General features: G+C 35.8%; 4 protein-coding genes and 2 long non-coding RNA genes across 10 annotated transcripts in view; 2 read left to right on the top strand and 4 right to left on the bottom strand.

The window, feature by feature from the left end:
* Nucleotides 1–8853: 8853 nt before the first annotated feature.
* Nucleotides 8854–10742, bottom strand: LOC104908461 (peroxidase 57-like). Its single transcript, XM_048646230.1, has 4 exons — nucleotides 10393–10742; nucleotides 10109–10288; nucleotides 9833–9998; nucleotides 8854–9279 (listed from the first exon to the last, which is right to left on the bottom strand). Exons 1-4 carry the CDS (start codon nucleotides 10615–10617, stop codon nucleotides 8867–8869), a joined length of 984 nt encoding a protein of 327 aa, XP_048502187.1. The 5' UTR covers nucleotides 10618–10742; the 3' UTR covers nucleotides 8854–8866.
* Nucleotides 10743–23807: 13065 nt separating this feature from the next.
* On the bottom strand, nucleotides 23808–25100 carry LOC125498181 (uncharacterized). Its single transcript, XR_007274951.2, has 2 exons — nucleotides 24961–25100; nucleotides 23808–24311 (listed from the first exon to the last, which is right to left on the bottom strand). It is a non-coding gene; the product is annotated as an uncharacterized LOC125498181 (long non-coding RNA).
* On the top strand, nucleotides 24002–26447 carry LOC104908460 (non-functional NADPH-dependent codeinone reductase 2). The gene is made up of 4 exons (XM_010697581.3): nucleotides 24002–24333; nucleotides 24930–25173; nucleotides 25452–25625; nucleotides 25990–26447. The coding sequence occupies exons 1-4, from the start codon at nucleotides 24002–24004 to the stop codon at nucleotides 26212–26214; spliced, it is 975 nt and encodes a 324-aa protein (XP_010695883.2). The 3' UTR covers nucleotides 26215–26447.
* Nucleotides 26448–26661: 214 nt separating this feature from the next.
* LOC104908459 (disease resistance protein RUN1) lies at nucleotides 26662–38324 on the bottom strand. The gene is made up of 6 exons (XM_048645804.2): nucleotides 38128–38324; nucleotides 35342–35898; nucleotides 30510–31617; nucleotides 29838–30260; nucleotides 27739–29301; nucleotides 26662–27312 (listed from the first exon to the last, which is right to left on the bottom strand). Exons 1-6 carry the CDS (start codon nucleotides 38134–38136, stop codon nucleotides 26797–26799), a joined length of 4176 nt encoding a protein of 1391 aa, XP_048501761.1. The 5' UTR covers nucleotides 38137–38324; the 3' UTR covers nucleotides 26662–26796.
* On the top strand, nucleotides 36900–38548 carry LOC125498180 (uncharacterized). Of its 2 annotated transcripts, none has more exons than XR_007274950.2 (2): nucleotides 36900–37250; nucleotides 38318–38548. It is a non-coding gene; the product is annotated as an uncharacterized LOC125498180 (long non-coding RNA). The 2 variants fall into 2 exon arrangements; XR_007274949.2 differs by having other exon boundaries at nucleotides 36900–37246.
* Nucleotides 38549–71314: 32766 nt separating this feature from the next.
* Nucleotides 71315–72089, bottom strand: part of LOC104908457 (4-hydroxy-tetrahydrodipicolinate reductase 2, chloroplastic) — a 22644-nt gene continuing 21869 nt past the window's right edge. For all 4 annotated transcript variants that reach the window (XM_057395373.1, XM_057395372.1, XM_048646437.2 and 1 more), the window contains one exon: nucleotides 71315–71614. In XM_057395373.1, the coding sequence (XP_057251356.1) occupies nucleotides 71546–71614 (69 nt within the window). In that variant the 3' untranslated portion in view covers nucleotides 71315–71545. The remainder of the gene's footprint in view (nucleotides 71615–72089) is intronic.

A 72089-nucleotide genomic window follows, 5' to 3' on the forward strand; every position in this document is an offset into this window, starting at 1 on the left:
TGAAGCACGGATCCACGACCCCCATTGCTTTTCCTCTATTCTCCTTCTTCTGGGACTATAGAGCAGTCCCTTTCTATATGACCCATAATGCCGCATGCATAGCAGAACGTAGGTAAACGTTCATATTTTATCTCTATAAGACCAACTTTCCCCTTTGAGTTACGAATCCTTTGTATTCTCCGCAAAGGTTTAGTTACATTCATCAATACCTTCACTCTAGCCGAGGTGTCCCAGTCAATTCCAGTCGAATCAACCTCCATAACCTCCCCCAGACTCTCTCCTATCAATCTGATGCGATTAATGGATCTATTGTCCATGGGTAAATTATACAAACGCACCCAGAACGGGCTCCACGTTAGGTTAATCTCAGATGGTTGTATCCCCTTATCAATGGTGTTCATGATGATTAGATTTTGGTCAAACGTCCATGGTCTCCCATCAAGCACCTTTTTCCGGTCCCGCATATTGGCGAATTGAACTACAAACAAACCATTTTCAATTGCTCGAAAAAGTGCGTGTTTCGAAATCATCCAAACCTGATTCATTGTTTTCTTCAAAGCCTCAAAATTATACGGGCGATCCGATAGGACTCGCCCCACTACTGCCAATTCCATAACCGTATTCGATTCCTCACACTGACATCCGACATGGCTATAATTCCCCTTCCTCTTCAGTAATACGCATCTGCGCACATATATTAATAATTTCATCTGCCATTATGATAGACGAAACCCTAAATCTAGGGCAAAACACTCGAAAACCAAGACTCGTATACTCAAAACCCTAGGTCGCCCTAGAGAGAGAACTCCTTTTTAGCGAGACATTGTTGGGCAAAAAAACAAAAAAAAAAAGGAGAGAGAAAAGTCAAGTTGAGAGTGAGATAATGCACGAGTCTTTGTCGAATCCATCGGATACTGTTTTTGAGTCTCATATTTCCCTAAAAAACGTGATCTTATTCCTTATTTCCCTTTATTATATTCTCCATCATTCCTTCTTCAGCCCCTTTTGAATGACTCTCATGATAATGTAAATGATGTACCGTTAGTTTCATTTCCTTCTTTTGAGTTATGTAAATCGACTAACGATTTTTTATTTTCTTCTTCTTGTAAATATAATTTTTCTTTTGGTTTTTCCTTTTGTAGTTTTAGAAATTTTCAACGACTAATTTTTTTCATCTTTCCTCTTTACTCTTATATCATATGCTCTGAGATGTTTGCAGGAACATATGATAAACTTCTTAGAGCATTGAACTACTATGAGTGACCTACTAATCTTAATATATATTTTTTTAGTTAATTGAATTCTCTTGACTTCAATTTTTTTTAGGTTAGTTATTTTATTTTTTTATTTCATTTTTATGAATTCACTTGAATTCTCATTTTCTTAGTTTAGTCAGTTGGTTTTCGTAATTTATTCTTTGTCTTTGGATTCATTTGAATTCGTTTTTTTGGTTTGTTTTATTCCACTAACAAGCTAACAATGTGTTGAATTATGTTTGTCATAGTTTGCAAGCATGTGTAGGTGGAAGTTGCACCTTTGGTTCAATTAAGCACTCACAAGCTTCTCGCGAGTCGTTGCTTAAACCGACGCATGATGGGCTGCTGCATACACAACCCATCGCTTGATACCCAGCACTCAATGGCCTTCACTCGATGTACGACACAACTCCCTTCCCAGCCCGCTGGAAGGTCAGCGTTACCTGGCTTACTCACTCCAGCGCAATAACATCCTGCTTGGCCCGCTGGCGGGCCTGCGATCACTGGTTTGTCGTGGATATATTTCTGTAAAAAAAAAGAGAATAAGAATAGCCGCACGAAAATCGAGGCACACAGGAGAACCCCCTGCACAACTACCAAGAACCGACATAGACCGCACCACCATTGGACCACCGAGCCTCTCTCGTGTCTCCCACCCGCCACCAGCGCACCCCTACCACTGTCAAGTCGCCTCCATTGGCGCACATCACACCACCAACAGTCGCCCTGTTTTTCGTCCTCCTCTATCTTCACACTTCACATCCCCACGCTTGTCTCCTTCTAAACTCCGAGACCCACAACACCACCACGCCTAGCGCGCCACCACAATCGACCACCATAAGCAGCCGCAAAAACTACTTCTCTGTCGTACCACACCTTTCGAATCTTTCTTTCTCCTTTTTCTTTTATTTCTTATTTCTCTTTTCCTATTATTTTTGTATTTTTCTGATTTTCTTTTCTCTTTTCTATTTCTTGTTCTTTTTTTGTGTTTAATTTCTTTTGTTAGTACCTTTTTCCAATGGATTCCTAATTTTTTTTCATTAATAATTCTTATAGGATTCTCTCAAATAGGCATCACATTGATTCAAGTTGGCCTTCGTGAAGCATTATGATATGATTTTTGAGCATATTTGACCATTCTCTCCAATTAATTGGATAGTAATCATCTTTCTCACTTATAATTGTTGTTAATGTTCATCTCAAAGTTTTGTTTGGATTTTTGTTTTGATGACATCTTGTTGAGAATCTTGTACATTGATTGAATTATTAGTTCTTCGGATTGTCGGGAATTTGTGTGTGGTTTTTGTGGTGTTACGGTTTTTGGTGGGCGACTTTGGTGCTTTGGATGAGTGTTGGGGTTTCCTTCTCTAATCTTGTTTTTTGCAGTGATGACACTGCAAATTCTAGCTTGGGGGAGGGATGTTTTATCCTTTATTTGCTTTCTAGTTTAGATTTTATTGCTTTCGTAGGATGTTGCATGGTTTGTACTTCTTATTAGGAGCGGGAGTTTACGTGTAACCAAAAAAATTGTATTGTTTTCTTAGTTGCATCTGCATATATATCATCTCATTTAGACTTCATATCATTTTAGTTGCATCTATGCTACTATTGCTCGCACTTTTTGAGAACCATGTTGATATCTTACTACAATTCATAAGTGTTACTCATCTTGTTCATGATACTTTATAGCACGATTGTTTCGCAATTGATTGTTTGTGGTAAGATTGATTGAACTCTCTCTGACTCGATTTAGCTTTATCGTGCAGACACATTAACCTAAGTGAGCTTCTGTGCCAAATAAACTGCAGGCCCGGCCCTGGGCATTGTTTGGAGGGGCAAGGGACAAGGGCCCAATTTTTTAAGGGGCCCAATGTTTTGATTATAAAAAGAGTAGTAGGTAAAAAAACAAAAAAAGAAATACTAGCAAATTGCATACTTCTTATTAGCTCCTATACTTTTGCACGCTGATTATGGGAATTGAAAGGAAAAGTCAACTTATTAATGATTAATTCAAGGCAATTAATTAGAAGGATATTTTAAGAAACTAATTGATGTAAAACCCATCGTCTTCTTCACCCTTGACAACTCCTATCTCTCTCTCCAAAATTTAATCATCTTCCTGAATTACCTCTACCCAACTCACTCATGGAAAATTTCCATGTTCCCCAAAAATTTAAGTTGTTTTTAACAATTAATCCTCTTTTAATTGTGATAACAATATTTTTTTCTACACTTTAAATAGGGATGAAGTGCATTTGAATAATGCATTGCTCACAAGTTCTCGTAGTATCAATCAACTGACTTTCATTCAGATTCTGAAATTAAGCTTTGAGAAATTTTGGTTGTTTTCATTTGGTTGAGGAGAAAAAGAGGAAGAACAAGATTGCAATCTCTCTCTTTTTTTCTTCTTCTTCTTCTCAATTGAGAGGTATGTTTAATGTCAATTTTTCTCTGGAATTTTTGCAGTTTTTTTTGTAATTTTATTCGAGCTATTTCAAGTTAACATGTAATTATTGAATTGATGCTAATTTGATGTTAATATTAATTTCTTTTGTTGTGTTTGAATTATCGTCTGTCATTTTTGTTTGAATTTTTGTGTTTAACTGTAATCTTTAAATTCAGAAGATTAGTTACATTTGTGAAAATCGCACTTTTAGCCTTTTTTTTCTTTTTTTGGGAAAGGGAATTGCAGTTTTAGTTGGTTGTTTCATATTGTAAATAGTGTGTAGTAATGGATGGGTTATTAAGTGACAAAGACACTTATTTTCTCTGCCACAAAGAATTATAACCAGAATTTTGCTAGGATTGAACATTAAATTTTCATGAAGTGAGTGTATAAATAGATACTCTCTCCGTCATAAATTAGTTCGAACAATCATCATGACACATAGTTAAGAGATAAGTTGTTTTGTGGTTATTAATTGTTATTTTATCAATGAGTTAGATGTTATAAGAGGTTTATTAACTCGCTACGAATACAAGTTTTAATTCAGCCAAAATTTTCTACTTGCCGACTGCCGTGGCCGGATTCTTGTATGCGCATCTGACGGATCCTTGACTGTGCTTTTGCCGGAGTTCTTAATTCTTAATTCAACCGAAATTATCTACTTGTCGAAGACTCGGAGTCCATCTCGTATGCAGTCTTGCTGTTGCTGAATTCCTTGTTTATATTTTGTTATATTATAAGTTGCATTTTTCGAAGGGGCCCCAATCTACTATTTTGCCTAGGGCCCCAAAAAGATCAGGGTTGGGCCTGATAAACTGACGTATCTGTGTCAGTTATGTTCTTTCATGTGTGATTAGCTCCTCGTTGTTGCATTGATCTTGACTTTGACTTGGTACTCCTTGATATTTGATAGTGCATACATTTTGATATGATTGAGGCGTTTCGTTTGATGATCTTAGCTCCAGATTATTCTTATTTTCATATTATTCTTCCTCTAGCCCCGCTGAAACTTTTATGACTTTGTTTGATTGATACCTACACTACAAGCCATTGGCCTCATTTGATTCTTATCTCAATCCTAGCTTGGGGGAGCGAGTATTAGATTTGGTTTGGTTTGTATTGAATTGAAGTGCTCTATTTGTGGTTAGAAGAATAAAAAATATGTTTAGTGAGCTTGAATATTGAAATAAAAGTTTGTAAAAAAGAAACACAAAAAAGGTGAAAAATGAAATGAAAAATACGTGAAAAAGAGTTGTGAATAAAGTGATATAAAAAGGGTTATGATTGAATTTCTTGAGTGAAAAAGGTTGTTGATTATATTTGGAGATTGTTGGTTGTTGCACGGAGTTGTTGTGACCTTTCTTGATCATGTTTTCAGTTATATGATGCTCCCCCATCTTGGTTTTTCCACCACCACTCCCAAACTATTTTCCATACCTTTGACCGACCTCAACCCCATTACAACCCTTAAAAGTCCTCTTGATCATCATGTATTGAATTGTTGAGTATTAAGTGAGTCAAAATGTCAAATTCAAAGAGTATTTGTTTCATCTGAGTCGACTTATTTAGGTTGAGAGTCATTATTTAACCCTTAAACACATGAGAGATTTGAGTGCACATAACTATAGTAAGGTATGTCGTGTTTGGTTAAATACAGTTTGGAAGAGGTGATATGTGGTATGTTTGGAGAGTCGATTGCGATACATGACATGCTATGAAGCTTTTTTCGAGCTTGTTTTGATGCTTGATTTGTGTAGTGATTATATATCTCTTGTGTTTTCAATGGAGTGTTTAGTCCTGTTGTAGTCTTATATTGTAGGTTGTCTAACTTTTCCGATGTCTATGTCTAATTGCTTGAGGGCAAGAAATGGTTTAGCTTGGGGGAGTTTGATAAGTCATATTTATATATAGTTTTTAGGTGCATTTGGGTTGCATTTTAGAGCATTTATCTTCATATTTAGGTTCATTATTGCATCGTATTCTTAAGTTATGTTATTCTACTCCTATTCGGTAAGCTCTCTTGTTTTTTTATGAATTTCAGGCATTGAGAACGTATTTGAAGTATGATTAGCTAAAATTGTGGACTAGGAGCACTTGGAAAAAGTTTACAATGAATAAGGATCGTATGGATATGTCATAGTACAAGTTTGAGCAAAAAACGAAGCGAAAAATCATTAGAAGAAATGTGAAAAAGGAGTCACGTCTGCTCTTCTGATCATAACTTTTGATGTGCTTATTTAAATCGAGTAATTCAAGTAGATTTGGAAACTAGACTTGAAGATCTTTCCAACGATAGGTGGTATGTCCTGAGGAGACTTCTGTTCAAGGAGTTATGCTTTTCGGAAGATTGCGATGTTTCTGCTGAAATTTGCCATGCGTACACGCGGATCACTAATCCGCCCATTTAATGATATATTCAAGACTTTCCTTATCTTTTAAATGACTTTCCTAATCATATTAGGTTAATGAATATTATTTAGATTAGTTTTTTATTCTTTGTCTCGCCTCCTCCTTTCAGACGTTATTCTTATAGTTTTAGGTTTAGTTTAGTTTTCTCTTCCTTTTCCTCTCTATTTTTTTTAGAAAAATCCTAACTTTTATTCTTCTTCATTCATTCATGAGTTTCATTAGTTTCTTTCATTGATTCCTTTGATTATGCTCTTCTTTGTAGATTTAGATTTCATTATTTATTTCATGATAGAGTATCAAATTAAATTTAGATCTAATCAACTAAAAAAATTTGCAATCAAGAACTTATCAAAAATTAATACTACAAATAATAAAAAAAAAATGGCATTCTCATTATTACAAAGACAATTCATATACAAAATTAATCACAAATACAAACTCCGAAACAAATTCAATTTTTTCATTACTTGCATATGCAATTTAATCACTTATAGCTACTTTAAAAATGTTCTTAGATACTATTTGTAAGTATTTAAATACTTCTTATTCACCGAGTGAAGGTGAATATAAATACGCACTTCATAATTTTATTTTTCATTTCTTCTAACAGTGAGTAATAGTTATGCTTAAAATGTCACCGCACGTATAGCGTGCAGAAAAAGCTAGTAGTTAATAAATGAGGTCGTTTGGTGAAAATATTAATGACTCAACAGTGGTGCGAAAAGTTTTAAGGAGTCTTACAAAATATTACAATCATGTTGTTGCTGCAATTGAGGAGTTAAAAAATATGTCCTCTTATAGTTTTGATGAGTTAATGGGTTTCCTTTTAGCCCATGAAGATAGAATTTTAAGGTCAGATGAAAATGTCAAGGAGAAAGCCTTTCAATTTAAGGGGAAAATGTCAAACGATTGGCATTATGAAGATGGTCGTGGTCTGGGTCGAGGTCGGGGTATGGGCAGTCGAGGTCGAGGTCGTGAAGAAAGTGGTGGTCGTGGTCGATTTGAAGGACAACGTCAATCTATGAGTAGAATTCAATGCTATTATTGCAAGAGGTATGGTCACAAAGAAGACCAGTGTTGGGATAAACAAAGAGTTGAGCAAGGTGGTGAACAAACCAATTTTGTTCAAAAGGTCGAAGAAGAACTCTTCTAAAGTTGAGTCAAGTGTGTGGTTACGAGTTCATGTTGAGATTAAAGTGTCGAGTTAAAATCGTGACTTCATTGTAGTTCTATCTTGAATGTAACAAGTGATTTACATTGTAGTGATGCATGCTCTTTGAAGCAAGGGGGTGTATTGGTTGTAATAGTGCTTCAAAGTATGGATGTGCGTGGGTCTTTAATTAGTTCAAGTCCGTTGTTAGTGGTTTAGTAACTCTAAATTGTTAAGCAAGTTAGTAGCATATATTATTAGGATGTAATAGTTAGTGGGTCAATGGTCATAGGTGTTAGTAGCTAGGGACGTGATTTTGTTTTTTTTTTTTTTTGTTAACGGAAAGAAAAATTAGGAAGGGACGTGATTTTGTTTTGCATAAGTTTAAGTGGGTTAGTTATTATTGTTTTTTTTCTATAAATTTTCAATTTGTACTTTATTATTTAGTTAGGGAAAGCAATAAATCAGTGTGTTTTTCTTCAGCCATTCTTATTTTCTCAAATATATTATTTAATTCAACACTATATTTGAAAGTTTTTTAGGACACCTGAACAAGGAAACGATATCTATATCATACATCATTTAACTGTTACAATTTATGTCAAAAAAAAAAACTGTTACAATATCAAGAAACTACGGAAATATTCATGTGTATGCAAGAGGGGGAGATTTCAATTGTTTGAAGTTCTAATTTTGAAAGATGAGTCACTATCAATAGAAGAGTTGATTTTTGTTTTTAAATTCAGTGGAAATGTGAAATACATTCAAAATAAAGAGAAAAAACAAGACAAAAGAAGCAACAAACCAAAACTACCAGGAAAACAGAAAATTAATTAGGGAGGAAGTAAGCGGGGAAAGAGACAAAAATAAAATAGTTAGGAGAAGTCAACAAGGGTTACTCATATAATCTCTTCGCTCATGCAACACTCAGTAACTCAGACAGGTCATCTGTGATTATCACATACTAGATACCACCTCCATTTTATAAAGATATTCCTTCTTAATTACTCATATTTATATAAAATAATATAATAATGTATAATTCCAATGCAATACATTTAAGTGCTTTGCATTAAAATTAAATGTTTTCCCCTTTTCTTTTGAAAAACATTAAATATTTTGCATTGAAATTATACCTTATTCTATTATTTTATATAAATATGAGTAATTAAGTAGAACAATATATTTCTTATATAATGTCCTTTGGTGTCCGTTAGCAAGACCCTTAAGATAAATAAACAGATAAAAAAAAAGGTCAAAATAGGAGAGAGAAAGGAAGTAAAATTGAATTAATAATGTAATGTTGGACCATATGACAGGGACATGAGAGGATTAGAAGGGAAAAAAAATTTCAAATAAGAAATAAAGTAGAAGAAGGAAGATATTTTGAAAACACTTCAACAGAAAGAGAGAAGATTTTTAGGAAATAGAGGTAGTAAAAGGTAATTTATTAACACGGCTCAATACAAAAATTTCAGAAAATTCAAGATCAATTCATCTTTTATACTCGCGAGTCGCGACAACATGAATTATACCCAGTACCCACTATAACAATAAATCAAATAAAATTGAAGTGCATGGTATGAAATATGAACTAAAACAAGTTTAATTTACAGAGCCACAAGTTCTTCTGATCTCCCCTTGGTGGCCAGTGAGGACTCCGATTCGAGCCATTTTAACCATGGCTGGACCAAATTGGTTCAGAAAATGGTAAGGATGGTTGGCTAGCCTCTTCACGTGGCCTCTAGTCAAGGGACTCAATGCCATGTTTTGGTCAATCTCTAAAGTACCATTGTGTGCTAGAATTTGCTTATAATAAGCATTATCAATCTTGAAATGACTCTTCGGAGTTTGATCAAGGAATGTTTCCTCGTCTTTTATATCGTTAAGAGGACATGTTTTTTGCAAGAGTCCAAGTAGTGATGGACTTATAGTTGTATCTGGTCTGTGGGTGTTGTGAAAATTATACAAACGTTCTTTGAATGAGTGACAGTGTGCAGTTCCTGCCGTATGTCCACCTGTTAAATGAAAATAGTTCAAGTCATTTTAGTAAAAAAGTGAAATAAGTTATTACTACCTCCGTTTCTTAAAGATCTTCCTTGTTACTGTTTTTACAGATACCAAGGAAGATTCATTGTGTGGAGGTGTGGGGTGGGTAAAGTAGGTGAGAAAAAGGGGTCAATATATATAAACAAATAAGAAGGGGTTAAAGTAGAAGAGAGAAAGGGAGTAAAATTGAATTAATAATGTAATGGTGGACTATATGATAGAGACATAAGAGGGTAAAAAGGAGAAAAAAAATTTCAAATAAGAAATAAAGTAAAAGAGGGAAGATTTTTTGAACATGCACTTAAACGAAAAGAGGGAAGATCTTTAGGAAACGGAGGCAGTACTTCCTTTCACCTTTGTCCTTTTTCTCATCACTATAAGTTACAAAGCTCGCTAAATTTGTTAGCTAACAATATAAGTTACAAAGTTTGCCACAATCAATAGGAAAAAGGGGGCATACAATTTACATACAAATATAGTTGATTTTATGAGGTTTACGTATTTAGATTTATGGGCATTTACCTAAAAGGACGACAAAGTCATGTTTATCAAGTCCTTTCTGAGCGAACAATTGAATGGCTTTATCCACTGGAATTGTTGCAGGGGGAAGGGTTGCTTCTGCTTCAATGTCTCGAGAGACAAACCCATCTCTTCGTCCTGTTTCTACGTCGTACCATTTTCCTCTCGCCTTCACATTGTTACATAACAGGCACACATAAAAATGGATAAGTAGAATTAAAGCTAGAAAAGAAACTAAGAATCAAACATATGTGAATGTAATACCGATTATAAACTTACTAAGTGAACAGAAGCTCTAGCAGCTATAACAAGGACATCAGTACAAGATACGACTCCTGGGCAAACTTTCTCTACGACTTCCTTAATTTCACCCACATCTCCAATTCCACCAAGACGACGATTTACTCGTGCTTTTTGCTCTGTATGTTTTCCCTCAAGGAAAATTGATGCATCACAACCCTTTTGACAATCGAATAAATTAGCATAGCATCAAACCATATCTACATATGCATAAATTTTGAGTAAACTAACAAAAATAGAACTTAATTGAGTTACGTGCATACCCGAACAAAGCAGTCATGGAATGATAGACGAATAAGATCGGACACAATATCAGCATCCTCCACAATCTTCTGCTTAACTATTCCGTAAATGACTTTCTCGATATTGCGTCCCCCACACTTGCCATTGTAAAACCCAACTCTAAGCGCATGTCCATAACAATGACTAACAAGAGTCATTAGGATGAGCCCAAGGGAGAGCATCGAAGAAAGTGAAGCCAATCTCATTTTTTTTATCCTAATTGTGTAAGTATGTTTCGCTAGGTTGGTAAAAATCTCCTGAGCTTTTGTTCTTATTTATATGAAGCCAAAGCTAATAAAGATTAATTTTAAGGAATAATTTAGCCACGTAGGGCTGCTGAACGTGAAGAATCTTGTAGCAGCTGGACTTATTATTTGCATAGTACATTTATTTTTTTTCTATGAAAAGGGTATTATTATAGCAAAGTTGCAATTTAGAATGCATGTTTTGGACGTACATTCCCCTAACTTATGGTTTAAGTTTGAGTATATGTCGTAAAAAGAATAATTTGAAATTTTGGCTTACATAAAGGAGTATGATTGATACATTCCCAAAAATTGACATGTTCTATACACAAATTTGAGTAAATAAAATTCACATTTCCAAGCTAGAGGTTTTCTCACTCTAGAATTCTCTCTGCAATGACGAGAAATTAAAAAGTCCAGAAGACATCAAATACTAGTGCCAAAAAACCTTCTGGTCCAAGTTTGGATTCGAACGCGAAGAAGACAAGGTCGATGGATGAGATTCTTGGAGTTTCAGCTATGAAGTTCCATTCGAACAAGTATAGTAGGATGAGGAATTCGAGCTATTCAACACTGTTGAAGCTATGATGTATAGCGCACACCACATATGTGAGTGTCCCACATTGATTAAATAAGAGAGATGCGTTCACTTTATAATGCAAAGGGGTTACTATCCTTATTGCCATATGGTTTTAAGGTGGAACCTCCTTTGTGTTGTGAAGTGGACTCTATCTTCTTGTGATGGGTGCGGCCCAGGCCCATATTTAACAAACACAGTTGAAGCACTCACAGATTCTTCTCGGAATGGTTGTAGTGGTGTAGTAGAGAGCAGTGTTCGCGAAATTGATCCAGTTCCAACTCTACAGATGTTTAATACTGAGATAATGTCTGAATCATCTAATCTTATGATTGGAAACCCTGTAACATGTAAGGTTTGTAAGAAGATGGGACGGACATCTCTCAAATATGTGTAAGAAGCATGTTTAGAGGCAGGAATGAAGAGCAGAATTGGTAGTTCAACCTTCTATGCAACCACCTGTTGTACAGAAAGTTGTAATGCCATACCACTTATAGGAATTTCAGGAAGTGACCAAGAGAACTAGACGAACAAACAGCAGCTCCAATTATTGTCAATAACTCATTTGATGATTTGGAAGTGATAGATGAATAAGTTATGGCGGGCATAGTTCCATGTGTCTAAGGTGTGGGGGCAGGAGATAGGAGATGGGAATCTCCTGAATGGATAGCTTGCTTGTTTGGAATGTCCAAGGGGTCAATTGCTTAGCAAAGCATCTTGAGGTAAAAAAGACCATCAATAGAAGATCCCTTGGATTGATAAGTCTCAGACTAAAGTAAAGGCAAAAAATATGAGTAATTTGTATCAAAAGCTCTTTTCAGGTTGGTGCTTTATGCTGTGCATGTAATATGTTATGTTTTGATGATGAAAATTAATATAATATGTTATAGTATGAAAGTATGTAACAGTTGAAACAGATGCATGAAGAAATGAATTCATAAATGAAGTGACCAAATGTTGTACAGAAAGTTGTAATGCCATACCACTTATAGGATTTCAGGAAGTGACCAAGAGAACTAGACGAGTTGAACAAACATCAGCTCCAATTATTGTCAATAACTCATTTGATGATTTGGAAGTGATAGATGAATAAGTTATGGCGGGCATAGTTCCATGTGTCCAAGGTGTGGGGGCAGGAGATAGGAGATGGGAATCTCCTGAATGGATAGCTTGCTTGTTTGGAATGTCCAAGGGGTCAATTGCTTAGCAAAGCATCTTGAGGTAAAAAAGACCATCAATAGAAGATCCCTTGGATTGATAAGTCGCAGACTAAAGTAAAGGCAAAAAATATGAGTAATTTGTATCAAAAGCTCTTTTCAGGTTGGTGCTTTATGCTGTGCATGTAATATGTTATGTTTTGATGATGAAAATTAATATAATATGTTATAGTATGAAAGTATGTAATAGTTGAAACAGATGCATGAAGAAATGAATTCATAAATGAAGACTTTGAGAAAAACAAGAATCAAGAATGAACTCCAAGTTTATATGTTCCTTAGAATAGTTACTTTATATACAAATGTAATATGCTTGAACTAAGTGACATGCTATGTGCTATATATAGAAATATAAAATTAGTGTAATTATTATCTTCTTAGAGTTAAAGAAATATATAATTGTATTAATATTATATGTCTATATAAAAAGGATATTAGTTTTTGAAATAAGATAAAAGATTTTCATAAAAAATGTTTTAGAAAAGAATTTTATAAAAAACGTGTTTTTAGAAAAGAATTTTATAGAAACGTGTTTTATGAAAAGAATTTTATAAAAACGTGTTTTAGAAAAGAATTTCAGAAAAACGTGTTTTAAGAAAACAAGTAAAATAGTTTTCTAAAAAGATTTGGAAAATAATTTTGATAAAAACATAATTTGAGTTGAAAAGAAAATCTAATATGGAAAACTTATCTTTTTGAGATTAAAGATAAAGATGGAAAAAGATAAAGTTTGTTTTTCTAAAAAGAGAGTTTTATCCCTTAATTTAAGGATTAAAAGATAAAGATATTTTTGATGGATTTTTGTCCAAACCAAGTCCTATAAAATGGTTTTATAATTCACTTTTAGATCTCACGTTTTCAGAGAGAAAAATCGGAGATATTAAGAGCTGAAAACAATTTCCTTACGCACAGAGTATAGCACTGTTTGAGTCAGATTCAAGTAACTATTCAACGATTGTAATTGTCCTCGAAATTGCTTGACTAAGAAGCACACAATTGAGGATCGTTTTCTTTCTGTAATTTCACCATTATAGAGAGTATCAACACTTAGAGTTAAGTGTTGGGGTCACTACTAGAGTTAGTCGTGAGGGAAGTCTTATTGTATCAAGAGGTTGATATTTTAGGATTTAAAGAAATAAAAGAGTTTTTGTTTCTTGTGGACGTAGATCTCAGAGGTGAGATTGAACCACATTATATTCTATGTTTGTGCATCAAATTCCACATAATTTAAGTTTTAGTTTTCGCAAAAACTCAAATCAGAGATTTACGATTAGTTCGCACAGTGCTGACACTGTGCAATAACAAAGGTTTTGCGAAAATCGATCAAATTTCGTCACTCAATTCAACCCCCCCTTCTTGAGTGTCACCTTGTGTTCCAACAAGTGGTATCAGAGCAGGCTTTTCTCATAAGACTAATATCTAGAGAATAGAAATCATGAACACGCAAGATGACTATCGTGACAGGCACTCCAAGTGTCCTACTTTCAACGGAAAGGATTACGGATGGTGGAAGACTAGGATGAGGATTTACATTCAAGGTTCTGACTTTGAATGCTGGAGAATCATAAAGAATGGACCTATTCCTATTCAAGTCAAAATACTGAAGGAAATCTGATCGACAAGGATGAAGATGATTACAACTCTGTTGACTATGGAAAAGCTGAAAAGAATTACAAAGCTATGAGTATTCTCCAATCTGGAATTGGACCTGATGAATATTCGAGAATCTCGGCATGTACTACTACTAAGGAAATTCGGGACACACTAGAGTTGGCCCATGAAGGTACGAATGAGGTAAAACAATGTAGAATAGATTTACTTGTCCAACAATATGAATTGTTTGTTATGAATAAGGACGAATCTATTAAAGAGACGTTCACTAGATTTACACTAATCACTAATGAATTACGTTCTCTAGGGAAAACATATACTTTTGAAGATTTAGTGAGAAAGGTGTTAAGAAGTTTAACAAATCGATGGCTCCCAAAAATAACCGCTATTCAAGAAGCTAAAGATTTGACTAAACTCTCACTAGAACAACTTATTGGTCTTTAATGACTCATGAACTTTCTTAGATTCTAAAACTAATGAACCAAAAAGTAAAGGTATAGCCTTGAGAACTGAATTGGAAATTGAAAATAGTGATAGTGATGATGATATTGATTTTCTTACAAGGAGATTTAAAAAATTTCTCAAAAAGAACAAAAACAACAATCCTAGCAAAGATGAAAATTTCAAAGGTAAGAGCACTACCTCTAACCTAAGAAAAGTGCTACTAATCTGGTTGTTTCAAGTGTGGTGAGTTGATCAAGGATTAAAGAAGCCTCTATGGGATGATGAAAAGCCTAAAGAAAACAGAGCATCGAAGAAAGAGTTCAAGAAAGCATGATTGCGGCAGTTGGGGAGATTCGGATTCTGACGAAGATCAGAGCGTGGCAAGTGCCACGAGGCCAAACTGGTCTGAATGCTGTACAGAAAACACTGAAGACGCACTGTGCAAGGACGACTCACATCTATGCTTAATGGCTAAAAGTTCGAACCCTCTGAAGATGTAGAAGACAGTGAGGTAAGCCTAACTTCCTTAAAACCTTCAATTCATCTTCTTTCAAAAAGTCAACTTGTCACTCTACTTGGTAACGTAATTGATGATTGTCAAAACATGAATGATAATTTTGATATCATGAAAAAGGAAATAAAAAATTTGACCAAGCTAAAGGTTGGATTAGAGTTGGAGTAAAAGGATTTATTGAAAGAAAATAAAACACTGTTGAAAAGGATTGATGAGCAAGATATTGAGATACACATACTAAAACACGAAAAAACAACCCTGGCTGATGACATAAAAATCGACAGTGCCATCCACTGTTTTTGAAACTGAAAAAACGTGTCTTGAAAAACAGATTGAAACACTAAATCACGAAGTTGCTGAACTTAAAAATTCAAGACAGAATCTAGATTGTTCCACTAATGCTGCCTAGTGATGCTAAGTTAAGAGAAGATCTTGAAAAGTTAAAAGAGACTTAGAGATTTCCAGAAAAAGAAGTAGTGATCTAAATACCTCAGTCAATTCTTAGAATCACAACTTTCATTGCTCGTAAGATGCATGAAAATGGACTAATGGAATGAATGCTCTAAATACTTAACTAGCACCACAAACAACATGAACAAAACTGGATTAGGATACACTGATCGCCGCACAGTGCCAGGCTCTGTGCAGGACCTACGAGAGAGACTTCCGAAAGAGAAAATACGTGGGCCTTCCTGAATATCTAATTTGCAATTTTTGTGGAAATAATGGTCACCTAATTGACGACTGCAACAAAAAGAAAAATCGAATTTCAAAGAATATCAAACATGTTACTCAAATATGGGTTAGGAAAGACATACTGATGCTCACGTAAGAAAAAGGGACCCAACAAATATGGGTTCCTAAAACTAACAAGTGATTCTTTGTGCAGGAAAGTGAGAGAAGCACCTATAGTACTCGACAATGGTTGCTCAAGACACATGACTAGTGATAAATCTCAATTCCTCTCACTAGTAGCCTACCATGGAGGTGTGTGATTATTTGGCAATAGCAAAAAGGGATAAATTGATATTTGAAACGTCGGCAAATCTTTAACACACTCCATAGAGAATGTGGTGGTGGTAAGTGGTTTGATAAGTAATTGTGTGATCAAGGTAATTATGTTGAATGTCATGCATGAACCTTTTACAAGATAACTCGTGGCTTTGGGATTAATTTCTGGAAATTAGTTGAGTATTATGCCTATTGTCCTCCTTTAAATATGTTAATTAGAGTGTTATTGATGCATGTCTTGGTGAAGCTTTGTGAGTAAAGGTCCACTTGATATAAAAGGACTCGTAATGGTCTAATGATGTTGTCCTAATGTCATGATCCTAAGTTGCCGAACTAATAAGCTATATGATCCTAAGTTGCCGAATTTTTGAGCTATGAAATGCAAATTCTTTCTCCTATAGCAAGCTTGATCTTTAGCCCAATATTCTGATTTTTATTCATGAAATTGACATTTGTGCCTCATTATTTTTTCTTTCATATGTCCCACCTTATCTTCATTTCCTCTATTATTCCTTCTTTTCTTCACATATTCATCCAAAGTTCAACAAGTGTTTTTAATCTTGATTCATGGTATATGAAGCATAGACATATTAATAAGATAGTGAAAGGAGAAGACGCATTAGTTAAGGGGAAACATGAAAAGGTTGGAAGAAACACTAATGCTTGAAATAAAGAATAAAAGTATTGTTTCATACTGTGCGGGGCACAGTGCCATGAGATGTATCTAGAAGAAAATGAGGTTCGAATTAACTTATTTCACCTTTGATATCTTATTGATTAACTCTAGTATTATTGTATGGTCTGACTCTCTTTAAAAAAAAAAAAAAAAGAAGAAGAGAAGAAAGGAAAAGAAGAGAGTAAGACACTTGTGTTAGATAAATCTTAGAGTTCAATTCATAGATGGAAAAAATATTATCAAAGTTTTGAAGATCATCATTTTGGATTCCAATATATCCGAAGATTAGTTATATTTGAAAGGAAATAGATTGTTCAGTGGCACACACAGTGCCACAGTGAAGAAAGTCTTATGATGTTTATTTGCGGAATATGAAAAAGGGTTTAGGCACTTGTTGAGCCAATTGCCATTTCAAATATATAAGCTTGCTTTACCTATCTCCATCTTACATTCTTAGCTTTTAACCATGATCCTTCATGATTATTTCTTACTTCATAAATTCGGATTGTGAGTTGGATTATATTTTTGCTTAGTGACTTCGGATTGTGAGTTGGATTATGACATAGCACCAGCATCCTTAGTATTTATTGCTTGAGCTACTTGAAGTATTTTAGTGACTATATCTCACTTTGACTCGCTAAACATGTTGATGCTATCCTTTTTGATAATGTCAAAAGGGGGAAGATGGGTATAATACTTAGACTATTGAATGAAATTATCTTGGTTACCAAGTTACTTGTGAAAAAGTACGTGAATGATATTATGTTACTTTCCAAATGATATTATGTTACTTTCCCTAATGTGATTAATGATGCATACTTTGAGGGGGAACAAGTGATTATTCAACAATATAATATTTATGGTTTGTCATCATCAAAAAGGGGGAATTTGTTGTGCATGTAATATGTTATGTTTTGATGATGAAAATTAATATAATATGTTATAGTATGAAAGTATGTAATAGTTGAAACAGATGCATGAAGAAATGAATTCATAAATGAAGACTTTGAGAAAAACAAGAATCAAGAATGAAGTCCAAGTTTATATGTTCCTTAGAATAGTTACTTTATATACAAATGTAATATGCTTGAACTAAGTGACATGCTATGTGCTAAACATAGAAATATAAAATTAGTATAATTATTATTTTCTTAGAGTTAAGGAAATAAATAATTGTATTAATATATATGTCTATATAAAAAGGAAATTAGTTTTTGAAATAAGATAAAAGATTTTCATAAAAAAATGTTTTAGAAAAGAATTTTATAAAAAACGTGTTTTTAGAAAAGAATTTTATACAAACGTGTTTTATGAAAAGAATTTTATAAAAACGTGATTTAGAAAAGAATTTCAGAAAAACGTGTTTTAAGAAAACAAGTAAAATAGTTTTCTAAAAAGATTTGGAAAATACTTTTTGATAAAAACATAATTTGAGTTAAAAAGAAAATCTAATATGGAAAACTTATCTTTTTGAGATTAAAGATAAAGATGGAAAAAGATAAAGTTTGTTTTTCGAAAAAGAGAGTTTTATCCCTTAATTTAAGAATTAAAAAATAAAGATATTTTTGAAGGATTTTCGTTCAAACCAAGTCCTATAAAAGGGTTTTATAATCCACTTTTAGATCTCACGTTTTCAGAGAGAAAAATCGGAGATATTAAGAGCTGAAAACAATTTCCTTACGCACAAAGTATAGCACTGTTTGAGTCAGATTCAAGTAACTATTCAACGATTGTAATTGTCCTCGAAATTGCTTGACTAAAAAGCACACAATTGAGGATCGTTTTCTTTCTGTAATTTCACCATTATAGAGAGTGTCAACACTTAGAGTTAAGTGTTGGGGGTCACTACTAGAGTTAGTAGTGAGGGAAATCTTATTGTATCAAGAGGTGGATATTTTAGGATTTAAAGAAATAAAAGAGTTTTTGTTTCTTGTGGACGTAGATCTCAGAGGTGAGATTGAACCATGTTATATTCTGTGTTTGTGCATCAAATTCCACATAATTTAAGTTTTAGTTTTCGCAAAAACTCAAATCAGAGATTTACGATTAGTTCGCACAGTGGCTAGCACTGTGCAATAACAAAGGTTTTGCAGGAATCGATCAAATTTCGTCACTCAATTCAACCCCCCTTCTTGAGTATCACCTTGTGTTCCAACACTTTAGTTCTAATTCATCCTACCATCCTGGTAGCAGGATTACTATTGCTTGGAATCCTTTAAGTTTCCAAGTTAACATCAAGTGGATTAGCTCCCATCTAATTCATTGTTATGTTAACCCTCAGAGAATTTGGGATGGCTTCTATTTCATTATATTTTATGCTTTCAGTAATGCAGGGGAAAGAGAAGTTTTATGGGAGGATATTAGGAGGCTTGCCGTGAATAATCTTCCCTAAATTGTTGATAAGTGTGTTTCTAACGCACTTTATGGACTACTTTAGCTCATTTTGATCCTCAATCTCCCCTCTTTCTTCTCCCTTTCCCCTTCTATTTCATTCACTTGATCATTCTTGATCATAGTGACACTTTGCTAGATTTTCAGTCATTTTTTATCGAATTTCTAGTACATTTGCTTTTACCCACTTTTGCCATGTTCTTAATATAGGTGGAACTACGTAAGATGGCTACGAGTTGAAGAGTTGACAAAGAAAGAAATGAAAATAGAGCACACATTGAGAAATATTGCGCTTGCACCATGCCCCATGTCCACTTGTACAAAGGAGCACATTGCACAATAGAATCTTGTTTAGGGGACTTAAAATGGACATAACTTTAGAACCACAAATCGGATGAAGGTAATTCTAGTTGGAGGTGAAGCTTGCTCTATGAAAGGCTAAATTCCTCTTTAGAGTAGGGCGCCTTACCCTTATCAAGTCAACCATGAATACAATTACTTCATATTATGTGCAGGCTTGTCAAAATCTGCAATAACTTCCTTTAGGGAGAAAGCCAGGGTAAGAATAAGATCCACCTTGAAGCCCAACATCACACTTTTCTGCCAAAATCTCAAGGGGGCAAGGGATCCGTAGTCATGTCGACCTCAATATGGCTCTCATGGCTAAACTAGGGTAGAAATTGTTATATTGGGAGTCCATCCTGGCTAAGGAGTGTATGACTTCTAAGTATGTTGGGGAGAGCTTTTAATACTTCCTTTAAAATGTGTCTTTCTTGTGGAAGGATATAGGAAAAGGGGCTAGCCTTCTCAGGATAAGATTGGCTTGGAAAGTGGGCTCGGGGGAAAAGATTAATTTCCGGAAAGATAATTGGCTAGGCATAGGCCTAATTCGTGACTTTGGGTTGGCCCCCTAAGTCTTGAGGAACACTCGACCCTGTTGAAAGATCTCATTTATCACAACCATTGGAACCTATTATTATTAGGATCTCGATTCCCCTCCCTCAATTCATTAAATATAGAATCCTAGTTATCCCTATTCTTTTCCATGCCTAGGACCATTTATCCTCTACCTTTGCAGCTCAAGGAAAGTTCTATCTCGCTCTTTCTTAGAACCAAATCACTAGGAACCGCTCGTCTTAAACCAGTATCGAGTGGCTGTGGAAGCCCATCCTACCAAAATTAAAATTCTTCATGTGGCTCATATGATATCCATCCTAGAGCCCTCCTTTCTCAAAGGCAGATAATTGCAAGTCCTATCTGTCCTAACTCTCGTGAAACCACCCTGCATACTCTTAGAGGTTGTCCCCATGCATGTCAGATTTAGACCCTAATTAATCCCCCACGCCTTTTGGGATGTTGATTCTCCCATGAATGGCTGGAGAACATCAGGACAAACACCAATTGTTTTCGAGGCCTCGCTTGGGAAATGTTATTCCCTCTTGTGTATTTCGAGTTCTGGAAAAAAATAATTAAATTGTGTTTGAAGACAAACCTTATACCCTTCCTCACATAACCCTTAATAGTGTCATCACTCTAACGTCGAAATTTAATGCGTACTAAGCCCAACCTATTGCCCCCACGCCCATCACTCCGTCAAGGCCTCGTTACCCGAATAAATTTATCCATGTAAATGTTGATGCCTCATTTATTAACATCGAAATTAAGGCTAGTATTGCAGGAGTTTTTAGAACAGACCCGGGATAGTGGATCATGGGAGTGCAATCTACTTGTTATTCCCTTGATCCATATCACACAAAACTACTGGTGATTCGCCAAGGAATGCAGCAGGCAAGTCGAAGGAATTGGGACCATATAGTCCTCAAATCAGATTGCCAAAAGGTCGTCCAAATCAATAATATGGAACTCCAGTTTGATGATATGTATAGTGATATCATTTATCAATGCAAGGAGCTTCGCCTTTACTTTCAGGAGATGAAGTTTGTGTTTGTATGAAGGGATGATAACCAAGTGGAAGACAAGATGGATAAGGAATATAGTAATAGTTCAGAAAACATTGATTTAATTAAGAATTTTCCCCATCCCCCTAACTGCAACAACTTGCTACTTACGGATTGCAATTGGCGTTTTGCCATAACTTCTTTATTTATGTATTCCTTATTTCACCAAAAAAAAATAATATCATACATGCAACATACTACTTCCTTAAAGTTCCTCAAATTTGAGAATACATTACTCTTCCGGAATGAGTCTAACGTGAGTGTCAACTACTACTAATCATCAACAATATAAAATTACATCAGTTGATTTTACTATATTATCCTAACTGTAAAGTCTATATATTCTTTTAAGATTTATTATTTTGTTAATTAAAGATCACATAAAAATTCCATCCCTTCATTCTTCCAAGCTACAGATATGCAAATATTGTTTCTCTAACTCCATTCGTAAACTAGAAATTCCATCTTATTCTATTTACTTGAAAAATAAGATTTTAAGAAAAGTTGAGGCTCTTCCATCTATTCCCTGTCTTTTCTTATAAAACATAATTCAAACTTTCATTCCTTAATCTCCATTTTTCTTTCTATTTGAGTCCCACATCCATATTTGGTAAAATATCTGCTCCCGAATGGTTATCATTCTTCAAGAACAAAAGAGGACAATGAATGATAATTCCAATATATTGCATACCCTTATTTTCCTTGACTATTCTTTGAAGTTGATTATGGGTAATTGAATCTAAAAGTTGAGTGAAAAAAACACGCAATCTAAAGAAAAGCACGGATCCCAATGAATTAGTTATAGGATACTCATGATATTATTTAGAGGATACCCAAGATGAGTGAACGGGAAAGATTATTGGTTAAATATAAAATTTATTCTCGAATATGCATTGGTAGCAGAGTTGATTGATTAAATATGAAATTTATTCACAAATATAGTCAATACCGTAGGGTTGAATTCACAAAAAGCAATTCAATGACGTCAAATTGGTTATTAATTATCTATATAAATTACTTAGATATATAATAATTTCTAATTGTACAATTAGAATATCAAGTTGATCGAGAATCAATGGTTCAACTTTCATGTTTCTAGCGATTACCAGTGATCAACATTTTTTGTGAATGTTCAACTTTCCCATACCCAGATAATGACAAAGTAATCGAAACGATGATTAACAACTTACAAGTAACCTGTTTTTACCAAATTTCAGGTGAAAATCATTTACAGGTCATTACAAATTCGGGTAGGGTTCTGACAGATCTCGGTGGGCTCAGCACAAACCTGCACAAGAGAAGAGTATGACCACACACAAGCCCAATGGGGTTCCATCCTAAAACCATATGGTGATAGGTGGAGTAACCTATTAGCTTATATATTAGTCATATACTTTCAATTCTTCCAATGTGTGACACATGTGGATTAGACTCTCAACACTCCCCCTCACATGTGTGCCACCTTTAAACTTGCAATTGGATAGGTCACATACACCTCCTTGGCCCTACTTGGGCTTCCAAACATGAGGTCAACAAGCCCCTACTTGGGGCGCCCCTACTTGGGACACAATTCTGTTGGGCAATGTGCTCCAAACAGATCAAACCTTCCATCTTGCATTCAATGGGCCACATACCCTGGCCCGGGATCTTCCACTCTGATACCATGACAGATCTCGGTGGGCTCAGCACAAGCCCACACAAGAGAAGAGTATGACCACATACAAGCCCAATGGGGTTCCATCCTAAAACCATACGGTGATAGGTGGAGTAACCCATTAACTTATATATTAGTCATATACTTTCAATTCTTCCAATATGGGACACATGTGGATTACACTGTTAACAGGTTCTTAGATCATTTTTTAACAGCTCTATTCCAAGCCATGAAGGGTCCCTAAAGCTTGTTCATGCCCTAGTCCTTTTAACTTCATATTTTCTTCTTTTATATATATTCAGTATAATAATATTCTACACTAAGTGATTGCAACTTTTATAAAGACCTTTTTTCGTAAAAACTGCAACAAATGTCATTTCTAACAAATTTTTCAAAAATAATGTTACTTATTAAGATGTTTCTTCGTTCTTCTCTCTATAAATATATTCGTGATACCAAAATATTATATAAATACCATCCAAATTATTGTATGAATGGACGTATAATAATTTATTATACAATTTAGGTAACATTTTAAATCATAAATGGGTCACTTATATAAAAGTGACCCTTTTAAGGTAAAAAATTATATGTCAGACGAGGATAACTATTTTGCTGCAAATAGATTACTTTTACGTATAAAGTTACTTATTTAAGGTTAAAAGTTACCTTTATCTTTAAGGAATTTCTAGTGACTTGAAAAATGATTTATTTTGACTTGAAAGTGATATTTTGCTTAAAATGAACTGGTATGACAATAAATATATTGCATACTTAATGTACTTAATATTTATTGTTACTACTAAAATTAATAATTAAAGTTATTGACGATCAAATAAAAAAATCGAGTAATTGCAATTATTCTAGATTGAGCATTGGAACACTTACTTTATCATAAAAATGACTCCATAGTGAGTTACCATGTCTTTCTTGTGCTAGACCAAGAATCAAGATCAAACATATAAATTCATCATGAAACTGGCAACACTTTGTTCATAGTTCAAGAAAGAACAATGAAATCAATATGCGACATGTGTCCTCTGTCACTCTCACATGTTAGCAAAAAAAAATACATGCATCACATCTAACAAGTCACCCTCAGTCCTATACAAATGTGGCATTAAAAACAAAAAGTACCAACAACCCACAAACTTTTGATCAATCCAATAGAGCATTTACATCTCAGTCACTACTTAAAAGAAAGCAGATAGACAAACATCCTACATACTTAAGTCCTAACACTTGACACCAAAACAGAACGAAAAAACAGGGGAATTATTGACAGAGAAACTATGGCAAATGAGGGAACTTCACCTAAAATTCCAACCATTCAGCTAAGCCATGGTGGAGTGTCCATGCCGGTACTGGGTCTAGGCATGGCTCCTAACCCGCCGGTGCCCGATGAGGTAACAAAAAATGCCGTAATCGACGCTGTGGAAGTGGGTTACCGGCACTTTGATACAGCCACCATCTACTTTACAGAGAAGGCTCTTGGAGAGGGAATCACTCAAGTGCTTAACTGTGGAATGGTTAAATCAAGAGAGGAGCTTTTCATCACTTCTAAGCTGTGGGTTAGTGATGCACATCCTAATCTTGTTGTTCCTGCACTCAAAACTACCTTAAAGTAAGACATTCCTACTTATACTTTGAAATTTCTTTTTCCTGATTTAGTACTAGAAGTTGATCCATTTAATTATATTCTATAAACTCAAAGAAATTGTAATTGAAATAATTTTATAACTTTGAGATTCATATGCATCAAAACGAATGTTATAATACTTCATAGTTTGGAGCATTTGGTATGGTGGATACCAAAAGTAGACATCTTAATGCAATTCAACTATGATTAAGGCAGAAAATTCAATATCAGGAAGTCGATCATTCGATCTAATCCATATGTAAATATCGCTGTGATCAGGAAAATGTGAGAGGATGTAAATTTACGCTCGTATATAAGATGAACGGTTCAATCTTATGTTTTTTGGTAGTAGACTTTTAATAGCTGTGGTAATACTGCTTTCTAGTGGCGGACTGGTGCCTGGTGGACTGGTGGTACAGTTTTTTGTGGTAGTTATTTACTTTATAGTAGTAGTTTTTTTGGGGATCACCTCAGAAGGTTATCAAATCACATTCTGTCATTCTTGATTTTACAATTTGAAGTACATAGAAGTTTTAAGATTTCATATATGTTAAATTCCCTTCATGATGTTGCATGTATAGGAACATGAAGCTGGAGTACTTGGATCTATACCTTATACATTGGGCTGTAAGCGCAAAGCCAGGGCCACCAGTCTATCCCATTAAGCAGGAAGACTTCCTTCCTTTCGACCTCAAGGGTGTGTGGACTGCCATGGAAGAGTGCCAAAGACTTGGGCTCGCCAAAGCCATCGGCGTTAGCAACTTCACGCAGAAGAAGCTTCAACAGCTCTTGACCATTGCAACCATACCACCCGCAGTCAACCAGGTTAGTCCTCAATGTATGATGCACCTTACTAAAATTGAGTTTTCTTACTTGGTTTTGTCTAAAATTTAAGCTTCTCTTTAGCGGATACTGAACAAATACTTGTTTGATTTAGTATAGTGTATATAACTTGTTAATCATAGCCTTGGTTTATGACCTTCTAAGACTATTTTTGTGCTCTTAATCTTTTTTTGAGTCCTTTAAGATTGAGATTTATAAAACTTGGAGAGGTACCTTTATAAGTAGTACTTAACAAAGTTCTCTTGACAAAATTTGGAAAGGTGGAGGTTAACCCTACATGGCAACAAAAGGAGCTGATAAATTTCTGCAAGTCGAAACATATTCTAGTAACAGCATACTCGCCGTTGGGTGGCCCTCTTGGCGGGCATAATGGAGTCATGGAGTCCAACATTCTCAAGGAGATAGCAAAGGCTAAAGGAAAGACAGTTGCCCAGGTTCTTTTCTTCACACTATTGCACTTGAGTTATGTTTGGTTGGACTGAATATGTTCTCAACGGAAAACACAATTGTAATTTAGTTTTCCTTTAACCGACTCCTTACAAGAAAATTTAGAGAGAAAGGGAAAAATGAAAATAGAGGGAACAAGATAAATTGGAGAAGAGAAAGGGAAAGGCATTGAATCAAAAGGAATATGTGCATTCCTTCCTTCTGAAAGGATAATGATTCCGATTCTGGGAGGACTATTTTCCGGCTTTTTGAGAAAAATGTTTCCATCCCAACAAAGTATCATCTTATTTAGTCCTGAATTTTAGATTAGTAGGATGTTTATCCATTATATAGTATGCATTATTTGTTTAGGTTGCTTTGAGGTGGGGATATGAGCAAGGCATTGCAGTTGTGGTGAAGAGCTTCAACAAAGACAGGATGAAACAGAACCTCGGAATTTTCGACTGGGAACTAACTTCAGACGAGCACGAGAAGATACGTAGTATCCCACAAGGCAGAACATGCGATGGATCGGATTACACTTCACCGTTAGGCCCTATATGTACAATTGAAGAGCTTTGGGATGGAGAGATATAAACTGTCCTATTCCAGTTTCTGATATGCAACCTATATCAGGTCCATTATGAAGAGTAGTATTTTATTTGGGGCTGTTTAAACCTATGATCAGATTACGAATAGATTTTATTTTGCTGTAGTCCTGCGTCTGTGAGGACCAACAAGTTGCTTCAAGAACATATGTTATAATACAGTAATAAAGAAGCAAAGCGTGGATTATGCAATAGGGTGCACAATGCTCATCAAAAAGAACATATCATTTATATTAAAGAACACGAACTTTTTTTAACAACTTTTCTACTTTATAAAAGAACACACGACGTGTAAATTTATATTTATAAAACAACAAAGGCTATAATCAAAAGATTATATTGTAAATGAACATCTGCACTTAAGGTAAAAGAACATATACCTTTTTAATTCAAATTTGATTGTCAAGTGTCCAAGCCCTGATCTGATTGTCGGGGATCATAAACAGATCAATGGCATATAAAGAAATCAAGCAATGTAGCTAGTCATTTCAAATACAATAACATAAGAAGATTAAAGATGGACTGTGATTCAATCTTCCACAATCCAGAACTATAAGATACTATTTCAGTTTTAATCCTGTGACTGGAAAAACCTAACCAATCTTTGGGATACAGATTGCTGACTCTCGGTCAATTGCAACGAGTCCTCATCACCATTATAATCATCATCATTTTCAAAGACAAGATGAATTCCCCACTTCAACAGCTCAATGCCAGGGATAGTCCCATATCTCAACCCCACCTGTATTATATCACCATCTCTTAATAAAGATGATAAAGGATGATATTCTTTGAATCTACACAAGTAAAATTGTTCTTCTCGTGTGCACGGAATTCCCATTAAAATCAATGTAGTGTAGAAGATGCTTTCATCCAGTCTGACAATGCTAGCCTGAATATCAACGATGCTAGGTAGTTGAGCTCGCATGTCATCTAGTACCTGGATGTCAACTGAGACAACAACGGAAACAAGTACACTTTTGATAGCGAGGTTTGGATGAGCTGTGAAATTCACTGCTTTTTGAGAAAACCACCCAGGAATTTCACTCCCAGGAATACTCAAATTGTTCAAATTCCTCAAAGCAACCTGCAGAGAAATTTTTCTAATTGGTAAATTATCCAACTTTTTCAATATCATTATTAGTTTTCAGTTTTTAATACTTTTGAAGATTAAGTTGAGTGTTCATATTTTCGCTCAAATTTTAAGAACACCTCTTAGTTCTTCTTTGACTCGAAAATCAAATATGGGAAACTCAGGGCTTATTCAGTATCATTTTAAGTATTGAGTTTTCAGATCACCCCAAGAAATATAGTTTCCAGTCATAGATTGTTGAGTATAAACAAAGAATGCTGCTTCTTTTTTATTTAAACTTAACATGACTATGACTAGTGAAATCTACCTCAAAATCAAAAACTGAAAACTCACAGTGATACTTCACAGCCCCCAACGAGGATACCAAACTTTGCCTACTAATATGCAACTCTTTAAAAAAACAGAGAGTGGTCAAAGTACCTTGCTTAGTCTTCTCCTGACTTTTGATGGTCTTGCATTACAGCCACCCATAAACAACCTTCTCAAAGACTTTAAGCATTCAAGACCCGGCACATCCTTGATCTGGTTGCAGTTTGCAAGTTCTAACTCTTCCAACCTTTCAAGCTTTGAAAGGTTGTATATACTTTCAAGTGAATAACAATCTGCAGCATCTAGCTCCACTAAAGTTGAAGGAAGTTGAGGCAGAAACCTCAGCTTTTCGCAATGACGCAACTTTAGCTGTGTTAGAACAGATAGACCCTCTAAAGTGGAAGGGAGTTTGTGGAAACTATTGTATCCAAGATCCAAAGTCTCCATCTTAGACAACTCAACAAAATCATCACGTATTTGACCAGAAACTCCACATGCCCGAGCACTAAATTCTTCCAAATTAGATAGCTTACAAAATGAATTAGGAAGCGCGCTAAGCTTGGGGAGGTCATTGCTAGACTTCTTCAGTTTCAATGTCCTCAACTCATCAAGTGAACCAAAGCTTTCAGGTAAGCACGTGACAGCAGTGTCCTCCATCATAAGTATACGCAAAGACTTCAATCTTCCTATGTCATTTGGCAGGCTGCTTAGCTTTCGGCACTTGTTCAAGTTTAACCATGTAAGATTTTCCAACTCCACTATCGACTTTGGCAGTTGTGTTATGGCAGCACCTTCAACAGATAGAATGATAAGATTTGAAATCTTACCCACTAAATCTGGTAGTTTTTCAAGTAAAGTGCAATTAGACATTCGAAGTTTCTCCAAGAGCTTCAAGGAACATATCTCGTCTGGTAGTATTTTTATGTCCGTGTTATTTAACTCAAGCTCAATAATGGAAGCTAACCCTCCTACTGAGACGGGCATATTAAGAAGAGAACGACATCCCCCAAGTAATAAGACTCTAAGAGACTTCAGTGAGCAGATAGATGCTGGAAATTGCTTGATTGAACTGGTATTAAGGTAAAGCTCCGTCAAGGATTTGAGGTTTCCAATAGAATCGGGAAGGGCAATAAGTTTGTGACAGTGCATTAAATTTAGTTTTTCGAGGTGTGTCAAAGATCCAACAGAAGATGGTATATTATCTAGTGCAGTAGCAGATAAAATAAGCTCTTTCAAAGAAAGTAGAGACCCTATGCATTCAGGTAGGCTTGTTAACAGAGGACAACCATTTAGACTGAGCATTTCAAGCTGTGTAAGGCTAAATAGATATTCAGGCAGCTTAGTTATTGCTGTTCTATCGAGAAACAATTGGTTCAAGGAAGTCATGCTTCGAACATCTTGAGGTAGTTCTCTGAATTTTGAGCAATCGGATAAAATCAACTCCTTTAGACTTTTCATACCTGATACATCTCTTGGAAAATCAAGCAAGTTTGAGCAACCTTGTAGGTTTAAGCGAACAAGAGAGCTCATATTTCCAATTGATGGATGAATCTTAGTCAGTCCTACACAATACTCGAGTGTAAGCTTTTTCAAGTGTTTATGGCCAGACATGTCAGGAAGAGCAGTTAGTCTAGGGCAGTAAGAGAGGTCTACCACCACCAAGTTCCCAACCACCTGCAAGCCAAAATGTTTGCACATTCATAATCTGAATAAGGAAATATTGTTTGTTTGAACTTCACATGAATAATCCCAACTATCGTCTCAAAATTTTCCCCACTATGGTTGATTTCATCTACAATGAATGCATTCCCAAAGTGATCACATGACTTGAAAAAAACTGATTTTGGAGGTCAATGATGATGCGTCAAAATCTAGTTGAAGGAAATTTTTTGAATTAAAGAACAAAGCAAAATAAGAAAATAAAAAAATAACAAAGCAAGTTATCGATCACTGAGTATAATTTTGAGAGGGCCATGCTTATAATTGGAATTTTGTCCTAGACTAATCAAAAATTGGGATCATGATGGGAAGAAGCAGAAGAGTGTTCATACATAAAATATTCTTGTGAATCTCTTTTTTCTTTTTATAGTTACCACTTCTAAAATCAGGTAGCAAAAAAGATGGCATGTGAAAAGTTTGTCAAAGAAGCTATATGTCAAAGTAACAAGCATCAGCTTACTAAAATGGCCAAGTTATTTGAGTTACATTACCTTGTTGAAACCCCAACAGGAATAATCTGAGCTCCACAAACGATCAATATTACTTCTTGAGAGATCAAGCACACGAAGTTCTTCTGGTATATTAAATGGACGAATCTTTTGAGGACATCCTTTCCATTGCAACCACCTTAGCTCTGAAGGCATACATCTGAAATCTCCTTGCAGTTTTGCATAATTCATTTGAAGTAGTTTTAGCTGCACCATATTCTCAAAATATCTTGCATGAAGAATGGAATTATCATCCTTCTCAGTTTTGTGCCATGAAGTAAGTAGTCCCTTGAACATTTTTGCCAAGTACCTGATGAAAGTAGTCATACTAGGATGCCTTCTGAAGTGGTACCAATAAATCATTTCGTCAGTAAAATCTTGAGGCTTTTTGATGTCCAGAATCATCCCTCTTACATCTTCTCTTGCCTATGATACATTATGCAATCAAGTTGAAGATAACATTCATGGATTTGACTTCATTGAATAAACCATCAAGATTGAAGACACAATGATTGAGAGAAGGAAATAACTACGCTCTTTTCTTAATTACATTATTGAAGATAGCATCTGATAAGTAAGTTTTAGTAAAAAAAATTATTTTAATCAGCATAATCCAATTCTAATAAGCAAAAATCAATTTTGAACAATAAAAATTAGTTCATTGTCAGAGAATACCTTTTTATTACGAAAGACACGCATTATATCCTTAGCGTCCCACAACCTCCTCAGCTTCTCAGGATCATCAACTTTCTCTGTGACAATCTGCCTTCCCATGTCCCGAATTTGATCATGCATCCACAATTTACCTTCTATTATCTTCATGAGTGATTTTGTGACAAGATTATCAATAGCTAAGTCGGCTCCTAAGTCACAACCCGCTAGTATATCCACTACATCCTCTCTATCCATGTTCATTTGAAGCAACAAACATGAGATGTCAAGGAATACAATTTTCTCTTGGTGATCTAGACTATCATAGCTAAATTTTAGTACGTCTTGAATACTAGGTGGTCGAGTGACTCCAAATTTAGAGATCGCGTCCTCCCAGACCTTTATTGTCTTCTTAACTAAAGATGAACCAAACACTTCCAATGCCAGAGGAAGTCCACCTGTTAGAGACACAATTTTTTTTGAAACATCCCTAAACTCATTTGTAGGTTCTCTTCTTCCTAAAGCATGTATGCTAAACAATTCTAATGCTTCGGATTCATCCAGTTTCTGGGCTTCATACAGCTCATCGTTACACGCAGAATGAAGTAACGCGTCTACATTCCTACTTGTAACAATTATCATGCTCCCTTCTTTGAACCATTCTCTGACAATGCCGAGATTTTCAAGCTGTCCTGCCTCAAAGACATCGTCTATCACCACTAAAACTCGAGTCTCTTCAACAAATCTCTTGATGGCTTTTTTGCCTTCATCCACTTGTTTCACCACCAATTGTACTTTCCCTAAGGAAAGATCTTTTAGAAGTTCTTCCTGAACAGTTAAAAAGCCTTCTTCAGTAGCTATTTTCTCTCTGACATTAGAAATGAAACAGCGGTTTTTAAACTTAACAGCCAGCTTATTGTACACAGCTTTGGCTAAGGTTGTCTTGCCTATTCCTGGAGTTCCATGGATACCCAGAAAACGAGCACCTTGAGCCTGAAGATTCAATTTTCCCACCACTTTATCTACACGAGAATCCAGACCAACTGCAAGCTTCACTACATATTCTGGAGTGTTCTTTAACTCATTCCAGACTTGTGTGACTATGCGTCGTATAACTTCTTTAGCTTCATCACTGTCATTGTATATGAATTGAGCCATGTTAGAAGCATACCCATGTATTGCTTGAAGAACATTATTGATTCTAATATAATTTGCCAACAGAAAAGTTGATTCTATTACACTAAAATTAAAATGAAAGGGAAAATTGACATAAATATTCCTTTTGCAGTTAAGTTACGCGGTCTTCTTTAAATAGTCCCACCTTTGGATAGTCTCAAGCAATGCTGCCTAAGTGCCTATTTGCCCTGATTTCTTAAGATGGGTCTAAGTCATTGATGATCTCTATTTCTAACTATGCAAATGCAAGTAACCAGTCCAACACATAAACGACCATTACCAAACTTCCCTTTTTTCTTATTTCTACTCTCCCTAAGAACCCTACCCCCAGCAGACACAGACAGTGTAATTACACGGACAGAAAACAGATGGCTTTTTATGTCAGTTAACGATTGGGAGGTGTTTGGGCCCACCAAATCCTTCCAAGGAAATCATGCCATGTGGCACCGCCACCTAAGGATCATGGGTCCCACCAGAATCATCCTTTGAAAAGGTATCATCAATCCCCAAAGTGAGCTGTCATGTCCAGCACACCACTTTATAGAAATTCTCACCACTATAAATACCTCTTGTCCCATCAATGCAAAAGTATTGAATTCTTACCTAACTAACTGGAGCTTCTCACTCTAGACTCTCTCTCTACCTCAATCATCAACTGACTTGAGCGTCGGAGGGGCGATCCCGGAACAACCCCCGGGGTAGTTTTTCTGTGTTTTGCAGGTTTCCGGTGAATTGATAACCAGCCCTGCTCGGACTTAAGGACTTGTTCAGCACAGATCATTAACCTTAATTTCTAGACAGAAACAGGAGGTATTTATTGAGGGAAACAACAAACAATCCCACCAACCAGTCACATTTGGTTCACCGAAGGTTCCAGAACATGAGATGACAAGAAGAACCAAACTATAGCCTATAGGTAATGTTATCGTTAGCAGTGGCGGATCTAGGATTTTTATATAGGGTGGGCCGAACTTATTGATTAATTTCTTTAAAAACCACCTGCTCCACCATACCAATTTGCATTACTATCCCAGTTAGGTTACTTATAACTATTTTGGATCATGGGGTGGGCCGAGGCCTGGGTAGGCCACCCCCTAGACCCGCTGTGTTTTCCCCTTAAAAAAAAGGTAATGTTATCGTTAAGGATCTCAACTATGTAATGTTATCATCAACGACCTAAGAGCATTTACCACCATGAACAAAAAATAGTTCATGGGATCAAGAATAACAAAAAATTCACTCCATCATAAACAAGTCGCAAAACATTGTTGGTCATTGATCAACGAATTATTCACATGGTGAACAAAGTAAGTATGTCATGTGAAAAGTAGGCCTCACGATATGGTGGGAGATTTTGTATCAAATGTATTTGTCAAATTAGAATGAATTTGTTTGATAAAAAAACCAATGGTAATATTTTTTTTGAGATTATAAAATGATATCCATCTTGTCATATTTTTTAACACTTTTATAAAAAAAAATTGAAGTAAAATGTAGCAAAGAGAAAATAGATGGACTTTTCTATGTCATGAATGGGATGATTTTGTGAATTTGGGTATGAGTCATGAAATTTTTAAGATGATGAGCTAAAAAGTTGTAGAAGGAGGAGGATAAACATTTATTTCTGTTCATGGTGATGGATGCTCTAAACACCAAAAAGAAAAAAAATTGATCAAAAATTCAAAATAATCTCAACAATTGGCCATGTCTTTAATAATCACAATCATGACTTTAGGTGTTTCTTCCCAAAATACACTTATATGACTAGTAACCGGTTTAATAGGTAACTTTACCCATTATGTTCCAAAGATGAGATTAAAGCTTTAGATTGAAGCTTCAGAACTAACAAGCATGAAAGCACATAGGACAGACGCAATGAAGGTGAAAATCCCAAGCCCTATCATCATTTATGAATGATATACCCTACTACTACAAGGGTGGTTCTCATATGAACTCACTTCTATATATATATATATATATATATATATATATATATATAGGTTTAAGTTCATATGAGAACCACTCTTATGGTGAGAACCGTGAGAACCACTCATTTTCCTCGTTTTACGAAGATTTTCATCATTTCATAACATTTTTGCTCAATTTTTATTTCACTTATTTTATGGTTTTGCTCATTTAACAATTTTGTGCTCATTTATCAATATTTTTGCTCATTTTACTTTTTTCTCATTGAACTTTTTTATGCTCATTTTACGTTTTTCTTCTTTTGTATTTTTCTACATTTTACGTTTTTGATAACTTAATGGTTTATACTCATTTTATGTTTATGCTCATTTGGTACTTTTTTTCTACATTTTAGTAAGTTTTTGCTTATTTTAAGTGGTTCTCACTATAAGAGGGTTCTCAGTGGAACCCAACCCTATATATATATAGGTTTAAGTTCATATGAGAACCATCCTTAGGGTGAGAACCGTGAGAACCACTCATTTTTCCTCATTTTACGAAGATTTTGATCATTTCAGAATATTTTTGCTCATTTTTTGTTTCACTTATTTTATGATTTTGCTCATTTAACAATTTTATGCTCATTTATCAACGTTTTTGTTCATTTTACGTTTTGGTCATTTTACTTTTTTTCTCATCAAACTTTTTTATGCTCATTTTACATTTGTCTTCTTTTACATTTTTGTACATTTTACGTTTTTGATAACTTAATGTTTTCTACTCATTTTATATTTCTGCTCATTTGTTACTTTTTTTTGCTCATTTTAGGAAGTTTTTGCTCATTTTAAGTGGTTCTCACGGTTCTCACCATAAGAGGGTTCTCACTAGAACCCGACCCTATATATATATATATATATTATTATATTATATAATATTATATATATAATATATATATATATATATATATATAAGATCAGGAACTATCATTTACAAAAATCTATTTTAATTTCTATTACATATGGTAATATATGGAGGATATCAAAAAGTATAAATAGGAAAAAAAAATATCACATTTAAGCTGAAGAATAGTTTTTTGAAAAAACAAATTGCAAAGATAATTCTTCCTATTTTAACTTTTAAAACTTTTTTATTTCAAATTATTAGATGCAATTACATAATTAATTTAGCATATATGTTATTTTACATACATTGCATATATGTAAGCCTAATATCATAATATTAAAGAATCTCGAGAATTCAGAACCAACTTTATCCAACAATTGTAATGCAACCAACTAGCTGCTACTGCCGTTGACCTCTGACTACGTTCTCTGATTCTCTCAGAACTTGCAAATTTAAACCGGCGACATCCAAACTCCCAACAAAATTCATACATTTACATAATCATACCACCTTATTTCTTCTTGAAACGATATGATCATACTAAATATTATCATCATAGGCCTGAGGCCACCCTTTCCTGGGTTTCGGGCCCCAATATCTGGCTAGATCAAGTCCAACAAGACCCGCATTTTAGCACGTTTAACTTATAAAGCCAAAAGACCTTATAGCACATAGAGGATCAGTTTTAAGTTCAATGCCAAGATATACAATTTTTGTGTTACAAATAAATTGCATATATATCAGAGTTGTAGAATTTCCAAAATCAAGAATTAAAATCCATGAAAGATGTAAATTTAAGTTGTGAAATCCCCAAAAACTTCATTAAACAGCCATGTTATGTACAATTGTACATCAATGAAAGCTTGACTAACCTGGTAAAACTCTCGTCAGTCGAGTCTGCTTGATCATAAATATAACCAGAAATATTACCGATATTTTCCATTGCCCATCTCCATTTCTTAACTTGAGCTTCACTAAACCTGTTAGAGTCCCCCAACATCTCCTGAAACCCCATACCAAACACCCCTCGCTGCTTCCTCACATCAGACGGGTGAACCTTGTAGAAAACAGGTATAACCCGTTTACGGCACTCGAAGATCCTTGCAAGTTCATCGAGGCACCACCGTGAATCAGCATACCTAGGAGATATGATCGCCACGGCTAAAGCCGAGTCGACGATAGCTTCGTCTAAACTTGGCTGTATAGTATCACCTCTTTCCATGCCTTCGTCGTCCATGAAGGGTCTAAGACCCTTTGTTTTTAGGGTGTCACGTAATGGTGTTGTGAATATATGGCGTGTGTCCTCCCCTCTGAAGCTTAGGAATACGTCCCAGTTCACCCGTTTATACAGCATTGACGGTGGGAGGTACGACGATGTTTCGGTATCGGGGATCATGTGTGATGAAGTTGCGTCGGTTTCTGTGTCCATCTTTGTTGAGTGGAATATAAGACAGATCAGAGATATATATATGATGTGTTCTGAGAACAGAGGTTGCAGCTTCAAGTATTGTAACTACAATTGTATAGATGTAATATGTGTCTGCAAAATGGAAGGTTATTTAATTTAATCCATTTATTTGTTTGGCAAAAGAAAATTAATTTAAACCAATAAACTGTCCATGGTTGTTGAGAGAATTAAAAAAGAGAGAGAGAGATATGCTGGTTTTTGAGAAGAGAGGTTGCAGCTTGAAGTACTGTAATTAACTACAATAATGTATGTGTCTAATAACAAGACTTTGATTTTTCTTATGAAAGGTCAAAGGACAATTGTGAAAAGTGGGAAAAATAAGAGGAAATGAAACATTTTGAGAAGATGACAAACTTTTCTGAAATTATTCGTCCATCAGAATTCACATACAACTTTCACTTGGAAACTTATGTGAGGATTGGCTGTGTGGGGGTGGGAAAGGGGTGTAGCCGTGTAGCACTGTAGGCTGTAGCCGTGTGGGGTGTCTCTGAAAATCAAGTTTGAGTTTGGATTTGCTTAGGACACGTTGTTTATCGTTTTTAATGTTGGAAATTAAGCAATTATCCAACATTTTATTTAATTTCGCACGCATCGCGTGCATAAAAGACTAGTACAATGTTGGATAATTGCTACATATGATGACATGAAATAGGTAGTACAATGCAAGAAGAAATTGCATTGTAGTTCTATAAACTGTATATAATTTTCTTTTTAAAAAATAAAAAAATTGATTGATGAAATTTATTTTATATTGTGTGTTGCTCTTACAATGATAGTTTATTTTAAATTTTTTAGGTCTTTTCCTCCTCTTCCTTCGTAGAATAGAGATTAAATTATTAAATAAAAATCGAATGTAAACTTTAACTATTAACAATTAGTAATTTGGGTATTAATAAAGTTACATAATTTTTTTTTGGATATCTCTATTCTTTTTTTTTTTTTTTTTTTTTTTTTGAGGGGGATATCTCTTTTCTTAGCACATAGGATAGAGTGTAATTATGTACAACACAACCAGCTTTCAAATTTAAATGAAAAACATCATTCACCCATCCCTTCAAAAAGAAAACATCATTAACCCTTCTTCTATGATTCTATCCGTCTCTCTCTTACTTTGGCTTCCCACTCATCCACATGACCACATCATCATGCTTCCACCACCACCATAAAACCATAGTGCCACCACTATTTATTCTCTACCACCTCTAGAAAAAATGAAAGCAAACAAAAAGTTTAGAATTTGAATTGAAATTGAAGAATTTGAAATTCCATTATTTGGCAACTCAATATCGTAAATTTCAATTGTAGACTTGTATGTGAGTTTGACCAAGCGTATTTTTTTTGTTTTTGATTAACGTTGCAAGATTTTATTTATTGATTCACTTGATTTTCTATTTTTTTAGTCCTTCAAACATTTTAATTTGATTTGCTAGAAACATATTATGCATATATAGGATCATATTCTGACCACATTTTAAGGTTTAGCTTGATTTGTAGCAATTGAATTTCGGGTAATCATAAACACAATAAACTCGAAAAAGTTAATTCTGGATATGGTTCAATTAGGTAGTTTTTTTTTATAGCAAAAAGCTTTATATGCTAAATCATGTAGAAAAATAAAATAATTACTAATTACATCTAATAAATCAGGAATTTTAAAATTTTTAATCAGTAAATCAATTAGATATTTCTAAATTTTTTCGAAAATTTAGTTAAGAGGCAAGTAATTAGTTGTGTTGTAGGATTTCTTTCTGTTGTGTTTTTTTTTTTTTTTATTTTAATTTATTAGGTAGTTACTTTTTTTTCTATCTTTCTTTTTATTCTTTTTCAATTTTTTTGTGTCCTACCCGTTATTGTCATATATAATAAAGATAGATATATTTTGTATCTATACAATTTGTGAAGACATGTATAATTCCACCAAGTATTAGAATTACAAATGTCTCACATCTTGGACTTAGAGTTGGAATGACTGAAAGGCTAATTGAGAAAAACTTATGGCAGCCTGAAGAAAAGTAATATATAAACCCTTATAGAATAAGTAAAATAAAAAAAGACAACTTGTTTATTATAATTTGCAATTACACACCAACCTCGTTGGTTTGAATCACCTTGCGAGTTGCAAGTGTTTTTTTTGCTGCTATTTGTTTGTTATGAAGCTTTTCATTATTGTCAGACAAAAGTAAGAAATACCTTTATCATCAACTTTGCTTCGTTTGGCTTGTGGATTACAATATCCCTTCATAATATTCACACCAAAAAAAGAATGACGTGCGAGGATTATCTTGAACGAATCATTTTTTTTCTGCCATGTAATTACCTAGTCTTTGATAAACCATGGTATTCTAATATGTGTTGCTGCTTTTTTGTTGTGATTTTACAGTTAATGAATGGAAGTTTCTGCAGACGATGGATGAGAGCAGAGGAAGAAGGGATAATCATTTGTGGAACTGCCTTTGGAATGGATTGGTTTTGAGTGAATTGCAGTTATGTTGTTACCCGTGATTTTCTTTTGCTTTTTTTTTCTCAGAATTAATTTGTTGTAATTTATTATAGTGGTTGTAATTTGCATAAAATAGTGAGGGCAAAATGGGATTTTAATATTTTGGTGTCCCCCCTATCTTCCCATATAGAATAGAGATATGTACATACATATATATATATATATATATACATATATATATATATATATATATATACATATATATATATATATATACATATAGATATATATATATACATATACATATATATATATATACATATACATATATATATATACATATACATATATATATATATATACATATACATATATATATATATACATATATATATATATATATTATTCATTATATGACATATATCATATCACTTTGAAAATCAAAAACTCAAAAACAGAAAACCACATTAATATCGAACGATTATTAGTTTGGTTCGGCTTAATATACTTGCGTTTAAATTTGAGATTAGTGTTGAACCTGAATATTCATGTCTCATTAACCGTAAAATTTACCTTGAATCCAATATTTCTATACATCTTTGATCTTTTTCTATTACTCCCCCCGTTTTCATATATTTCCCATGTTTCTTATGAAGTGCAATATTTTAACTTTTGCATTATTGAGACTTTCACTTTGACAGTAATTTTTACTAATATATAAGAACAAAAATGTTAGATTTGTTTCAATGAATAATTTTGTAATATCAATTTTTTATAGCATAATTAGAGATATCAATGGTCAAAATTGTGCGTAAACAAGCGTGAAAGTCAAATTGTTGCACTTATTTAGATATGGATGTTAGTATATAAATGCTCTATTTTGATTTGTACGCTTGTCAATGCACGACTTTGACATTAATCACTCTAATTATCCACCATTATTGATAAAATGATAGAAAATGATATTAGAAAAAAGTACACGTCGAGACATATTCAACAACATTTGTGCATTGATATTTATATATATACTCACTCCATTTCTATTCAACTCACTCATTTCAGTTTGTGGAGAGCCAAGAAATAAGTCCATAAGGGAGAGAGGGACTAAAAAAGGTGGATAGAAAATTTTTACGATGGGATATTAAATTAAAAAGTTGATCACATGGGTGAAAAAAAAAGAGAAAATAAAGATGAAAAAGAAACAAATCAAAAAGAAAAACATGTAAATTAAAAATAAACAAAAAATATATATAAATAGAGTGTATAAATAATGCAAAAATTAAAGTGTAATATCAACTTATGAGTGTAGTGAGCACAGAGCACCCAATATATTTTTTGTCAAACATTACAAACTTTGGTCTCAAAAATGTAAAAATGTTAAAACTGTCTAATAAGGTGGGCAAAAGGACCTAAACATAGGGCCAAAAAACAAAATTCTAAATTTCATAGTATTAGTCGTTTTCGCAATATTGAAAATTTAATTAGATGCTTGATTTTGTAAACTCAATCTTAGTATTGGTCTCAATCTTGAATTTGTGCATAATTTTGAATTGCTTCAAGATCACTAATTACAATTAGTACCCGAAATATTTTAGATGCCTCTAATAAAACAAATTTTTTATTATCATGTGACTTTCATTAGATTCATTTTAATGTCGATTTTTTCAATTAATTTTCTATAATTTTAACTTATAACATGATTAATGATAATAATATTCAAAGTTTGAATTAGAATCCATGAAAAATTGATGTTAAAATTTGAAAAAAAAAAACAAAGGAATTGTGTGTTTTTTTAAAGAGAAATTTCATTAATTGAAGGCCAAACGACATCTACAATGGAAATTAAAGAAAAACAAGATACAATCAAACAAGGTTAAATCAAATCTGTGTTCGAAGAAACTGTAATGAACCAGATCGAGCAATACAACGCAACCCCCTTGTATTTGCTGAATCAAATAGCTATGGATGAGGAAGTCTATCATTCTGACATAGGTTGGGAAGAGCATTCTTGATCGAGTCATGTTAACCGCATCCGAGATTCCAATACCTTCATGTTGAATCTTGAACTTCAACCAATAAGAACAATTTCTCATACCTAAAAAGGAAAAAACCACATTCACAACTCCCACAACGGGGGGAAGGAAATCTCCACAACAGAGACTAAAAACCCATAACATGGTTTGAAAAAATCTCATAAAGATATACTAATTTATTTAACAAAACAAGAAAATAAACTAAAAACTTAAAATAAAAGGGAAAAGGGGGCTTACCATAGAAAAAATCATCTATGACAGCCCCTAACTGATGAAGAAGGAGTAGGGGAGGCTAGGGTTTTAAAGAGAAAAAAGAGAGAGTGGTAAGGAAGTGTGTTTTTAACATTTTAAAAATTAAGAGTTAAATTTGATAATATGCGGAATCAAATACTTCCTCCGTTTTAATTTAGTTGTGATACTTTTAAAATCACGGACTCCTAGGCAATTTTTGGAGAGGGGAGAGATAGAGAAAGAAAACAAAAGGGTCTCATGTGTTAGGAGAGAGATAGAGAGAAGTTATTACTTAAAATAAAAGTGTAACATTGAATTTCAAATTTCCTAAAATAGAAAGTGTCACAACTAAATTGGAACGGAGGAAGCAACTAAAATTGTTTTTGTGCACATTTGCAAGGAAAATTATATGGCTAAAGATCTGAAAAGAATGAAGTATATATTGTTCACCTACATTTATTTAGTGTTATTAAGGAAGATATTTCTTTTTTCTGCAATGTAACGGAAATAACAGGTATTCAAAAACAGGTATTCAAAAACACAGTTTATAACCAATTAACCATGTTTCTCAACGCTGTTAGCACGTATTGATGCCATTATTTCTCTATGGTACTACAGGTATTCAAAAACACAATTTATAACCAAATAACAGGTATACAATAGTATGTTGACTTTAATTTGTGATGTGAGGGCACAACGTGGAGTAAAAGAGTACTAACAATCTAATATTCAAGTTGCTCAAAGACATGAATAAATAAGTACTGTATTCCATAGTAACTACTGGTCTACTACTAGTAGTGATTGATTTATTATTTCCCTTGGCGGCTGAACTTTTGTGGTTCATGGTTCGATTGCAGTCCAATGTCTTTCCTGTAATTTTTTTTTTTTTTTTTTTTTTTTTTTTTTTTTGACATCAAGGTCTTTCCTGTTTTTAAAGGCTCTAAAACAGCCAATTTGATGATTCTTTTATTTATTTTGGCAACAATATGATGTTGAAGTCTTTTTTTTTTTTATATCAACTAGTCTTGGGTGCATCACCAAAACAAAAAGGAAAAAAAAACTAGTCCATGGTCTAAGGCTCTAAGCTCTATGTTCTGAGCAACACGCTATTTAACTATTCCCACTTGACAAAATAAGACGGCATTTTTGGTCATTTTAATTGTTTAAAGTTTGGAATTGTTTAAAGTTATACCACTTGTGGTAGTGATACTGTTAGGTAGCTATTGGCGGTTGGAGTAGCTGTTAGCTGTTAGCTGTTAGCTGTGAAAGTAGTTGTTTATAATATAAGTATTCGGTAAAAGTAGTTGTTCTGCTTATATATGATAAAAATAACATATTTTTTAATTATAATTATATGATTAATTACTATATGGTTCATACTAGGATAACAGTGTCCTCATCAGTCCACTTAAATACCTCGTTCGTCCCTTCTTTGTTATTAGATGAAGTCATCTACTTATCTAACATAACCATGAATAATATAAAAAATATTAATGAGAATATAATGCACCAAGCCATCTACGTATCTAGCACCCATATTAGTATACTAATCAACATTGAAAAATATAAGCAGAACGAAAACAATAGAGTTAGTTGATAAAAAAAATTATCTTTGATAAAAATGAGAAAGTGGGATTTTTTATCCTTAAAAAGTTTTTTTTTCTGTTAATTCCAAATTTTTATCCTGAATATATGATATTCTATTAATCCCAAATTTTTATCCTTAAAAGTGGAATTTTTTTCCTTTGAAAAAATAATAAAAAAAAAAGTAGAAAGCTACTTACAGAAACTGAACGCTATAAAATATACCGTTTGGGAAAAGCTATCCAAAAGCTATTTGAAACTCCAACAGCTACTCCAACCTCTACTATGCCAAACAGTTAATTAGAAGTCAAAACACTAAAAGCTAGTGCAAAAGTTGTTGCCGAACATGCCTAAATTAACGTTTTTAGTAGCCACTTTATCACTTTTTAGTACTAACTTTTATACTTGTTGAAAATACAATTGTAAAATTGAGGTTTATTTACTTGACTGATCTGGGATACTAATTGGACAACCCTTAGATAACATGATGAACGAGTTAGATACTACGGAACTTTGGGGAAACCCATACCCAAATTAAGTGACATGACTTCATATAAATCAAGAATCTTAGGGATCGATTCAAGTTATGGAATGAGAAAGGAAATGAAAAGGGAATGAAAACAAATAAAGGAGAAAAATGGTATAAAAAATGGTTACTTTTATTATGTGTTTAGTTCAAGCCATGAAATAATGGAAATGAAATGATAACCATTACCGGTTTACAACCAAATAATGTATTGTGTTACCTGAGGGGAGGGAAAGGTAACAAATGGGAGAGTCCATTACTACTAAGTAATGGTAATGGATTGATGAGGGGGTTAAACCAATCGAAATCGGTAACATGATTCTGTATCTTAGAGGCAAAAAATCATGAACCAACGTGGTCTTAATATGAATACATGAGAAACTAATAAATTAATCATCATTGTGATATACTTCGTTTAGCTAAAATGACCAAAAAATCTCTTGTGGGAGTTTGATGTTAATACTTAGGCTCTATTCTGTTCAACTTATTATAACTTATTTCTATAAAAAAAAAAAGATAAGATAAGATAAGATAAGATAAAAAAAAATTAAATGTCAGACAACATATAATAAACTAAAATATTTATAAAAAGATGAGATAAAATCATATAAATAAAATAAGTTGATATAAGACAAAATAAGTTAAATTAAACAAAATCTTAAATAATAGGAGTATTTCTCCAAATATAAAGACTATTTCCATATATTGTTTTTCTCTCACAATCAACATGAATTGTGACATTAGTAGGAAGACTTGGTCTCCCACTAAAGTCTAAACATTTCAAGGCCAAAAGTATACTCCACCACCCAATCTCCATTCAAAAAATATTAATGTCAAATTGCATCGATATGTCTACTCCAAGTTTTTAATAGAAATTGAAATTTTCAATTCCCAATATAATGCAATGATCGAATTTCCACTTCAACGATTCAGTTTTTATTTACAAGATACAGAGGTGATTTTGGCAAATAAAAAAATCAAATATGTTATATGGTGAATAATTATAATCTGAAAAACTAAAAAAGAACTGGATTGGAATTTGAGAGAATCCTAATCCAAATTGCATAGATCATTGAGATCCTCGTCCTATCCTGTAGAAATTATTGAAAATTTTCTATTTCAAAATAAATATTACATGACACAATGACTAATTCATGATGAGCGTGGCAAGATTGTGCGAGCGGTAGTGCAAAGAATTAGGGCGGGCTGGAGTTCAGCATTGGCTGAAGCAATGGCGGCAAAAATTGGCCTTGCATTGGCGCAAAGTATGGGTTGTACCATGGTCCATGGTTGAGTTGGAATGCGATGTGTAAGATGTAAATTTGCAAAAATCAAATAACTTAACCTGAATTACACGAACAAGTTGCGTCGTGGTATGATGACCACTACCTTATAAACATATTTCGCCACCAACGGTGCGAATTCACGATAACGTTCGTTCCCCAATGTTCACACAACTATCTCTGACTCCGTGCACCGGATCAAAGGTTGGTATTTCTCAAGAACTACTCAAATCTCAGAGAGAGTAGGGTAGACTTGTGTTTTTAGGTTATACTTCCTCTGTTTCACGATAAGTGAAACATAGAGAGAAAGTGGAGAGTTATCAAGGAATTTAGAGAGAAAGTTGGGACCACAATAAAGTAGAGTGAAGAATTATTGACGTTGTGGTCCCCTCTTATTTTTTGGTGGTATATTTGTAATAAGAGTGAACTTTTTTTACCATTTGGAGCTTGGTTTCACTTACTGTGAAACGGAGGAAGTATGAATGAATAATGAAGGAAAAACGGCCAGTACACTATTTATATGAGGAAATAACTTCGAAATAAATCAAGAAAAAATTGGCCTACATGCCTGTTTTCTTCAGCATAAAACACCTGTCACGATAGTCGTCTTGTGTGTTCATGGTTTCTATTCTCTAGATGTGAGTCTTACGAGAATAGCCTGCTCTGATACCACTTGTTGGAACCCAAGGGAACACTCAAGAAAGGGGGGGTTGAATTGAGTGGTGAAATCTAATCGATTTTCGCAAAAATCCTTTTACAGCTCAGTGCCAGGCTCTGAGCTGAACACTCGAAAATTGCTAATTTGCGTTTTTGCGAATAATAAACTTAAAAGATATTAGATTTGACACAAAATATAACTGGTTCAATCTCACCTCTGAGATCTACGTCCACAAGAAACAAAAACTCTTTTATTTCTTTGAATCCTAAAATATCAAACTCTTGATACAATACGATTCCCTCACTCTAACCCTAGTAATGACTCCCAACACTTAACTCTAAGTGTTGACACTCTCTATAATGTAAAAGTTACAGAAACAGAACGATCCTCAAAGATGTGCTTCTTAGTCAAGCAAATAGAGGACAATTACAATTGTGAAATAGTAACTTAAACCTAACCGCTCAGTGCTATGCTCAGTGCCAAGGAAATAGTTTTCAGCTTTTAATTAGACTCGATTTTTCTCTCTGAAAACGTGAGATTTAAAAGTGAATTCTGATTCCCTTTTATAAGACTTGCTTAGGACGAAAATCACTTAAAAATATCTTTATCTTTTAATCCTTGATTTAAGGGATAAACTTTATCTTTTTCTATCTTTATCTTTTAAACAAACAAAGATAAGTTTTCCATCTAGATTTTCTTTTTCAACTCAAAGTCTGTTTATATCTAAAAATATTTTTCCAAATCCTTTTTAGAAGATCAGAAAACATGTTCTAATAAAACCCTGTTTTATAAAAATCTTTTTATTAAAAACACGGTTTTTATTCAAAACGATTTTTTATCAAAATCTTTTTCAAAAATTCGTTTTATATAAAACACGTTTATAAAATCTTTTATTCAAAACTTGTTTTTATAAAATCTTTTCAATACACGTTTTTATCAAAATCTTTTATAAACTTGTTTTATTAAAATCTTTTATACACGCAATTTTTAGAAAATCTTTTTCTTTAAAAACTCGTTTTCCTAATCCCTTTTGATTTCTGATTTTGAAAACTTATTTCCTTTTTATATAGAAATATAATTTTAATATAATTATTTACTTTCTTAACTCAAAGAAGATAATAATTATATTAACTTTATATTTCTATATTGAGCACATTGCATATTACTAAGCATATTACATTTTAATCTAAAGTTACTATTCTAAGAAATTATAAACTCGAACTTCATTCTTGATTCTTCTTTTCTTCAAAGTCTTCGTTTATCAATTTCTTTCTTCTTCATGCATCTGTTGCAACTGTTACATACTTTCATGCTATAACATATTATATTAATTTTCATCATCAAAACATAACATGTGCATAAAACATAACATGTACATGCACAACAAATTCCCCCTTTTTGATGATGACAAACTCATGAATATAATATTGTTAAATAAACAATTGTTTCCCCTTAAAGTATGCATATTGACTTTTATTCCCCCTCAAACAATGCATGGATCGATTATTTACACTTTTAGAACCTATCTGTACATCAGATTAATAGCTTCAATCATTCACTTGTCCCTACATGCTCATTTATATTTTATTCACATTATCTCAACCTAGGATATCATCAAGATTCTAGTCAATATTTTATGCTTTCTTTTCCCCCTTTTGTCATTCTCAAAAAGCAGCAAAAGACAAAAAAACACACATATAGTCAGAGATATCCAAAATAATCCAATAGCTCAACCAAGTGGGCTAGGGATGCTGGTGCTACAACCAACACCATTTCACAATCATCAGAATTATCCAAAAAACATCCAGAAAGTACCAAAACATTTTTAAGAACTACAAGTTTAGCAAAAAAACTACAAAACATCATCAGAAATTCAGAGGAAGACTACGAAGGGTTTAGGGTTTGGACATGAGTTGACGGTGTCTTTGGGCAGCAATGGTATCACTTGCTCTCTGACGAGCTGAAATCTGCTGCAACTGCCGGCGCATTTCACGCACCTCCTCCCCGAGCTTCAAACACCCGACGCAAGCTTCCTTAACACAACCCCGAAAAGCTTTCTTGACCAATTCACCATTCATAACACATAGGTCCATCTTACTCAGCAGCCCAGTACTCATAACATCAACACAGGTGACCCCCTTAGTGTGGGGACAGATCACATCAAAGGCATCAAAAATCTTAGTAAGCCAAACACCATAGGGATAGTACAGAGAAGATTGAGAAAGATTCTTCATATGGAGAATCATCAGATGAGGCAGACTAATGGGAAGGTCATGAATCAACAACCAAAGAAGGACCTGGTCCATAATGAGACATTCACCACGGTTTTCAATGCGAGGCAAAACAGACTTGGTAATCAAGTTACGGAGCAGCTTATGTGGAGCAGAGAGACGGGAAACAGAAAAAATTTGGGCGTGGGTTAGGGGCTGGTCTGATAATGTCCGGCTAATCGTGGCGTTGTCAATTCCCGACAACAACGGCCAGGATTGGTGAGGTAATTCCGAAAAACCACTTGAAGGTACTCCTAAAATCTGAGCGAGCTCAGTCACAGTGAGGGTAATCATAGTACCATTAACAAACGAACTTAATACCAAATCCTCATTAACAGACAAATTCTCATAAAATTCAGCAACTTTAGATTCATACACCCCAGCGTTATAATTCATCAGTTTCACCCAACCTTGAGATTGTAAAGCTTCCAAAAAGAACTTAAATTCTGGTTGTGTAACCCAATCAGTGGGAAAAACACGACCGGACAATATCTTGACTGATGAGTCTTGCGGGTGTGGAGCAGAGGACATACCGGAAGTGGAAGTCATCCTTTTTCGTGATGGGGACTCGTTGGAGGGTGCAACAGAAGTAGATGCTTTTCGTTTTCTTGATGGAGCGGCGAAAGTAGCAGCGGAAGTTGACTTGGGTGCCGAAGAATTTGCAGATCTGGTAACGGGTTTACGGGGTTTCGGAATGTGGGAGGAAGGTTTTGATGGGGTGGTTGTTTTGGAGGCAAAGGTTTTGAAACGGCTGGTGTTGGAAGTAGAAGGGTTAGGGTTTTCGGTTGGCGGTTGAAAAGAAGGTGGAGGGTTGTCGGTGTTCGGTTGAAAAGAAGGTGGAGGGTTTTCGGGTTGCGGTTGAAAAGAAGGCGGATGGTTGTCGTTTTGTGGAGGAGGATCAAACGGAGGGGGGGATGCTTGTGACGGAGAGGATGGGGGTGTGGGAATCGGTGATGGAGCAGCATTTTTCTTAAGGAACCGCCGAGCCACCATTTTTCGTCCCATGGTGAAAGGTGGAAGGTTAGAGAAGAAAAGATTTGTTGGTGGGGTTGAAGATAAAAGGGCCGGTTAGTTTAAGGGTTTTAATGGGGTTAGGTGGGGTAGGTTGTAGTCCACTTATCCTTATTTCTCAAATGCCTTGCATTAATTTTCGAAAAGTTTTATAAAACAATTTTGAAATTATTTTGGTTTTAGCAAAGCAGCATCAATGGAAATTTTCAAAAATTGTGATACTTTTGTTGGAATGTTTTCATGAAATTTTTCTGAAGCAACTTAGGTGTCAGTTATCAGGACAGCATCAATAACCTTTTCAGGAGTCTTGAATTAAATCAAACATCTGACTTAGTGTAGGTATAATCTTTTGAACTCTTAAGTTTGCAAAGGGATCAAATAAACACATAAATCAACTAGGCACTAGAAATCAATCCCAAGGCTAATCTAAGCTTTCCAAATCTTTCACGAGCGAGTGGTTTAGTGAAAATATCAGCTATTTGGTCTTCAGTACAAATAAATTCAAAGGGCTATTTACCTTTTTCTACATGATCACGTAAAAAATGATATCTGATTTCTATATGCTTTGTACGTGAATGCTGAACAGGATTTTTAGAGATGTTTAGCACTTGTATTATCACACATAATGGGCACATTATCAATCAAAACACCAAAATCTCTAAGTTGTTGTCTTACCCATAATACCTGTGCACAACAAGATGCGGCTGCAACATATTCAGCTTCTGCAGTGGAAAGAGCCACGGAATTTTGCTTTTTGGAAGCCCATGAGATTAAGCAAGGACCTAAGAAGGTGGTTGTTCCAGAGGTACTTTTTCTATCTACTAAAAATCCTGCATAATCTGCGTCAGAAAACCAATCAAGTCAAAGTTGCCTCCTTTAGGATACCATAGATATAAGTTATTAGTGCCTTTTAAGTATCTAAGGATTCGTTTGACAGCTTTGAAGTGAGACTCCTTTGGACATGATTGAAATCTGGCGCAGAGACATACACTGTGAAGAATATCTGGTCGACTGGAAGTTAAGTAAAGAAGAGAACCTATCATACCTCGGTAGATTGTTTCATCTACTTTCTTACCATTTTCGTCCAGATCTAACTTAAGTGCAGTAGGTACAGGTGTAGGATAAGTCTTTGAATCTTCCATACCATACTTCTTCAATAGTTCCTTCACATATTTCTGTTGATGTATCATGATGCCATTATCCAGTTGCTTGATTTGTAAACCTAGGAAGAAACTTAATTCTCCCATCATAGACATTTCAAATTCACTCTTCATTAGTTCAGCAAAATAATGACATAATAATTCTGTAGTTGCTCCAAAAATAATATCATCAACATAAATTTGAACAACTAGCAATTCTTCCCCCTTACTTTTCAGAAACAATGTCCTATCTACTGAACCTCGTTTAAAGCCATTTTCCATTAAAAAGATAGATAGGCGTTCATACCAAGCTCTAGGAGCTTGCTTTAAACCATAAAGTGCCTTATCTAGTTTATAAACATGTTTAGGAAAATTTTGATCAATAAAGCCAGGAGGTTGTTCAACATACACTGTTTCTTTTAAGTACCCGTTTAAGAATGCAGTTTTGACATCCATTTGAAAAAGTTTAATATTTTTAAAAGCTGCAAAGGATATCAAAATTCGAATAGCTTCTAAACGGGCTACAGGGGCAAAGGTCTCATCATAATCAATTCCCTCTTGTTGGTTAAAGCCTTGGCACACTAGTCTGGCTTTATTTCGAACAATCATCCCACTATCATCCAGTTTGTTTCTAAAAACCCATTTTGTTCCAATTACTGATTGATGAGTGGGACGAGGTTCTAGATGCCAAACTTCGTTTCTTTTGAATTGATTTAACTCATCCTGCATAGCCAAAATCCAATCAGGGTCAGTCAATGCAATTTTATAATTAGATGGTTCAATTTCAGATATAAAAGCATTGAAAGCACAAAAGTTATGAAGAGATGAACGAGTTTGGACTCCCTTTGATATGTCTGTGAGTATTAGGTCAGTAGGATGTGATCCTTGGTGTTTCCACTTCTTCGGAGTGAAAATTTCGTTCTGTGGCTCAGTGCCATGCTCTGAGCGTTCACTGTTGTTTTCGTTTCTTCAGCTTCTGTTGGTTCTGCCGACACTTCTTCTTCGACAGTTTCAGTTACCTCTTCTGCATCTTTTTCATTCTCGTCGCAGTTGTTGATTTGTTCTTCAGACTGTGCCATGCTCTGAGCCTCAGAACTTGTTTCAGGTTGATTCTCATCATGCTGTTTGTCTCGTGACTCTCTAATCAGTCCAATAGAGAAGTCTTCGTCATCATCTACCTGCACATCTTGTAAGCTTTTATCAGATTCATCAAATATGACATGGACACTCTCCTCCATACGCATTGTTCTTTTGTTGTATACTTTATATGCTTTGCTATGAGGAGAGTAACCAATGAACACTGCTTCATCACTTCTTGGATCAAACTTACCCAAATTATCCTTGCCATTGTTGTGAACATAACAAGTACATCCAAAACATTAGTGAGAGATATTTGGTTTCCTACCTTTGATGAGTTCTATATGGAGTTTTATTCAAGATGGATCGTACTTTAGTTCTGTTATATTATAGCATGCAGTACTTACTGCCTCGGCCCAAAAACTTCTAGGTAAGCCACTTTGTAGAAGCATGGTTCGAGACATGTCTTCTAAAGTACGATTCATCCTTTCTACAACTCCATTCTGTTGTGGTGTTCTTGGTGCAGAGAAATTATGATCAATTCCATTGTCATTGCAAATTTTTCGAAATCTGTATTTTCAAACTCAGTGCCATGATCAGTACGGACAGACAGCAATTTACAATTTGTTTGATTTTGAACTTTTCGAATATGAACAAGAAAAACATCAAATGTTTCATCTTTCCCACCAATGAATAATGTCCAAACAAATCTAGAGAAATCATCAACAAGTACCAACACATATTTGCTACCACCTCTACTCCTTACACGCATTGGGCCACAAAGATCCATGTGAATTAGTTCCAAGGGTTTAGAGGTGCTAACAAATGTCTTTGACTTAAAAGATGATCGAACATGTTTGCATCTAGCACATGCATTACAAATTGTTTCCCAATCAAAGTTTATGGATGGTAAACCATCTACTAAATCCATTTTTCTCAATTTGTTAAGCAGTCTAGAGCTAACATGTCCAAGTCTTTTATGCCAAAGTAGTGGATTATCTTGTAGGGCACTCATGCATTAGGTAAGGTATCTAGACAGATTATATAGACATTGTTTAATCTTTTACCTTCCAAAATTACTTCCCTAGTTTTCATATTCAAGATTTGGCACAAATTTGCCTGAAATTCAACAACATTACCTTTATCACACAGTTGTGATATACTTAACAATTGTGTTTCAGTCCATTTACCAACATAACATTCTCGATGGAGTGTGTTAGAGACTTGCCGACATTGCCTATTCCAATGATCTCTCCCTTTTTGTTGTCGCCAAATGTAACACACCCTCCATTGTGGGCTACTAGTGAGAGGAATTGTGTTTTGTCACCAGTCATATGTCTTGAGCAACCACTGTCGAGATACCATAGGTTGCTTCCTCTCACGTTTACCTGCACAAGAATCACTTGTTAGTTTTAGGAACCCATACTTGTTTGGGTCCCTTTTTCTTACGTTGAGCATCTAGAATGTCTTTTCTAACCCAGATTTGAGTGACATGTTTAATGTTCTTTGCAATTCGATTTTTCTTTTTGTTACAGTCCTCAATTAGGTGCCATTATTTCCACAAAAATTGCAAATAAGATATTCAGGAAGGCCAACATATTTTCTTTTTCGAAAGTCTCTTTCGAAGGGTCTGGCACTGAGCCTGGCACTGAGTCGCTGGTCAGAATATCCTAATCCTGTTTTGTTTGTTGTTTGTGGTGCAAGTTAGGTAATTTAGAGCATTCTTCCCATTGGTCCATTTTTCGTGCATCTTTCGAGCAATAGAAAGTTGTGATTCCAAATATTCAACTGAGGTGTTCAAATCACTACTTCTTTTTCGGGAAATCTCTAAGTCCTTTTTAACCTTATCCAGTTCTTCTTTTATTTTCTCATCACTAGGTAGCGTAAGTGGGACAATTTCAGATTGTTGTCTTGATTTTTTAAGTTCATTCAACTCGTGATTTAAATTTTCAATTTGTTCCTCAAGACTAGACTTTTCAGCTTGGAACTCAGTGACTGGCACTGAGTTGTTTACGAGATTATCAACTAGAGTCTTTTCTTGTTTTAGTGTGTTTATCTCTAAGTCTTTCTCGTCAATCCTTTTTTAGAGTTTTGTTTTCTTTCAGCAATTCCTTATATTCTGTTTCTAATCCAATTTTTAGCCTGGTCAAATTTTTTATTTCCTTTTTCATGTTATCAAAATTATCATTCATGTTTTGACAATCATCAATTACGTTTTCAAGCAATATGACAAGCTTACTTTTGGAAAGAAGATGAATTGAAGGTTTTAAAGAAGTTAGACTTACCTCACTGTCTTCTTCCTCTTCAAGAGGGTTCGAACTTTTAGCCATCAAGCATAGATGTGAGTCGTCATGGCTCAGTGCCGTCTTCAGAGTGGCTGTACAGCATTCAGACATAATTTTGCTTCGTGGCTCTGAGCGTGGCACTGATCTTCGTCAGAATCCGAGTCTCCCCAGACTGCTGCGATCATGGCTTTCTTGTACTCCTTCTTAGACTGCTCTCGTTTTTCTCTAGGCTTTTCTTCATCCCACAGAGGGCATTCTTTAATCCTGTGATCATACTCACCACACTTGAAACAACCAGAGTTAGTAGCACTTTTCTTAGGGTTAAAAGTAGTGCCTTTACCTTTGGAGTTTCCACCTCTCCTGAAGTTGTTATTCCTATTCTTTTTCAAAATTTTTTGAAATTTTCTAGTTAGAAAAGCTAGTTCTTCATCACTATCACTATCATCCGTTTCTACTTCAGTTTTTAAGGCCAACCCTTATTCTTTGGTTCACTTGATTTAGAGTCTAAAACAAGTTCGTGAGTCATTAAGGAACCAATGAGTTGTTCTAGTGAGAGTTTTGATAAATCCTTAGCCTCTTGAATAGCAGTTATTTTAGGAAGCCATTTATTAGTCAAACTTCTTAACACTTTTCTAACTAAATCTTCAGAAGAATAGATTTTTCCTAAAGATCTTAGTTCATTAGTTATTAGTGTAAATCTGGTAAACATATCTTTAATAGATTCTCCTTATTCATTGTGAACAGTTCATATTGTTGGACTAGTAAATCTATCCTAGTTTTTTACCTCGTTTGTACCTTCATGTGCCAATTCCAGTGTGTCCCAGATTTCCTTTGCTGTAGTGCATGCTGAGATCCTTGAATATTCATCAGGTCCAATTCCAGATTGGAGAATACTCATAGCTTTGTAGTTCTTTTCGGCTTTTCCATAGTCAACAGAATTGTATTGATCTTCCTCCTTATCGATCAGCTTTCCTTCAGCATCTTTGACTTGAATAGGTAGAGGCCCAGTCTTTATGATTCTCCAGCATTCAAAATCCGAACCTTGAATGTAGATCCTCATCCTAGTCTTCCACCATCCATAGTCCTTCCCGTTGAAAACTGGACACTTGGAATACCTGTCACGATAGTCGTCTTGTGTGTTCATGGTTTCTATTCTCTAGATGTGAGTCTTACGAGAATAGCCTGCTCTGATACCACTTGTTGGAACCCAAGGGAACACTCAAGAAGGGGGGGTTGAATTGAGTGGTGAAATCTAATCGATTTTCGCAAAAATCCTTTCAGCTCAGTGCCAGGCTCTGAGCTGAACACTCGAAAATTGCTAATTTGCGTTTTTGCGAATAATAAACTTAAAAGATATTAGATTTGACACAAAATATAACGTGGTTCAATCTCACCTCTGAGATCTACGTCCACAAGAAACAAAAACTCTTTTATTTCTTTGAATCCTAAATATCAAACTCTTGATACAATAAGATTCCCCTCACTACTAACCCTAGTAATGACTCCCAACACTTAACTCTAAGTGTTGACACTCTCTATAATGTAAAAGTTACAGAAAAAACGATCCTCAAAGATGTGCTTCTTAGTCAAGCAAATAGAGGACAATTACACTTGTGAAATAGTAACTTAAACCTAACCGCTCAGTGCTATGCTCAGTGCCAAGGAAATAGTTTTCAGCTTTTTAATTAGACTCGATTTTTCTCTCTGAAAACGTGAGATTTAAAAGTGAATTCTGATTCCCTTTTATAGACTTGTTAGGACGAAAATCACTTAAAAATATCTTTATCTTTTAATCCTTGATTTAAGGGATAAACTTTATCTTTTTCTATCTTTATCTTTTAAACAAACAAAGATAAGTTTTCCATCTAGATTTCTTTTTCAACTCAAAGTCTGTTTATATCTAAAAATTATTTTTCCAAATCCTTTTTAGAAGATCAGAAAACATGTTTAATAAACCTTGTTTTATAAAAATCTTTTTATTAAAAACACGGTTTTTATTCAAAACGATTTTTATCAAAATCTTTTTCAAAAATTCTTTTATATAAAACACGTTTATAAAATCTTTTATCAAAACTTGTTTTTATCAGAATCTTTTCAATAAATCTTTTATAACACTTGTTTTTATTAAAATCTTTTATACACGCAATTTTTAGAAAATCTTTTTCTTTAAAAACTCGTTTTCCTAATCCCTTTTGACTTCTGATTTTGAAAATTATTTCCTTTTTATATAGAAATATAATTTTAATATAATTATTTACTTTCTTAACTCAAAGAAGATAATAATTATATTAACTTTATATTTCTATATTGAGCACATTGCATATTACTAAGCATATTACATTTTAATCTAAAGTTACTATTCTAAGAAATTATAAACTCGAACTTCATTCTTGATTCTTCTTTTCTTCAAAGTCTTCGTTTATCAATTTCTTTCTTCTTCATGCATCTGTTGCAACTGTTACATACTTTCATGCTATAACATATTATATTAATTTTCATCATCAAAACATAACATGTGCATAAAACATAACATGTACATGCACAACAAAGATGTTTTGTTCAAAAAAAATATGTCACACCATGACTATGATAAGAGGCTACATATAAAAAAACAATAAAATCAATAACAACTCAATTTTTAGTCCCAAAGTGGTCTAAGGTGGGCTAATATGAATCATCATAACAAATCATATCCACGACCAATCACTAGTAGAAAAATGAAGAAGGGTTGCGCTGAAAATGGCCTATAGGGCTGCGCTTTTTGACAGCAGTCCTTTCAATAGCAGCCCTTCACTTTTCAAGTAGGGCTGCGCTTTAAAAGCCAGCCCTTCTAAGCTTTGAAGGGTTGCGCCTTCTTAACTAGCGCAACCCTTCTAAGCTAGAAGGGATGCGCTTTTTCAGCAAGTGCAGCCCTTCTAAGCTTGAAGGGCTGCTGGCTCCAGGAGCCCTGCTACTATGAAAGGCTGCGCTAGTTGGAACTAGCGCAGCCCTTCTAGCTTAGAAGGGCTGCGCTAGTTTTCAAAAAGCGCAACCTTTCTTAGAAGAAGGGTTGCGCTTTTTGAAAACTAGCGCAGCCCTTCACTAATTTTTTTTTTTTTTTTTGTAAAATTAATACAGCTTTTCTTGCCCCTGCTCCTGCACACAGCACCCACACCCTCTACCACTGCCCACCCTCCCAACCCACCCCCACTGCCCACCCCCACACCCTCTGCCACTGCCCACCCTCCCAGCCGACCCCTCTGCCACACCCCCACACACTCACTGCCCCCCTCCCAGCCCCTAGCCCCCACTGCTCCCCTCCCAGTCCCTTTCCCACACTGCCCCCCCTCCCAGCCCCACCCCCGTTGCCCCCGCCCTCCCAGCACCCACCCCCACTGCCCCCAGCCCACCCCCCTGCCCACACTCTGCCACACCCATGCCACACCCCTGCCACCAGCCCTGCACCCCCAATCCCCAGCCCACCCAGCAGCCCCCACCACCCCACCCCCACCCAAAACCTCCCTTGGACAAAAAAAAAATTGCAAATTGCAATACAATAATATATGACAAGTTGAGAAAGGTAATAATTAACTTCAAATATATTTAATAATGTAAAAAGTGTACATATAATTGATAGAAACTAGTACATTCGAGCTAAAATGTCATCTTATGCAATCATCGGTAATGTGGGACGCCAACTTATCCCGAACTTCATCTTTTTCTTTTTTGGTGAAGTTGCTCAAACGTGGTGTGGAATTCGCATAAACCTTGCAAAACAACCAAGGAATAAACACATATATAGGAATTCAATCATTTTACCGTAGTTAGTACTTCTAAAAATGACATATACCTTCCCGAAATTCAATCAAAATCAAATGCAAGCCTAAAAGTCTACACACTAGTTATAATATATCTCATATAATCATGTTCAAAGAAAATTTGGGGTTAAATGACTTGATAAGTACATTTTGGGAGCGAAAAGGCCAAAATAGGCCGGAAATGGCCTTTTCGTTCCCGAAATGCAACCAACAACAAATGCAAGCCTAAGAATCTACATACTAGTTATATTATGCCTCATATAATCATGTTCAAAGAGAATTTGGGGTTAAATCACTTCATAAGTACATTTTGGGAGCGAAAAGGCCAAAATAGGCCGGAAATGGCCTTTTCTTTCCCGAAATGCAACCAACAACATATGCAAGCCTAAGAATCTACATACTAGTTATATTATACCTCACATAATCATGTTTAAAGAAAATTTGGGGTTAAATCACTTGATAAGTATATTTTGGGAGCGAAAAGGCCAAAATAGGCCGGAAATGGCCATTTCGTTCCCGAAATGCAACCAACAACATATGCAAGCCTAAGAATCTACATACTAGTTATATTATGCCTCATATAATCATGTTCAAAGAAAATTTGGGATTAAATCACTTGATAAGTACATTTTGGGAGCGAAAAGGCCAAAATAGGCCAAAATAGGCCGGAAATGGCCTTTTCGTTCCCAAAATGCAACCAACAACAAATTAAAGCCTAAGAATCTACACGCTAGTTATATTATGCCTCATATAATCATGTTCAAAGAGAATTTGGGGTTAAATGACTCGATAAGTACGATTGGGAGCGAAAAGGCCAAAATAGTTACAAATTGGAGAAATTACACACCTGAGTTTATGTCTCATGATTTATTGACCTTCCGCCATTTCTTAGGATCCTCAAGTACATGTATCTCTTCCGTGTGATCTACACGCATATAATGCTCCGACATATTCACATCATCTTCCACACTAATTTGAGGATAGGTAAAAGGGGGGAGCATTATCAACATCACCAATACCGAGGATACTCCTTTTACCAGGTACAACAATTGACCACTTATGATCAGCAGGATCAGTTACAAAAAATACTTGCTTGACTTGTGATGCAATTACAAATGGCTCCTCAGTTTCACGTAGACGACTAAGATCAAGAAGAGTGAATCCGCAAGGATCATCGTTTCTTACACAACTTCGATTATCGTCAACCCACTTGCAACACAAGAGGCAAATATTAAAAGTACAGTAGTCCAGCTCCCATATTTCTTGTATTCCCCATAATCGTTGCTTTCAGCATGTACAAGCGACTTATCTTTCGAGCTTGCATATTGTGTAGACGACGCCACAAGTGAAACACCACTATTTTGTTGCGATCTTGACTTCAGATCTTGACGTTCAGTACAAAACGTATACCCATTAATATCATAACCCTCATAAGAGCGTACAGTTTCACGAGGACCAAATGCTAACCACTTGACTGTTTCAGAAACACTTTCATCCAAATTATTGAGTACTCGTTTATGAAACCAATCAATGAAAGTCTTGTTATGCATTTGCGTCAATGCCCTCACTCCTTTTCCAGGATCGCTAACGCGTAATTCCTCCATATGTTCACTTAAATAAGGATGGACATCTGGTACGTGATGCAATACAAATAAGTGAGCTTGTTTACGCTTTTCTACAGAAGGTGTGATCAATTTTGAACCAATTGTACCCTTGCCCTCAAGTCTGCCCTCGTGTCGGGATGTCGGAAGTCCAACAGGATCAACACTAGCAAAATACTCAGTCACAAAATTACTGATCTCTTCACCCACAATCCCTTGAATTATACTACCTTTTGGTTGTGCAGGATTCCGAACTTTATCCTTCACCCACAATCCCTTGAATTATACTACACATGACAATCGTGCGATTTCATACTCGATAACTTCAACTCACCATTTAAGGTAACAAAGCGCTTCATATTCGATGAGTAGCCAGTAGGGACCTTAATGTCATACAACGACTCGCAAAAAATCCGTTTCTCTGCATGCGACATCGTGTAGCAAGCTGGTGGCAAATAATTTTTCTCCGAATCCTTTACCTATTTACTTTTCTGAGTTTCATCATAAACCCTTTCCTCCCCTCTTTTCTTCCTCCTTCCGTCCCTTTTCTAAGCCCACAACTCTGGTCGAATCCTTTCTTTTTCCAAGTAAAGTCGTGACGCCTTAACATCTTTTGTCTTGCCCTGAATATTCGTAAGTGTCACGATAATAGCTTCACAAACATTCTTCTTTATGTGCATGACATCCAAACAATGTCTGACCTTTAGATCTTTCCAATATGGGAGTTTCCAAAAAATGGACTGTTTTTTCCATAATCTTGTAGGTCGATCAACCTCACTAGCAGGTTTACCAAAGATTGTTTCAATGCCCTTCACCTGATTATAAACTTCAGTACCAGTTAATGGTCTATGAGCAACTTCTTCTTCAACCGTCCCATCGAATGCCTTCTTCTTAAACCGATAGGGATGGTCGCGGCTGAGGAACCTTCGTGTGCGCATATACACATGTTTGCAGCTCTTAAGGTGTGTAGATTTCATGTCATTTAAACAAATCGGGCAAGGTTGTTTTCCTTTAGTCTTATACCCAGATAAGTTCCCATAAGCTGGATAATCGTTCATAGTACAAAAAAGCATGGCACGCAGAGTGAACATCTCATTAGCATACGCATCAAATACCAATACTCCTTCGTTCCACATCTTCTGTAAATCTTCAACAAGCGGCTGAAGGTATACATCTATTTCATTTCCAGGTGGCCCCGATATAAGAAGCGACAACATCATGTACTTGCGTTTCATGCACAACCAAGGAGGCAAGTTGTAAACCACTAAAACTACTGGTCATGTACTATGCTGCGAGCTGAGATTGCCAAAAGGGTTCATGCCATCCGTACATAATCTAAGCCTCTTATTCCTATCCTCATTACCAAATGACTTATGCACCCTGTTGATAGTTTTCCACTCAGGCGAATCAGCCGGATGCTTGAGCAGACAGTCTTTCTTCCTACGATCTGCATGCCACCTCAAATTCTTTGCATCTCCTTTAATTGAGAACATGCGCTTAAATCTAGGTATTATGGGTAGATACCACAACACCTTGGCTGGTGGTCCTTCACTACCTCCAGCTCCTTCACGCTTGTACCTCGACAGTCCAGGACACTCATGTAAATGCTCATACTCATTACGATAAAGCACACAATCGTTAGGACAAGCATGTATCCGCTCGTACTCTAAACCCAAAGGACACATCAGCTTCTTCGCATAATAGTACGACTTTGGCAGTTCATTTCCATCAGGGAGCATCTCAGCTAAAACTTCCAACAATGATGTGAAACTAGAGTCCGTCCAACCAGCGTTCGACTTAATATTGAACAGTGTTACCACCGCGGAAAGTTTGGTGTACTTTGTACAACCTGGATACAACGGCTTTTCAGCAGCCTGAGACATAGACTCAAAAATACAAGGTCGTCTACACGACTGATCTTCAACCTCGTGTATCATCTCGACTACCCGATCCCTATCGTCATCTCCAGATTCATTATCCAAATTCTCATCGCCTAACTCATCATCATCCTTCTTTTTTTCACATTCATAATTCTTTACTCCAGAGCTTCCCATAGACCTTCCCTGCTCACCATGCCAAACCCATACGTGGTATTGAGGCCTAAACCCACGGCGAAAGACATGCTCCCTAACCACATGTATATAACTAACTTTGCTCACATTTCTACAATCCAAACAAGGACAATAAAAGTCGACTGCTCCAGAGGATGTTTGATATTCTAATGCACTTCTACAGAATTTCGAGACCCCATTCACAAACTCAATCGATTCACGACTACCATACATCCAAGTACGATCCATCTCATTCTAGAACCCCACCTCTAACAATTAAACACAACATTCATTATAATGCATCAATCATTATTAAAGTACACACACTCACATATTCAAATCACACACGTATACAGCAAGCTAAGATAGTGACATGTTCGATTGTATGCATGCAGTCAAAGGTCCTTATCACTCCAACCTAACCCATCCTTGGACGTCTATCTCACTAGTGAATATATGCCAACTTTTCAATTCTAAGGAAAATCGGCAGCATTTCCCTACAGTTCTCCAAGTACACAATGTAGATAATTGCTTATCTACATATGTACCTAGAGAACAATGTAGAGAAACGATAAGCCAAGATTTTCCTCAGAATTGAAAAGACGACACATATTCACCACCTAAATGAGATCAAACGTCCAAGAACAGTCCCAAACCGGGGACTATTCAAGACTTACTCCTAATGAGTAAGTCTTGAACGGGTATCTAGGCATATATGATGATGATTCAAACAACTTGTAGATTTCATATATAGCTAAGTCACATTGCGTTTTCATACAATCTCATATCAACAAATATATATACATTATAAAAAATACATATTTACATTCAATAAATTATCAACTTTGTCTACATGTTAAAGTAGTTACCTCTTCGCACCAACGACGAACAATGAAGAGAAAAGAGATACTTGGAACTTTACTTGCCTTCCTTAGCCTCTTCTTCCTACAATTGACAAAACCCACATTGCACATTAACCATTTAATTCAATTAAGAAAAACAAAAGTAACTTAAAAACAAAATTAATTCATACCTAATTAACCACTCAAATGGTGGAGAAGAGAAGAAAAGAGAAGAAAAGAGAAGAGAAGAGATGGGTAATGGTGCGCAAGGTGGTGGGCACAATGTGGTGGGTGCTGCGCAAGGTGGTGGTGCGCAATGTGGTGGTGCGCAAATGTGGTGGTGCGCAAATACCACTCGAATTAATTGGTGGTGGTGGAGCAAAGTGTTGGCAGCAGTAGTGGTGGTGGTGGTGCTCGAATTAGGGCAGCAGTAGTGGTGGTGCTGGTGGTGCACTCGAATTAGGGCATAGTAGTGTGGTGGTGGTGGTGCAACACTCGAATTAGGGCAGCAGTAGTGGTGGGTGCTGTTTTTTCGCTCGTAATTCTCTAAGGGAGGGAATGATCACTCGAAATAGAATGCTCTACTATACATGCACGCAATTATTCAAGCAAAAAAAAAAATTTAACGAAGGGCTGCGCTTGTAACAAAAAGCGCAGCCCTACATAACAGAAGGGCTGCGCTTTTTTTACAAGCGCAGCCCTACTAACTCAGAAGGGTTGCTCTTTTTTAAAAAGCGCAGCCCTTCACTCAGAATGGTTGCGCTTGTAGAAAAGCGCAGCCCTTCAGAGTGTGAGAAGGGCTGCGCTTTTTCAACAAGCGCAACCCTTCTGTTATGTAGGGCTGCGCTTTTTGTAAAAAGCGTAGCCCCTCACTAGTAGGGCTGCGCTTTCAAGAAAAGCGCTGCCCTTCCTGCGCAGCCCTTCCTTTTTTTTCCCCTAGTGAATACATACTAAATTTTTATATAAAAAAAAAGAGTTAGGGCATGTTTTCTCTAGCATAAAACAACTGAACTGAATTAAATTATAACTAATAGTAATGATAATAATTTAGGAATTGAAATGAAGTGAAAATAAGCTGGGGAGAACAGTCCCTTAAAGTTAGAGAAGTAATACAAGAGACAATATATGAAACAAGATATTAAATAAGGTAAAAAAAAAGTGAAAACCGACATATAAGGGTCGGTTCACTTCAACTTATTTTGACCAAACTATGACGATATAAGTTCGAAAGAATTTAGATGATTAGGTGATCCAACGGGTTGCCAATCCTCTAATTATTGAAATTTCCTTGGCCAATAGTACATTCAGACGTTAATTTTATGATTGTTCTCTATCCAATTTATTGTATGTATATTGATATTATTATTTTATTGTGTCTAAGAGGGTAAACCTTAGGATCACTCAAAATTTTCCCACGCTCTTACATTCAAATGAAACAATAAATATAAATACATCCACTTATGAACTTACGCTTGATATTAATATCTTTTTTAAAGAAATGTACACTTTGAATTTGGCCCATTCTATATAAAAATTCTAAAATAAAGGATTAGCAGAGAAAGTGAAACATGGTCTATGTGCTTAAATTATAAAATATAGCTTTCTTTAATGAGCTTCGAGACACTAATTGAGAAGGTGAATCAACAAAATGAGTTAATTATATATCAAGCTTAGATATCAAAAGAGGGATTTATAAGTATTCAATTTTAGTTGGTCTATAAGAGAGTAAAAATGTTGTTGCAAGATCAGAAGTTATCGAATTAGAAAAGTTGTTAATTTGCCTGTACACTTTGTTTTGACAGCTTCTTTTTTCTTTGATGTAAAAGATAACATTGAAATGTAAATCATATGGAGAACTTATAAACCACACATATATTATACAAGTACTGTGTATTTATATTTGTTTACTATACAAAATTATCATTTTCTAAATTATTCTTAATATTAAAATTGTGGTGACTTAATATATTCTAAAATTTTTTTTAGGAAGAAACTAATGAGTAAGGATTATTTCAAGTAGCGACGGGGAATAAGGTATTTAGGCGAAAAAGTAAAGTGAGAAACCCCCTATGATACTCATTACGTCAGATGGAACGGGGAATAAGATATGATACAATATATCATCGAAAGTGTGGTAATTTCAGGTAGCAACGGGAATATGTTATTTATACCCCATATGGTACTTATTCCGTCAGTTGGAACAAAATTTCTTATGATGTTTCAGAAAAGACAGTTTTTTCGGCTATGTGTTAAAATCAAGGACAATCTCTATCACATGGTAGGTTTGTATCTCCCGAGACCAGTTCTTAGTCATGACTAATTTTATGTAGCCATTTCTCAGTCACGAGTAAAAATTGCCTAATAGTACTAATTTATGAGAAAGAACATGGGAAGTCTAATACTTTAAGGCCATTTCGAGTAAAAAATGAAGACTGTAATGTGGAGAGGGGGTTTCTAAGACAATTGACCCCTAAGTGGTTACTGGGATAAGACCAAGTTCGTGCAAATTTTCTCCCTTTTTGAAGCAGTTGAGATCATTAATTTAGCTTTGTCCTCTCAACCCTTAGATGATGGCTTTGTGGGGCTACACCAAAATTGGTATATTATATTAAATCATGTCATCACTTTATTAATTTTTCAAGGAATTCCCATATATAAGTTATTAGCGGTTCAATTTATCGAAAGTGTGGAGAAAATATGGAATTCCAAAGTTCCTCTTAAGGTGTTGTTGGCTTATGTTATACAACCTCCGTTCTTCTTCTACTGCAACAATTGAGTTTTCACATTTGCCAATGCACTATTTTAACTATTAATATCTTTAATTACTTTTTAGTAAAATTATACAAAATTGATATTTTGAAAGTATATATCGAGACGAATCTAACAAGACCCAACATGATAATATTTTTCCTTACAGAAAAATCATAATATATAGTGAAATGTTATGATGGTGAATGGATAGTGTAAAAATCTCATTTTGCAATATTATAGAAATAGAACGGAGGAAGTAACTTCTTAATAAATTTCGTTGGAAGTTTTTTCCTTGAATAATGTAAAAGTGGGTTTTAATTCCCAAAATATGCCCAAAAAAAAAAATCCCTGCGTACCGTCCACGTAGAACGACACGCGAGAATTTTTTTTCTCTCTACTTAAGTAAAACCGCTACTTCAAGTAGCGGTTTACTGAAATCCCCAACTCCAGAGTTTGATATGTGCTTGCAACATTTTGCCCAGGTAAACCGCTACTTGAGATAGCGTTTTATGTGTATAAACCGCTACTCAAAGTAGCGATTTATTTTAAAATAAACTGATACTATGAGTAGCGGTTTTCGTGGGGAAAAACAAAAATAAAATAGTTTCTCGCGTGCCATCCTACGTGGACGGTACGCAGGGAATTTTTTTTTTTTGGGGCATATTTTGGGAATTAAAACCCACTTTTGCATTATTCAAGGAAAAAAATCTTTCATTTTTGCGATAAAAAGAAGTCTTCCGAACATATGAGTATCATGTATATGTTAAACAACTTTATAATTAATATAAAGGTGTATATCTCTTATATACAAAGTTTTTTATCAAGCTAACGTAAGAATCGTTTACACGTTTTCATTGTAGCTGATATATAAACATTGTTATTATACTAAATAGTTCACGTGCATTATGCACGGGCCTAAAACCTAGTCTGAAAAATTAGAAAAGAATTGGATTGGAATTTGAGAGAACCTAATCCAAATTGCATAGATCATTGAGATCCTCGTCCTATCCTGTAGAAATTATTGAAAATTTTCTATTTCAAAATAAATATTACATGACACAATGGCTAATTGGTGATGAGCATGGCAAGATTGTGCGAGCTCTAGTGCAAAGAATTAGGGCGGGCTGGAGTGTTGCATTGGCTGAAGCAATGGCGGCAAAAATTGGCCTCACATTGCCGCAAAGTATGGGTTGTACCATGGTCCATGGTTAAGTTGGAATGCGATGTATAAGATGTAGATTTGCAGAAAATAACTTAACCTGAATTACACGAACAAGTTGCATCGTGGTATGATGGTCACTGTCTTAGAAACGTATTTCGCCAACACCGGTGCGGATTCACTATGACGTTCGTCCCTCAATGTTCGCACAACTATCTCTGACTCCGTGCACCAGATCAAAGATTGGTATTTCTCAAGAACTACTCAAATCTCAGAGAAAGTAAGGTAGGCTTGTGTTTTTAGGTTATACTTCCTCTGTTCCACAATAAGTGAAACATAGAGAAAAAGTGGAGAGTTACCAAGGAATTTAGAGAGAGAAAGTTGGGACCACAATAAAGTAGAGTGAAGAAGTATTGAAGTTGTGGTCCCCTCTTACTTTTTGGTGGTATATTTGTAATCAGAGTGAACTTTTTTACCATTTGGAGCTTGGTTTCACTCATTGTGATTCTTCCAAATACAAAAAGTGTTTCACTTATTGTGAAACGGAGGAAGTATGAATGAATAATGACGGAAAAACGGCCAATAGCAATATGAGAGTAATAAAATAACTTCGAAATAAATCAAGAAACAACAAATATTTCAAATATTTCGGAAACACACCAGGTCGCAAATTATACCACGAGTCGCGGTAGGCTTGCAACAATCTACCGTGAATAAAGTAGAGACCACAAGACGCGGGGCTACCGTGAGGCGCGATAAAGGTTACTGCTTGTTTCTCATTTCTTTTAGACTTCGCGTTTGTAGGGGATTGTAGCATTCAACGCGAAGCCGCAAAGTCGCGGTAAGGGTGTGTCTTTGAGTTAAATCCTACAATCCCCCACAAACGCGAAGTCTAAAATAAATGAGAAGTAAACAGAAAGTTCAATACTTACATATTAGTGTCTAAGGATTGAACTAACATGTTAGTGAGATGGGATGTCCCCTCACCTACAAGTATCCTAAGATTGAACTTGCAGAAGAGATAAGGGACCCGATAGCACACAGATCTTACTTTCAAGGCTTGAAAGACACCGCGGGTGCTTAATTCGCACCATCTGAATTGCCGCCCAATGTTGTCAAACAACACATTTATGATTTGTGCTACAGCCACGCAATGATCCTGAAACAGTCGTAAAAGTTGTTTTTATACCCGTTCAATGTCTTGGAAGTATTTAATATATCATCCCATGTCCCCTCGAGGCATCCCATGGCATTCGATGCACGGGTCTCGGGGACGTCTAAAACCATATGAGTGACAACCTTTAATTTTGACCGATTCAAGGCTCCTCCAAGATCGGTCTTAATTTTCGTTGAAAATATTTCTATGTGATGCGGCACGACTTACAATGTATCCCGGGTCCTTCAAACCATTTGAATTACCCCACAATGCCATCAAATAGCCCATTTATGATTCTCTGGTGCAGCCACGGAATATTCCCGAAACGGTTGTAAAAGTTGTTCTTATGCCTGTATAATGTCGTGGAAGTCTTTAATACACCATCTCAAGTCCCCTCAAGCCTTCAATTTTGACAGTTTTAGGACTCCTCATTACCCGGTCATATTTTTCCCCGAAAAACTTCTTATGGGATGTGGCACGACTTACAATGCATCATGGATGCTTCGCACCATCTGAATATTACCAGAATGCTATCAAACAACCCATTTCTGATTTTGTGGTGCAGCCACGGAATGGCCCCGAAACGGTCGTAAAATTTATTTTGATACTCGTTCAAAGTCGTGGAAGTTTTTAATATACCATCCCATGTCTCCTCGAGGCATCCTACGACATTCGATGCACGAGTCCCGAGGACGCCTAAAAGCGTGACTATAACCTTCAATTTTGACCGTTTTAGGGTTCTTTGGGTCCGGTTATAGTTTCCATCGAAAACCTTCATATGGGGTGCAACACGACTTACAATGCATCTCAGGTGCTTCGCACCATCTCAATTACCCCAGAATGCCATCAAACCATCCATTTATGATTTTATGGTGCAGCCAAGGAATGGCCCTGTAGCAGTCGTAAAAGTTGTTCTTATGCCTGTCCAAAGTTTTGGAACTCCTTAATATACCATCTCGTATCCCCTTGAGGCATCTCACGGCATTCGGTGCACGAGTCACGGGGATGTTTAAAACCGTGACTAGCCTACAATCTTGACCGTTTTTAGGCTCCACTAGGACCAATCATATATGTCGCTGAAAACATTCCTATGGGGTGCGGCACGACTTATAATGCCTCCCTGGTGACTCGCACCATCTGAATTACCCGAGATGCCACCAAAGGAACAATTTATTATTATGTCGAGCAGCCACGGAATAGCCCCAAAACGGTCGTAAAGGTTATTCTTATTCCCGTTCAAAGTCGTGGAAGTCATTAATATAATCATGTCCCCTCAAGGCATCCCACAACATTCAGTGCAAGGGTCCCGAGGACGTCAAAAACCGTGACTTAGAGCCTTCAATTTCTGACCATTTTAGGGTTGCTCCGGGCCCGCTCATATTTTTCTCCGAAAATCTTCATATGGATGCGGCACGATATATAATGCATCCCATCTGAGTTGCCCCATAATGCCACCAAACAACCCATTTATGACTTTGTGGTGCAACCACGGAATGGACCCGAAACAGTCGTAAAAAAGTTATTGGTATACCCGTTCAAAGTAGTGGAAGTAATTAATATACCAAACCATGTCCCCTCGAGGCATCCCATGGCATTTGGTGCAAGGATCCGGATGACGTCTAAAACCGTGACTTGGAGCCTTCAATTTTGACCGTTTTAGGGCTCGTCCGGGCCTGGTCATATTTTTCTCCGAAAACCTTCATATGGATGCGGCACGACATATAATGCCTCCCAGGTGATTCGCACCATCTGAATTGCCCCACAACGCCATCAACCCACCCATTTATGATTATGTCGTGCAGCCACGGAATGACCCTGATTCGATCGTTAAAGTTGTTCTTATGCCCGTTCAAAATCGTGGAAGTCCTTAATATACTATCACATGTCCCCTCGAGGCATACCTACGGCATTCGGTGCATAGGTCTCGGGGACGTCTAAAACTGTGATTTATAACCTTCAATTTTAACTGTTTTGGTGCTCCTCCGGACTCTGTCATATTTTTCTCCGAAAAACTTCCTCTAGGGTGCGACAAGACTTACAATGCATCCCGGGTGCTTCGCACCATCTAAATTACCCCAGAATGCTATCAAACAACCCATTTATGATTTCGTGGTGCACCCACGGAATGGCCCCGAAACGGTCGTAAAAGTTGTTCTAATGCTCGTTCAAAGTCGTGGAATTCTTTAATATACCATCCCATGTCCCCTCAAGGAATCCCACGTTATTCTGCAGGACCGGTCATGATTTCGCCGAAAACCTTCCTAGGGGTGCGGCACGATTTACAATGCATCCCGAGGGGACAATTGTATTGCAGCTACGCAATGACACCGAAACGGCCGTAAGAGTTGTTTTTATATCCATTCAAAGCCGTGGAAGTCCTTTATATACCATCACATGTCCCCTAGAGGCATCCCACGACATTCGTTGCACAAGTCTCGGGGACGTCAAAAACCATGAGTTATGTCCTTTAATTTTGACCGGTTTAGGGCTCCTACGAGTCCTGATTTAATTTTTCGTTGAAAACCTTTATATGTGGTGCGGCAAGACTTACAATGCATCCGGGTTGCTTCAAACCATTTTAATTACCCCCACAATACCATCAAATCACCCATTTATGATTTTGTGGTACAGCCACGGAATGTTCCCGAAACGGTCGTAAAAGTTGTTCTTATGCCCATTCAAAGTCGTGGAAAGTCTTTAATGTACCATCCCATGTCCCTTCGAGGCATCCCATGGAATTCGGTGCACGAGTCATCTGGACATCTGAAACCGTGACTTATAGCCTTCAATTTTGACAGTTTTAGGACTCCTCCGAACCCGGTCATATTTTTCACCGAAAGCCTTCTAATGGGGTGTGGCACGACTTACAATGCATCATGGGTGATTCGCACCATCTGAATTGCCCCAAAATGCTATCAAACAACTCATTTATGATTTTGTGGTGCAACAAGGAATGGCCCCGAAACGATCGTAAAAGTTGTTCTTATGCTCGTTCAAAGCCGTGAAAGTGTTTAAAATACCATCCCATATCCCCTCGAGGCATCCCACAGCATTCGATACACGTGTCCCGAGGACGTCTATAATCGTGACTTATATCCTTCAATTTTGACCGTTTTAGGGTTATGTTGGCCCGGTCAAAATTTTCACCAAAAAAACCTTCCTATGGGGTGTGGCACGACTTACAATGCATCCCAGGTCCTTCACACCATCTGAATTGCTTCAGAATGCCATCAAACCACCCATTTATGATATTGTCGTGCAGCCATGGAATGACCCCGAAATGGTCGTAAAGTTGTGTTTATGCCTGTTCAAAGTCGTGGAACTCCTTAATATACCATCCTATGTCCTCTCGGGGATTCCCGCGGCATTCGGTGCACGAGTCCTGAGGACGTTTAAAATCGTGACTTATAGCCTACAATTTTGACCGTTTTAGGGCGCCTCCGGGACCAGTCATATATGTCGCCAAAAACATTCCTATAGGGTGCGACACGACTTATAATGCATCTCGGGTGCCTCGCACCATCTGAATTAATGCCACGAAAGGACCAATTTATTATTTTGTTGTGCAGCCACGGAATGGCCGCGAAACGGTCGTAAAAGTTATTCTTATGTCCGTTCAAAGTCGTGGAAGTCCTTAATATACCATCCTATGTCCCCTCTCCCACAACATTCGGTGCATGGGTCTTGGGGACGTCTAAAACCGTGATAGCCTTCAGTTTTGACCGTTTTAGGGCTCCTTCGGGCCCGATCATATTTTTCTCCGAAAAACTTCCTATGGGGTGCGGCACGACTTACAATGCATCCCGGGTGCTTCGCACCATTTTTCATTAGGAAATTTCCTTGAGGTTTGACGTAATTCTCAAATTACTCCTCACATATGGGAAATTCCCCACATACCCTCGAACTTTGACTTTGTGCTGAAAATACCCTTACTATTGACAGAACTCTAACTGGAACCCATTTATGATTTTGTGGTGCAGCCACGGAATGGCCCCAAAACGGCCATAAAAGTTGTTTTTATGATCGTTTAAACTCATGGGAGTCCTTAATGTACCATCCCATGTCCCCTCGAGGCATCCCACGGTATTCAATGCGCGGGTCTCGGGGACGTCTAAACCCGTGAGTTATAGCCTTCAATTTTGATCAGTTTAGGGCTCTTCCGATCCCGATCTTATTTTTACCCGAAAACCTTCCTATGGGGTTCGGCACGACTTACAATGCACCCCGCGCTACTCCGACCGCTGTCTTATTTTTAGTCCAAAACCTTCCTATGGGGTGCGGCACGACTTAGAATGCATCTCGGGCGCTTTAAACCATCTGAATCGCCCCACCATCAAATCACCCATTTATGATTTTGTGGTGCAGCAACGAAATGACCCCGAAACGGTCGTAAAAGTTGTTTTTTATTTCCGTTCAAAGTTGTGGAAGTCCTTAATAAACCTTTCCATGTCCCCTCGAGGCATCCCACGACATTCGTTGCACGAGTCCCGGTGACGTCTAAAACCGTGAATTTTAGCCTTCAATCTTGTCCGTTTTTGGGCTCCTTCGAACCCAGTCATATTTTTGCCGAAAACCTTTCTATTGGGTGTGGCACGACTTACAATGCATCGCGGGTGTTTCGAACCATCTGAATTGCACCAAAATATCACCAAACGACCAAATTATTATTTTGTCGTGCAGCCACGTAAAAACCACGAAACGGTCGTAAAAGTTGTTCTTATTCCCGGTCAAAGTCGTAGAAGTCCTTAATATAACATCCCATGTCTCCTCGAGGCATCCCACGGCATTCGGTGCACGGGTTTTGGGGACGTCAAAAACCGTGAATTATAGCCTTCAATTTTAACCGTTTTAGGGCTCCTCCGAGGACGGTCATATTTTTCTGCGACAACCTTCCAATGGATGTGGTATGACTTATAATGTATCTCGGGTGCTTCGCACCATCTAAATTGCCCCCACAATGCCACCAAACCACCCATTTATGATTTTGTGGTGTAGGCACGGAATCACCCTGAAGCGGTCATAAAAGTTGTTTCAATCCCCGTTAAAAGTCGTAGAAGTCTTTGATATATCATCCCATGTCCCCTCGAAGCATCCACGGTTTTCGGTACACGAGTCCCGATGACGTCTAAAAACGTGACTTATTGCCTCAATTTTGACCATTTTAGGGCTCCTCCGAGCCCGGTCATATTTTTCGTCAAAAACTTTCCCATAGAGTGCAGCACGACTTATAATGGATCCCGAGTATTTCGTACTATCTAAATTGCCCCAAAATGCCAACACACCACCATTTATGATTTTATGATGCAACCACGAAATGGTCCGAAACGGTTGTAAAAATTGTTTTTGAGATGCGGCACGACTTATAATTAATTCTGAGTTATTCGCACCATCTAAACTGCCTCAGAATGTCATCAAACCACCCATTTATGATAAGGCATCTTATCGTATAACTATTGTATCAAGATTGCATCATATCATATTGAGTCAAAGTTATATTATATTGTATCAAGTTACTCGTAAAATTACAAAAATACCTGATATGGAACAAAATATCCGATAGCTAATATCGAAAAATACTTTGTCTCTATAATCCTACACTATGCAACAAAGATATCTAGTTTTTGACATGATCCAAGAGTACAGAAAAGTGATGTAGAAGTCAGGGAGTAGAGAAAAAAAATATTATCCTCAACTCCCCCAACCATCCAGACAAATCATCGCATGCTGCCTTCACGCAAAACATCAATCATATTGAAGATCCGTTTTGGAGCCTTGGATTGAACCTGTACTTAAATTCGTTGATTTAGTTCAGGGGTCGCACAACATCATGAGCAAAGAGACATTGAAGATAAGCAACCTATTATCATGCCAGAAAATTGCGTGATTTTATAGATGGTCTCGAGACCACCAAGACCGTCATGCTCCCTCTTTAAAACGCAGAACAAAGTAATAAAACGCATGGGGATTCACTTAAAGAACATAACTCAGTATTAGAAAGTTCTCGGTATTAGAAAAGAACATAACTCAATATGAAAAAGGACATGAAATTTGTTTTACAAGAAAATATTTACAGTTCAAAATCGATATATTCTTTTAATTTAAACTATGCATCCTTTTATTATATGTTCTTTTTCATTATGACCCATGTTCCTATATGAATGGAGAAGATTCTACATGCTATTTGATTATGAACTATGTGTTAAATTTACTCCCTCCGCCGCATAATATAGTGCTTGATTTCATTTTTTCACGGGAATT

This window comes from Beta vulgaris, chromosome 6 (assembly GCF_026745355.1).
Source record: "Beta vulgaris subsp. vulgaris cultivar EL10 chromosome 6, EL10.2, whole genome shotgun sequence".
In the NCBI taxonomy this organism is placed as follows: domain Eukaryota; kingdom Viridiplantae; phylum Streptophyta; class Magnoliopsida; order Caryophyllales; family Amaranthaceae; genus Beta; species Beta vulgaris.

Bases quoted from the DNA above. Each gene is read 5' to 3' on its own strand.
- LOC104908461 (XM_048646230.1), bottom strand. From the start codon at position 10,617: ATGAGATTGGCTTCACTTTCTTCGATGCTCTCCCTTGGGCTCATCCTA. The intron at 9,999-10,108 runs GTAAGTTTATAA...AACAATGTGAAG, and splicing joins CTAGAGCTTCTGTTCACTTA to GCGAGAGGAAAATGGTACGA. The intron at 9,280-9,832 runs GTAAATGCCCAT...TTCATTTAACAG, and splicing joins TGACTTTGTCGTCCTTTTAG to GTGGACATACGGCAGGAACT.
- LOC104908460 (XM_010697581.3), top strand. From the start codon at position 24,002: ATGGCAAATGAGGGAACTTCACCTAAAATTCCAACCATTCAGCTAAGC. The intron at 25,174-25,451 runs GTTAGTCCTCAA...AAATTTGGAAAG, and splicing joins TACCACCCGCAGTCAACCAG to GTGGAGGTTAACCCTACATG. The intron at 25,626-25,989 runs GTTCTTTTCTTC...TTATTTGTTTAG, and splicing joins AAGGAAAGACAGTTGCCCAG to GTTGCTTTGAGGTGGGGATA.
- LOC104908459 (XM_048645804.2), bottom strand. The intron at 31,618-35,341 runs GTTAGTCAAGCT...ATACAATGACAG, and splicing joins ACTGACGAGAGTTTTACCAG to TGATGAAGCTAAAGAAGTTA. The intron at 29,302-29,837 runs GTAATGTAACTC...TTTGGCTTGCAG, and splicing joins CCTGTTGGGGTTTCAACAAG to GTGGTTGGGAACTTGGTGGT.